The sequence below is a fragment of the Dermacentor andersoni genome, chromosome 4, assembly GCF_023375885.2.
Source record: "Dermacentor andersoni chromosome 4, qqDerAnde1_hic_scaffold, whole genome shotgun sequence".
Lineage (NCBI taxonomy): Eukaryota > Metazoa > Arthropoda > Arachnida > Ixodida > Ixodidae > Dermacentor > Dermacentor andersoni.
The window spans coordinates 51935270-52006370 of NC_092817.1; the positions used below are offsets into that span (position 1 = coordinate 51935270).

The window sequence follows — 71101 nt, forward strand, 5'->3', positions numbered from 1 at the left end:
TTCCAATAATTTTTCTGCAAATTCTAAAAGCTTACACATGGATCCAGATGGCAGGTGGTACACGAGCGAAATCAAGGTGTTCATGCACTGAAGACCAATACATTCATAGCATTCGTTAACTATCTTGAGCTCGGGAATTAAACTATACGACAAACCAGAACGGACATAAATGGCAATTCCGCCTCCTCGTTTTTTCGGTCGATAAACAGAGATACAGTCATATCCAGAAATAGAATCACATTCATCCTCTGTTGTAAACCACGTTTCACTAAAAAAAGAAATGCACGTCAAAGCAGTGTTGCAGTTCAGACAGATACAAACTTACTTCGTCAAATTTATTTCTTAAACTTCGCACATTAAAATAAAGAAAATGAAAGTGGACAGTGGTTCTTTAATGACGCAACATCACGAGAAAATTGGAATTCAAGGGCCGCCATTGTGGTTTAGTAAACATAACGCATGTATTGCTACCACGTATGCCGCCATCACTTCGAGGCTGTAAGACTGACCAGATCCTCCTCACCACGTATGACAACAGCTCGGTCGCCGCTTCTTTTTCGCACCAACACTTTACCGTTTGAGTGCCAGACGTATGCGTATCCTGAGGTCTGGGCCCATTCCTTCGTCTTTGATAAAATAGCACGTGATAGCCGTGTCATATTTTCACAGAAAAACACGTGCCCATGATTTATAAGTGGAGACGCTTATCACGCTAGGTAGGCGAATGGCAGTGTTCACCACAAGGCAACGACGAAATTGTGTGTTAAGATGATGGACGGCCGTAGAAGTACTAGCACAACAGCACGTTTCTTTCAAAGCTGTGAGCGCTTTTCCTAAGCTGAAATTCGTTGCAACCTCCGGTTGCTGGACGCAAGCAATGTAGCAATTATTGCAGTGGTGTTGGGTGATGTGTTTGGGGAGTGGGGTGAAGGGGGCTGACACTCTGTCAGGCATTAATTGCCTTTATGTCTGCCTCCTAGGCGACTGTTCTGATGCCTAAATGAAATACTATGACTTCAAAAAACAATTTCGAAAGTTCAGTCCTCGCGACAAAACACTGCGTTCCTCGCCTGAAAAGTTTGACTCAGAATGACAAATGGGACATGTATGACTCGGTATGTTTACTATCGTTTGTTGGTAGCGTTGCAGGCTTTGGTATTTTAGGGTCAACAAGACCCATGTTCAGCTAATCATCAAAGGTGCTGCGCACGTTCTCATGAATTAGTTTCTTCTGCTTGATTTCGTTAAGTTCACGCAACGTTTTTCTTGCGTTTATAAATAAAATGCGTTGTTACTTGCGCTACTAAGCGTACGAGTGCCACCCAGTTCCTTGTAAGCCAATACTTTTGCTGGTGCGTCACTCCAGACAATAGTCGGTAATTACACTGAAGCTTGTGCCAGCGTATCGTTCAATCTTGATAAATGGCTGTTTGACGTTCTTGACGGGGCAGGTGGCAGGATAAGGCGTGATGCTTTAGGCGCGGTGGAAGCGGCAACACACATTCTCAGAGTCGCAGCGAGAACCCCAGGTGGTCCGAATTTCTGGAGTCCCCCACTACGGCGTGCCTCATAGTCAGATCGTGATTCTGACACGTAAAACCAAATAATTTTTTCTTCCTTTGAGGACCATGTTCAGAAAAGACGCAACTTCTACTGCGCTTCTTAGTCTGCGATGAAACAATGCTATGTGGCGTGTGTTATCACGCCCCTCGCCGGTACCCATCACTTCAACTCAGACCTCCAGCCGGTGTGCACCGGCGTGAAGCGTCTCTTCTGTGTCGGTTATGGCTTGGAGTGGCCTTCACGAATGCCTACTCAGCCCTAATTGGTATGGCTGATAGTCCTGCATGTGATGTTTGCGCATGCGAGGAGAACATTGACCACATATTGTGCCATTGTCCTCAATTTCAAGCACAAAGACAGTATTTGTCCGACACATTGAGGAGACTAGACCATCGTCCTCTGAGTGAACAGACAATATTAGAGCACCGTCCCGACCGATCATCGGCTCAGAAGGCAGTGAAGGCACTTTTGTGTTTTCTCAGAACTTCTGGTTTGCTCGAGCGACTTTAACTGAAGTGCTGTCCGTACACGTACCTACACCTTCTCTCTCCCTTCTTTCTCTTCCCCTTCTCCCTTCCCCCAGTGTAGGGTAGCCAACCAGACTATTGACTGGTTAACATCCCTGCCTTCCTGTATTCTTCTCTCTCTCTCTCTCTCCCCGGTACAGTGCGGAAGTTTAGAGAGAGAGAGAGAGAGAGAGAGAGAAAGTAAGTGTAGGAAAGGCAGGAACACTGTAAATCGATTCGCGTCCTTTTTGCCTCCTAAGGGTGCTTTGCTGTCTGTAACTCACACCCTTACATAACAGTGTAAGGTTGTAAGTTATAGACAGCAAATCCCCCTATAAGGTGCAAATTAGTTTACAGTGAAAAAGGATGTCAACCAGTCAAGCGGTCTGTTTGCTACCCAGCACTGGGGTTAAGGCAAATGAGAATAGAAAGAAGAAAAGCATGAGAGAGCGAGGGTGCACAAGAGGACTATAAACGGTCCCTCAGGCCGGTGAACTTTAAGAACTGCGCTAGTGCACGAATAGCTTTTTGCGACAGTGAAAAATGGGGCAGTCACAGTACCAGAATTTCAGATTCAGAAAATGATTTGCACTCAGCCCGGTCCCAAGTGGCCTGGAGAGAGAGAGGCGATGTACGAGGTATTGAGGACAGGTATACGCAAAATGTGCGCGGTTGGCTCCTGACATCTAGAGGAGTCGCCGGACGGATTATGGGCCATTTGAATACCGAAGGAATGGGCGTTCGTAAACGCCACGCTCAGCCATAAACGATACAGCGAAGTTGCTTTGTAGACTGAGAGGCTAGTTGCACGGCCGATCCGTAACACAGCTTCAGTTTTCAATTTCATGCTGTAAACTTCGTTTTCATATTTTTTTTTCATACAGTAGGCTAACGTCCAATGCACCGGTAAATGAAGGTTATATATTGTTACAAAAGAGGGTACACCGTGTTCACGAGGTGTCACTACTGTACGTCGCTCCCTGCTGTAATGTAATGCAGCCTAGTGTAGTTTCCCACCTAACCATCCGTAACGAGAAAGCTAGATGTCACGCACCGTCATGCTCATTCTCTTTGTTCAGTTTCTCACGGCACAGATGCTATTGTCATACCTATACACCTGTCAACTGATTGCGTCGCGCTTCATTTCAGGCGCATATAACTTACTTCGCGCGAAACATTGTGCTGCGTAATTTTTTTTTCTTTTTCGCTCGGCCGTCTCGTGATCGCGTAAATCTCGTTGAATCGCATTAGGCCGGCTCTCGTGAACGGAACGCCAGGAGCCAGTCGTGATGGGCAACTTGCTGTCGGGGCAGCGCGCGTGCAATATATGGATGCCCGTGCAGGTCAGCGCCGGGATGCACTGACGGCTTCCGCGGAGCCCAGCACCGAGGCACGCCAGATAGCGGGTGACGTTGACGCAAACTTACGGCCGCCTCCTCCGAGCTCGTTAACCTGGCGGGAAGACGCTAATTGCCCAATGCCGGCCTTTGATCCCCGACTGTACGGTTAATGGACCTACGGCGCCTATATTTACGACGATACAGCTCCTCTGCCCCGCGCCCTTCGGCAAGACGCATTGCGCCCCTATATCCGGTGTTTGCGTATTCACACGCGGCCGACTCCAAACGGCGGCCGATCGTTTGAAGGGAACGCAGCCTCATCGCGCCGAAGGCGTCGTAAAAGTTGTCACTGTTTATTACCCTTCGTCAACTTGCGTGGCGTCGCTCTGTCAGCCCTGCGTCAAATAGCGCAGGGCTGTGATTGGCATCCGCTCTTCCTTTATTTGCTTCAACAAATTGTTTCAAAGTACGCAGGCAGTGGAGGGGTCGTAGAAATTGATAAATTTCCCATGCCGCAGGCGCCGCAGTGCAAGGTTATGATGTTTTTTGACCGCAGTTTACGGAAAACAAGCTTTGAAATGTTGTGCGGGCACCGCTTTAATGTATGCAATGCTGAGAGAGGCCTACCGGGCAGCTTCTGCTTTTCACTCTCTATTTGTGTGAGTAGCTAGCTCTAAGACGGCGACGTCACCTCAAGCCGCAGCACCCGCAGTCCTAAGCCAGTGTCATTTGGGCCGATTTCATTGCGTATGTGTGCTGTTCTCATTATACGTATGTATGTTCACCTGACATGTGGATATCTCGGATGTAGCTAAAGGAATACATATAGATGCGCCTTTTAATGGTCCTTAACTCTATGTTCGCCATCCGCTTATCTCATAAAAATGCATCGTTGGCGTCTTTATGCGGAGGCGCGGACTCTTTATCGCATGAAATGAAAGCGCACGAATTGGTACTGAAATACACTCGTTTAAAGTTACGCACATTAAGGCACTGAAGAGAAAGTGCAAGGACACGCATGGGAACATGCCCATTTCCATGAACAAATGAAAATGTGGAAAAGTGTCGGAGGACAAGCAAAAAAAATTCTTGGTATTGCAGGCGAAATGAACAACGCAAATACATGTAACAACAAACCTCATAACACCGGCTCTAACTGCAAAAAATATAGGGAGACGTTTACTTCCTTCACGTATACGAAGATGGTGCTTATGGAATCTATAAAAAAATTTCTTTATTGATGTTCGTAGAAAAGCAGTCGGTAATAAATATCGTCTTGAAAACAGATTACTACCCTTCGCTCTTGTGGGCTTATGAGGCGGTCAGACTTAAATATACGTGTCGCATATATTAACTGCTCTATTAGACAATCGCAAGAGCGAGCTCAGACACGGAGATTTAATGAAAACCTGAGATCCTTCTATTATCCATGAAATATTTTTAAATAGATAGGTGCCCATCTCTGGCACTCCATTGATGATCACGGGCTAGGTGTTTCTTTTTATTAGCGAAAGTGGCTGACGGTATAATAGCTTTGTAAACAGGTCTCGTTGGCGGACCAATGAACATTTACATATTCTAGAAGGTATGTAGTTATCAGCTCGTTGCAAGTTGTGTCATCATGACGGTGTTTTATCTCAGCCGCTGACATGTTTGCTGAGCTAAAACATTCTTGTTTGTTTACTTTCACTCATGCAAAGTGTTCGTTACCAGTTTCCAAGGCAGCCCTGGAGTAGTGAGACATGTCACCTTGCGGAAGTTGCTGTGCTTCTGGCGTTCCAACACTTATGGAAATGTAAGGTGTTCCCAGCCATGTCCGAGAACTTGGTGCAAATGAATAACGCAGGAGCTTCAGCGTGCATTGCAGGGCACGATTCCCGTTTGCATGCACAATGACGACAGAACTCTTGAGAAATGGTGTACGCGCCATATTGGCTGTCCAATCTATGCTCCCTTCCCCCAGTAATTGGCTATTCCTTTAGTGAGCCTTGAATCTCGTGGAAATAGCCTTCGCACACAGTACCCAAGTCTCTCCACAGGAGGATATTTAGAAAAGAACAGAAGGGGCCCCGTTCTGGGGGATCTTTATTCGCAAATTACCGTTTGCTTGCAGCATTCCGGGCTCAAGTAACCATCCAAGACCCAGCAGTATCTTCCATAATCAGTTGGCTCACATTGACGAACACTGTGGGAGAAAACACGGAGCATTCATTACGTGGAAACGCTTGGTAACGCACAAAATTACAAGGGTGGAGTAGCGTGGCGAAGGTACAAGTACTAAATCAGGCAAGAGTTAAGTATATAGCATGGTGAGGTTTGGGTGAATGTGTGTTTAGTTGTGGTGACGAGTGTCAGAGAATAAATGAGGCTTTGGTAAGACAAAGGTAAACTGACGAGGTCCGCTAGATCCCTCAAACTGGTATGGGCTACGTTGATGCCAACGGTACACGGTGTAGTTGTGAAATGAGAGCAGGTTTCAACGAAAATAGATGTCCCCAAATTGGCCCACTACTTCGAGATATTTTTTTGTACGGTGTGTTTTATTACATATGTGCTGTATTATATGTGATCCAAGAACAACAGCCTATCTCGAAGAAATAGATAAGAAATACTACTTTGAGACATGCTGTCACTGAACCTGTCTGTTGTAGTTGTATTCTTGAGCAACTCTTACGTGCGAAAGTCTCGCACAATAGAACGCTAATCACTTGTGCAATGTTGAACGAGTATGAAAAACTGATCTTTGTTGGAAACAGTAACCCTGTGGCCGTGACCACAACGTTGACGCAGTCGTCTATTTTTAAACGCTTTCTTGAAGTTCGTACACGGTATTTTGCTAGATTTGATCCTACAAGTGGAGCTCTCGTCCTTCGTTTGGTTTGGTTTGGTTTGGTGCCTGTGGATATATATAGCACAACCCACTACGGGGATTGGCCATGAATCGGGCGGCAGTGGGTCGAATAAGAATAAATACCTAAACAGGATTTTTTTTACTGAATATGAGATATTAGATGAATTCTAATCGTTAATAATAATTTTCATGCTATAGTATCCTAAAATTAGAAGTTAATATTTTTGGTTTCTTGTTGAGGAAAATAAAACAGTAAAATTAGCGTGGAAGTATCCTTGTTTCCATTACAAAATTCTATATGGCATCACATACGCTCCTACTACAGTGTCCTAGTGCCGACGCCCCCAGAGACAGAATGATAGGTAGCGTATTGGCTAATCCAAGTTGGCGGAAGGGACCTTCTAGAAGCCGTTTTTATGCACGTTGAACCTACGACACTCTATAAAGAAATGATCCATAGTTTCGGGTTCATTGCAGTAAAAACATTTAGGAGAAGGTGCCAAACCAGACCTATGGGAATAGAAATTAAGCCTTGGTATTCGGCAACGCATACGCGTAAATGAAACTTCAAATTTTCTTGTCGCACACCATCTGTGCCAAGGAAATCTGAGGTGCTGAAAATCGGCGTTATCTAATACACATGATCTGGCATGTTCTTCTTGAATGGAAAATTTTTAAATCTTGCAGAAGTGACGTATGCCGAAGGTCTTAGAATCCTCAGTACCGGGCCTTTAAGAGATGCCGCTGCTGGTGTAGGCACGTTCAAACCATCGTGTTCGCCCCGCCCAACATTACCTTTCTATCTTCGGCTTCTACTTTCTTTCCTTTGTGCTAAGTAGCTGACGAGAACTCGACGGCTCAGGCCGTGTCAGGCCAACCTTTCGGGTCTTCTTTAAAAAACAAACTCTTCTCCTTTAAAACAGCACATATACGCATGATACAAGTGTGCTGTTGCGCATACAACTTCTATAATGTGCTCGTCTAGTAGATCGTGCAGCGAACAACTTACTATCTGAACACAGCTCTGCCTTCTCCGGGAACGCAGGTAGCTTTAAAGCATCGCCCGTCTTTCAGCGTCAGGTAGCCTTGCTTCGCATTGCTGTAGCGGAAGCTACATTCACCTGCATGCAGTTGAGAAAATTCGCTGTCATGAAAGGCATGCTGATAGTCTGAACGATCGCAGCTTATAATTCACCAGTCTTGAACGGCAAGGCTTTTTAATGTCGTCATTTGTGAAATGCAGCAAGTGCTTGTGAACACTCGATTGAAATCAGCATTAACATGTACAATAATACTCACCGGGGTTTCTGTAAAATGGATTCGCCAACTAAATAAACCGCGGCCATTGCGAAAGATCACACACTACTGTCGTTTCCATTTTTGTTTGTGGACAGATGGACATTTCACACCCTGTAAAGATACACGTCTGCATCATTTTGCAGGTGTAATTGTTCTTGCAGTTGTAGTACAGTAGCAGGTAACTTAGCAGCCTTCCTTATAACACGCCGCGGCGTTCTTAGTTGTTAGCTCCTCTGTGCCGATAGAGCTTGAGAATAAAACGGGGCGCGTTGGCATGGCTTCTCGGCCCGTCAGCAAGCTAGTGGAAGCAGATATGTGGACGACACTCAGCAGATAATCACTGTGGTATTTTGTAGGATATTCTGAAGGTAACTTTATCGTGATGCTTGACGCATGCTTGTACTTCTCATTTGCTTGATGCTTTATCACGTGGTCGCTCTCAAATGCTGAGGGCTGCTCACGGAGCCAAACAGCTGCACACGGAGCCAAACAGCCACTAGATTGCCATAAGAAATACCCGCAGAGTACATATGACAGCTGTTAGCTAGAATTTAAAAGAAAAACGAGAAACATTTACAAATTGTCACTGGGCATTCAACCAAAATATTACGTAATGGCTGTTATTTACTACAACAGCTCTTTGCGGACATGACCCGGAAATTGTGGCTGGACAAGATCCTTGGCGAGAAGATTGACCAGTCCAGTACACTTGCATTTGCACAATTCATGTTCCCCATAGGCGGCATGAAATGTGACTCTGAGATGGGTATTCTCAAGAGGGTGCTGATCGTTCATAAATTACCTAATAAGTCTTGATTCAATGGCGAGTAACTACATTAGCGATCATTTACTTTTAACGAAAGCTTAAAGAACTTTACGATCTTCTACCTTCTGTATGACAACTACAGGCTTGGAAGGTGCGTGCCCAAGTCGACATCGATTTGTTGGTGTTCTACTACTTGCGCTAGTACGTTCGTACATATCTTCATCTCCAGAATTGATAAATTGTGTCGTGTCAGAAGTTCTACTTACGGATACGGATGCTTAAAAATTTTGTTTCAACGTAGGACAGTCTAAGGGCATGGTTAAAGCTTGATTTCTTGCTTGCTTGCTTGCTTGCTGCCCATTTCATTACACACGTAGAAAGCAATCAGAACACACATCAACATGCGTGTTCGGCCTTTTCTTTCTCCTTTACCGTGTGTCTCTGATGCGCGAAATTAAAAACACACAGTAATACATACTAACAGACCAAGTTGACTTCTTTTTGAAAAGCGTTCCAGGCGCGATAACTTTATTCGACAGGACCATATTTGGCTTCAGAATGAGGAGCATGCATTCGAGGATTTTTTCGGGGTTACAGCTGGTCATAACAACAATGATTTGCTTCTCAACGTCCTGAACCATTGTGCCTAAGAAAAAGCTCAGAACTGTTTAAGATCGATGACTATTGCGGTTGCTGAACCCGCGGGGTGGTCTTTTTTTTTATGCAGTTTTGGAGAAAGGTTCATGAACCGCACAAACCTCCTCATCGACAGCTAGAATATTTCGCTGCTTTTAGCTTGTTTGTATAATTATCTTCGTCGTGGCTTCTTTTTATAAGTCATGGTTTCCAGTCACCGAATCGAGGCTCTTGTTACATTTCGGAAATGTGTAGTGACGTTCTATAATATGCAACCGCGAGAATGAAAGCCTAAGAAAGTTTTTTGACGGCGTAACTAGTTTCTGATTCTACTTTCTGAGGCTGTAGTGACTCTAAATGGGCCGCAGGTTTTCGTCGGCACTCGAGGGTATTATCTCAGGTAAAAGGAAGCCTGTGTGAAGTTCGGAAGCATCACTCACCGTTTACAATGCGCACCTTGGATTGAAGCGACCGTTGAGCAAGACCGGAGATGGCTAGACCGACGTCAGCTATCATGGTGAATACAACGAACGCTACGACAACGCAGTGTCCATTGACCATGCTTGGACGCGAAGGTTCTCTTCTATTCCTCACGTGAAGCACAAGGAAACTGTTTCCGCGGTTATATATGGAAAGCGGTACCTGCGCAACGTGTGCCAGGAGGTGAATTAAGGGCGGTATTAGGCTGTAGCTGCGATTGCCGCATGTGCACGAGGGGACGCAATCGAGCGTTTGCAGCGTGTCGCATTCGTCATCAAAGCGAGATGCCCAACCGTGGCTCGCACTGTTTCCCTATGGGCTTGACTGACATTACCACATTTCGTCATAAAATATAGCCCAGAGTACATATACGCCTTCAATTGTGCAAATGAGCTCGACGAGGCCACGGGCAGTTCAGCGCGGCGGTGAAATCACGAGGGGTCAAACGTGGTGTTCTAGGGCGCGAAGACTGTCACTCTCAAAAAGCGCCGAGATTTAGTGGCTGCGTCGTGACGGGTCGCCAAACCTCGTTAGTTCACATTGACAGAGCTAAGCGACAAATGCTCACTGACGTCTATTCGTATCTAGGGGATTCGAAATTCGCCGCTCGTAATAAGCATGCGGGGCTGCAGTCCAACCGAAAGAGCTAAAATAACAGCTCAAGACGACGTCCATTTAATTAGAATGATTTGAGGGATGTGAGATAAGTTGGAAGGAGGTGCTCAAACCACGAAGTTTGGCATGTAAGACGGGAAAGCCAAACGGCAAAACAAATTTTTCAGAAGGAAGGAAGGCGCTGCGCTTGTAACTGAACCTGTGCGTATTACTCACGTTGCTCGAGAGTTTTCTCGAGAGAAGCGATACGGCCCTCTTGACACACCAGGGCTTTTGCAAGGAGCCGGAATCGCAGCCCGATGCAGCCAGAACTCAGCGATACCTATGCTCCTCTCGCCGTCGTTTAGTTCAGCAGAAGGGGCCGTACAATATATCTTATGAAACCGATCGCGTGTCCCCCTTTCCTTTTCCCCTCACTATAATATTAAACAAACAAGCAGATGGTGCAGCGGAAGCACCGATGCTGCCTGGGCAATGCTTCTTGTCCAATACTCCTTGTTTTTCTCTTGTTAAAAGTAAGTACGTTGCAAATTCCATTATGTTGATATTTTTAAATCTGAGATAATTGTGACAGCAAATAAACAGATAACTTTTGCCGTAGATTATGATGAATAATGTACCGTGGTGCATTTTAGCATTTCCTTTGGCTTATTAAGCTTTTCATCAGATAGTCATCTACCGAACAAAAGTTTTTTCCACTAGAACTAAATTATTTTTTCACCAGTGCTTCTTTTTACAAGGAGGTTAGTGTTTCTTGACGGGGGATATCGGTCGGCGATGATGTCTTTCTGAGATGGGACGACTTACATTTTTTATGTAAAATAATGTCGCAAAACAGCCAGCCACTACATTTCAACATGCTCGTAGCTTTATGATTCAATGCAACTGCCGCTGGCCCTTGAGTTCACGAACGGTTCATCCTTGACCAGAATGGTGGAGAGCGTTCATTTCAACATCTGTTGCTACTGTGAAACTATAGTGCAATTTGCATATTTCCGTGCTCCAAAAACTGGGTACCTAGTTTTTCGTACTGCCCGAAGACGATAAAGCTGGTTTTCGAAAATGCTGAAACGTCGTCGATGTGCACAGCTGAGCTAATCAGCCTGCACACGTAGTCAATCAGCCTGAATGACTGCAGCTGAGTGATGGAGTCTTTTCACGCATGTATACATCAGTTATCTTACTTATCCATCCTTCCTCAAGTAAGCACTCGTTAAGCTCGTTGCTGTTTGTTTATCCGCTCATCTTCTCTTCGTGCTGTTTTCATTGCTTTCCTTTTGCCCAGGGGCTTGATAATGACATGTTTGGAGAGGCTCTCATACTTTCCCGTGTAGCATCAAAGTGCGTAAAAATGATAAGAACGTGCACAATAATTCATGTCTTTGTCTTGTGTTCTCGCGGTTCCCTGCTCATCCCTGTTTACTTGATTATTCAAGTAGGGCATGGCTATTAATAATCGCCTAATTGCATTTGCAATGACTCCTCTCTAAGAAATAAGAGGCATAGCAATAAACGAGACGCGTCTGCCGATAACTACAAGCAGAAAGTACTCCGCTGTCATGTCTGTTAAATTACACATATGCAAGCAAGTGCGGTTCCTGTCAGAATATCTGTCGAAAATGAGCTATTGTATTGATGTTATTTGAGAGGGCATTGGTTCAGACGAGAGTAGAAACTGGTGACCATTTTAGGTAACTCGACGAAATGAGAAACGTCATTCCAACGAATCGTTTATTGTTCTGTTTCGGTAAGTACGAAGCACAGACTGCGAGGGCACAGGGCGCCCATTATTTGGGGCTGTAGCTAATAGCAAATCGTGGTCGGCCTGCAGCATTGCTGTTCCAAAAGTCCGTCCTCGTAGAAACATCCCCTACCAGAAGCTGGGAGCATACATTCCTTCATCCTAAAGGAAAATAAATGACAAGAAAACAAAGGGTCATCATTGTGGCTGCTCTACACGATATTATGAACATCATCTGCATAAGTATTGAAGTCATAGTCATAAAGTGAAACATTTACCTTTTATGATTCGTGTTCAAAACAGCAGAAACGCAGAAATGTTACTGCTGAGTGGATAAAAATAAAGTAGGCTGATTTTAAAGGAAGAAAAAATGGAATACTAGAAAAATTTAGGCTTCCTTGAAATACGGATATCCGTTCCATTGCATATCACGTTATGTCACGCTCTCTTTTTAAACTCACAATCAAGATCCTTTGACATCAAATAATTCGCTTATAAGGCTTTCTATTGGAGATTCTGATAGTGTGCAAGTCCGATAATAGAGAGTTTTATATTAGGGGACGCGAGCGGCTTGCGTAGGCAAGAGCTAGGGGCCACGGTACTGCGCATGCGCAGACACCTACGTCTGGGTGTGCGCATGCGCAGTACCGTCGCCCATAGTTCTTGCGTACGCAAGCCGCTTGCGTCCCCTAATGTAAAACTCTCTAATGTGCTACTCGCTCGCTACGGCGGAAAATTTTGCAGCTCTTTGTTTTATTTGCTAGATATGGGAACGACGCAAGCTCCTTGATTGTGTTGGCGGTAATTAGCTAAACCCTGACCAATTGAAAGTTATTGGCTGATGTGCTGTGCTAAACGGCAGCAAAATACCACTGTGTCGTTGTCATCTTCATCTGTAGCGACAGATCTTGGTGAATTTGTTATATTTGGCGTTATTTATTCTCACAGAGACGTGCGCAACTAGTTGGTGCGTCGCATTTTGACCGCGTTGGAACTGGAGTCTATGTTTGGGTTGCGTTGGCGCGGCACATTGTAACGGAAGTTGAGCTAAATATAACTGGCGTACAGTGAGCGCCTGTAACAAGCGTCGAAATTTTAGTTTACCTGGTGGATACAGGACGTTCCAGCGAACACTTTCAAAAATTTTTAAAGCTGATCTGCTGCACATACAACAATTATAGTTCATCAACTGGTCTACTCGAAACGGTGGACAATACTTGTGCAAGAAATTGAGATGCAAAATCGACTAATTATTAAAAATTCAGTTATTCAGTTTCTAACTAATTAATTTTTGGCCTATATTTTCTTATATGGCCTATATATGTCCTATATAGTTCACAAGGTGGATCCATTTGGAACGAATTTTCAAGATGACACCAGTTTCGAAATATAAATTGCCGAACTTTGCGGAGAAATGCATTGGCGTTCCAGTTAATTTATTAACTAAGCGTCGTTTCATGCACTGAAGCACATAACTGGAACGCCAATGCATTTCTCAGCAAAGTTCGGGAATTTATATCTCTAAACTGGTGTCATCCTGAGAATTTGTTCCAAGTGGATCCGCCTTGCGAAGGCCACTGCTAGAATTTGTAAATTGCAATATGGGTCATAATATAATTATATAAAAAAGTTATGTAGTGAATTCTTGTTAATTAGACAATTTTGCATTTTACATTTTTGTGCAAGTAGTGTCCGCCGCTTCGAGTAGACCGGCTCATAAACTAGAATTGAGCAATTTCCTACAGGCAACCTTTAAAAAATTTTGAAAGTGTTCGCTGAAACACCCTGTATGTGCACTGGAGCACATTTGTGATAGCTGATAATTGAGGTGCGTATCGTGGCAGTCGTTGCAATGATGCTTTCAGTTTTTTACTGTAATACACAGAGGCATAGTCTGGAGGATCTGTATGTCCTTTGAGTGGTTCCAAAGCAGAACTTAAAAAAAAAATGTGGAAGAGCATCTGACTTGAGATTTCAAACTATTTGCCCAAAGTCTTCGTTTCCATTCTTTTATCTGGAATATTTTAAGGAACTTTTCTTTTTCAATATAACTCTCGCTCTGTGCATAATTTTTCTCTCTAAATTTTCTGTACATAATAAGCTTTGTGGCTGACTCCCGTAGTTTGGAAAAAAGATACTTTTTCACGAACCAGCAGAGTGGCTTGCAATTCGCCTTTTATGCGAATGCTATGAACGCAACTTATACGGCATAATTGTCTTACTGAATGAAGTGCAGCAGGCGTTCTTTGGGCTTACATCTGGCTTTCACGCACTTCCCGTCTGCAAGGGTGATGTAAGCTTCCCATACGGATCTGCCACGGTAGATGCATCTTCCTGAGTTGACAGCTCCCGAGAAAACGAAATACGAAAAAAAAAAATAACGTGTGTCGGCTGCTGAATATTTGTAGTCTATATTTCCACATAACTCATCTCAATCTAGCAACGTTTCACGACGACACAAGATTTCAAGGCGAGTGCTTCATAATAGGAAACACATGCGCCTTTTATTACTTGCAAAACCGTGATTGAATTGGTCATTGAGGCGTCAGTGTCTCAACTACACGGAAAGTAGACAGAGCTCTCTGATAACTTAGGGAAATTAAGAGCTTTATTTTTCGCTGTTTGCCTTTAATCATCGTTCACATTTCATTTGTTAAACGTAGCACACCCGAAAACAAAAGTGTTTCACAAGCAGTGTAGCAGCCCTGGCTACCACCCATGGTGCGGATCGAGCACAATCAAAATATTTCTGAGCTTCGACTGATTATACTTTGTGCACCTCAACGTTGTTCTAAATCCTTTGTGTGAACAACCAGCCGATTCGAACTAGCCGCCAACTTCCCTCCCCACACCGTGCTCAATACATGCCTACCTTGTCCAATGCCCGTACCGTTTTCACTTGGAAATGAAAGTTGTCAGGCCTTGGAATTTTGCCTTGTGCAACTTCTGCTTTTCTTCCCGATCTCTGTTTTCTCCTCGCTACAGTTTTGCAATGCCGAAGTACGCTAACAGTAACATAAACAACATCGGGCCTGTTTTCGCGATGTTACATTCACCAGCGTAGAAAGAAGTTACCGTTGCGAACGGGCACTTTTATGGGACCATTAGGCGGCGTAGTTGCTCCAACGAATACGACTACCGCGTGCAATAGAGCAAGCAGCGCGGCCGCGACGTAGCCGCAACGAACGAGCATGGTCGTGCTGAGCTTTTGGCCGACCCAGAGTCACTGTGCTGGCTGAGCCGGCTTTGTATACGAGATGCTAGCTGCCATATTATATGCGCGTCAGGGCCGCGAAAGCTCCAACGTGGTCTGGCGAGAAGGAAGCAGCAGCAGCGACGGCTCATGCCTAGTGCTGTCCGAACTCTTCAATATTCACGAACGGCCTCGTGTTTCTCGTGGTCGTGAATGGACTATATTTTCTTTTCTCACCGTCTGTCTCTGAAGACGACTTCGCGTCAACTTCAAGAGAAGCGCCGTTAGCAGGTGCCTTTTCGCAAGTGTTTCTTTCTCTTGACTACTTATCCAGGTTTCAGTACTCAGGTAAGAGTAATCGGACATTTTTTCGTCCCTTAAGCACATGGGCCCCATGAACGCAAAAAAATACACTACCTTACGCTAGAATTGTTCGTAAAAATAAATTCCAGCGAATCCTGATGTTAAGAGAGAGACAGAGAAAGCAAGGACAGGAAAGGCAAAGAGGTCGACCAGAAGAGCACCCGGTTTGCTACCGTACACTGGGTGTGGGGGAAAGGGGAATAGAAAGAGGAAAAAAGAGAGAGATTAAGCACTGAATGCTTGTGGGAGGGACACTATACAGAGGGACATTACAAACGGTCTCTTAAGCAGGTGCACTTCAAGTATTGCACTAGCGTACGAATCGTTTTTCGTGCCAGTGACGGGTGTGGCTACGGTTCGAGTATCTTTGACTCAGTGAACGGTCTTGAGTCCAGTCGGTGCAAAGTCGCCCGCAGAGAGAGGCGTGGTACATCGTAGCGAGGGCAGCTGCACAATAGGTGCTCGATGGTTTCCTCGTACCCACGGAGTCGCACAGCGGGCTCTCGACTGAAGCCAGTATGCGTTCGTGAACGCCACTCCCAGCCACAAACGTCACAGCAAGGTTGTTTCGCCGCGGGAAAGGCTAGATGGCAGTTGTAGCCGTAGTGTGGGGTCCAGTTTACATTATCGGCAATTGAAGGCACTTTAAATCCAGAGATTTTGTGACTTTTTACGTGCAAGTAGGCGAAGTTCCCTGGCAGCATCCGACCTCGCCAAAGGTGTTGGACGCGTCTGGGCATCTTCATGGGCAGATCGGGCAGCCTTGGCAGCTAGGTTGTTGCCGACGATACCACAGAGAGCAGGAATCCACTGAAATATGATGTTGTGCCTTCTTTCCAGAGCATGATGGTGCACTTCCCTGATGTCAGATATCATGTGCTCGTAAGTTCTTCGGTGTAATGCAGACTTGATAATGTGAAGAGCTGCCTTAGAATATCAAAATACAACCCATTTATCTGTTGGCTCTTCGGTGACATACGTCATAGCTGCATGGAGAGCTGCAAGTTCTGCCGACGTAGATGTAGTCGTGTGTGACAATTTGAATCTAACTGTAACCTGCTTAGCTGGAACGACGAATGCGGCAGTTGAGCCGGTAGGTGAGGTCGAACCGTCGGTATATATATGTATGCGGTCATGGTACGTCTGGTGCAGTAATGGGAGCGTAAGTTGCTTCGGACCCGGCGATGGATGATTGGACTTTTTTGTAATTCCAGGAATAGTAAAATTCACTTGAGGCTGTCGCAGGCACCACAGTGGAGATGAAGGCTGCGCCTTAAATTGCGCGCCAACATCTCCTTATACCATATCAATAAAAAAAAAAAGAAAGGCTTCGCCGCCGGTGTAAAAGATGACGGTATGTACTCTTGATGAGCGTTAACCACTCTTGAAAAGGTCACTTGAGGTCTCTCGGCTGGTAGGGAGGCCAAATGATGGTCGGGGATGCTCGACAGATGGCGAATGTGCGCTCTGAGAGAGTCGACAGCTACATGTGTCTGGATCATATGGTCTCCCGCGATGGCAATTGTTGCTGCTGTTGAGGTGCACCGAGGGAGCCCTAAACACGTGCGTAGGGCTTGACCTTGTATGCTCTCCAATGCGCGAAAGTTCGTCTTGCATGCATTTGACAACACTGGTAGACTGTAACATAGGAGTCCGAGAAACAGTACCCTGTACGACTGCATCATAGAATGGGCTGGTGTACCCCAGTTTTTCCCACAGAGAAATTTGAAGACCTGAGCAATGGCGACTAACTTCTTCTTCAGATAGACGCAGTGAGGGCTCCACGAGAGGTTGCGATCAATTATTACACCTAGAAAGCGATGCGTCTTAACATAGGATACAGCTTGACCATCGATTTAAACAGGATACAATGACATCTTTTTGCGCGTAAAACCAACCAATGCGCACTTTTCAGGAGACGCACTGAGGCATTGTTCTCGGAGATAGCACTTCGTCATGGTTGCCGCCCACTGAAGTCTGGTTCGTTCCTGAGGGCGAGTCACCGCAGAGGCCCAGATGCAAATGTCGTCTGCATATATCGGGACATGAACTGTCTGCGGTAGGTACTCCGCTAGGCCTACCAGGACGAGGTTGAACAAAATAGGGCTCAATACTCTACCCTGCGCACACCATGGCAGATGTAATGTTCTGAAGTTGGGCCGTCCTCGGTCTTTAGGAAAAAGCACATCTCTGTCCAATATTCCCGAAGCCACTGGTACATCCGGCCGCCAACTCCAACACTATCAAGTGAGTTCAGTATGGCCTCATGGGCGATGTTGTCGTATGCTCCTTTTACATCTAGAAAAAGTGCCACTGATAGGCGCTTGAATCTTTTTTGATTTTGGAAAAAGGTTACGATGACAATGACGTTGCCGATGGATGAGTGACTTCGACGAAAGCCCGTCATGGCGTTCGGATAGATGTTGAATCGCCCTAGGTACCATTCCAAGCGGGCAAGAATCATTCTTTCCATCACTTTGCCGACGCAGCTCGAAAGCGCAATCGGACGATATGATGAGAGCTCAAGTGGAGACTTTCCAGGTTTGAGAATGGGAATCAAGCGACTCGATTTCTATTGTTTAGGAACGGCGCCGTTCTGCCAAGACTAATTGTAGCAGTTGAGCAGCTCATCACGTGCGTCTTGTCCAAGGTTGCATAGGGCAGCATACGTGATGCCATCAGGTCCTGGTGACGAAGAACGCCTGCAGGTCGCCAACGCAGCATCGAACTCTTCGAGTGAGAATAGGACGTTCATTTCTGGTACACGTACCTCAGGGATGTCATTCAGTGCTCCGCCAGTAATGATGGCCACGGACCCAGCAACCCGTGCACAGAACTCTTCAGCCACTTGAAGTTCCGAGCGGGGTTGGTAGAGGGCCAGAGGAGCAAAGGGCTTCCTTTGACGCCGAAATGAGCGAAGACCCCTGACTGTTCTCCACATGTGCGAGAGCGATTTTCTGGTATCAAGCGGCTGACAGAAAGTTTTCCAACGCTTGTCTTCCAATTTGTCCATACGACGCTGGACTTTCTTTTGTATGAGTCGTGTAGCCCTCAGATCCAAGACGGACTTCGTGCGCCGATACCTCCTCTCTGCCCGTCGGCGTGCCGCACGCAGCCTCTGCAGTTCCATGTCCAAGTCTGTTCGCCTTGCTGATTTTGTAAGCGAGCAGATGGACGTTTTCAATGCTTCTGCGAACGCATCTGCGATAGTGTGTGAGAGGCCTTCCCGACAAGCGTCATCCATATCCTTTCTAAACTTTGACCAATCAACTGTACGCAAGACAGTAGGAGAGCGTTGCTCAACTCCTCTAATCTTTATATATGTTCGAATATAGTCGCTGCCATGTGTTTCTATGTCCGTAAACCACTGGACGCTCGAGGCAAAGCACTGTGACACCAAAGTTAAGTCCAAGCAGCTACTGTAGGTCGTGTCTCGCAGAACTGTAGAGCTGCCGTCATTTACGCAGCACAAATCATGGTCGGCCGCAAAGGATGCAAGACGATAAATCGTCTTGCCTTTGGAGTCAATTTTAGTGCTTCCTCATAGCTGGTGATGCGCATTGAAGTCACTTGTGTTAACCTAGGAGCCATTGTTCATTAGTGATATTTTCTTAAGTCGTTCGCCATCGAAGTGACCCGCTGGGGTATGTATGCTCCAAATAGATTAAATGACACATCCTTCTTTTGGACATTCAGCCAGACATATTGGTTGTCGTCATGAGGCTCTACCGCGTTAGCGACATATGTAAAGTCCGTGCGGATGTAGATGATTACTTTCGGGCTCGCACCGCATGTGGACGAGACGAAAGATTCGTAACCGGACAGTCTGAGTGGAGTTGATGTATTTGGTTCGCAAATGACCAGTATGGAGAAGCGACTCTCAAACGTGAATTGACGAAAGTCTGCTATACGGATCCGGAGACCCCTGGTATTCCACTGAAAGATCGACGCACCTTTAACTTCAGTGCGGAAGGGGACTATTGGTCGAGCCATGATGCTTAAAAGATTCCAGCAAAATTGGATTTAGTGCATCCAGTATTTGCAGAGCACTTCGAGCTGCTGGTGTTTCCAGCTTGTTCAGTGTGATGCGCATTGTATTGATTAGTGATTGCAGCATATCAGCCACCTGCCTGTCGTGGTCGCACAAATCACCGACAGTAGACGGCGGGGGTTGTCCAGCAAAGGTTTGCTGTGAGTCTGTTGGTGGATGCTGTCGTTTCGGTAGAGCTGGCCAAGATTCTGCAGATGTGGTCTTCTCAGTGGCCTTGTTCTTCGCGATCCTTTCCACAGTGTCTGGCCTGGGCTGTAGAGGAGGAGATGTTATTGTAGGAAGTGGCATGCGCGTCGCAGAGGCAGCAGCCTTCCTTCAGGAGCGCCGGCGACGAGAACGTCGCTTCCTGATCTTATTGGATGCTTCACGATGCGATGAATGATCCCTCGCCATCTCTTTCAAGATGGTCATTTCCTTCTTGATATGTGGGAATTTCTTCGATGGAGCTTCATGTGATCCTCCGCAATTTGAACATTTCATTACAATCGCGCCACATTTATCTGCAGCATAGGGCTCGGCGCAGCGGTGGCATGCTGCCTGATTTTCGCATACGCTGCCCACGTGTGCCAGTTTCATGCATTTGCGGCACTGAAGAGGCTTCGCAATGAAAGGCTGCATTGCATATCTGAAGTGTCCCACCTTAACATGCGAGGGTAGTTATTTACCATTGAATGCAATTTTCACGCAGCGTGAAGTCGCTTAACATCAACGATCATCATTGGCTGGCTTGATAAGAATCGGCTAGTCGTTATTAAGGATGGCGACGTCTACGTCGTAGATAACGCCGGTGACTACGTCAGATCCCAGAGAGATGTAAGAGCGCACCTGGATGCCATCGAGGTCCGTTACGCTGCGTAGAGTGGTCATAGCAGCCGCATGCTGGACATCAACCGCCAGTAGATTTTTTCGGGTGTTCACTCGAGTGTCCGATATTTCGTTTGGCACCAGGGCTTCCAGTGACATCGACACAGATTGCCTGTTACGCAGCTTCATGTTGACGGTGGGAAGCGCGGGTACAAATATGATGGTATTGGCGTCCGGCCCCTGCGTGTGTCTTACTGTTTGCGTGCTTGACGATGAGGACGTCCTGGTGTTCCTTCTCTTCGCTCTGCGGCTCTGCACAAGCTGGAAGTCGTCATCGGAAGTGTTCTCACTGCTGAGAGAGTAAACATCGGTGTCCTCGCTGTCGCTGTCGCTCTGCTGACCGATCCGCTTCCTGGAGGCGGCCGCCGCTGACGCCGGCGTCGCCAGCAGACGTGCGGTGTCGTCCACTTCCACCGCGACCGAGCAGGGAGCGAGGACCAGCGGATGAACTTGGATTGGCACAGAAATAAACCGGAGCTAGAAAGGACAGCGCTGTATCAAAAACACTTCGTTGCCGTCCTCCATCCTGATGTTAAACTTATAATTAATAAAGGCGGCCAACTTTGTGAATTGAGCCCCTGATTCCGCGGAGGTAAGATAACCAGTGAAGAAGTGCTGCTATGCAAACCGCAACGCTATCCCACATTTTGCAGCCTGCACCAGCAGCAGGATTCGATGGTGAAGAAAAACGAAAAGGGTGAAGCATCGAAGAAAAGCAAATCAATAAGTGCCGTTAAGCGGAGGTAGAAAAAAAAGGGGGGGGGGGCGGGAGCGCTGCATGGCCTCATGTGCATCCATGTATTTCACCGCCATCCGAGGGCAACCTACGGCTGAAACGGCGACACCATGGAGCAAAGCGCCTCAACGGCAACCGTCTCCATTAGTAGCAGTGCACTGAACACTTCTCTGCAAATACCTTCGAAATTTTATTAAACAACCTCCGATATTCACTCAGTGTCCCCCTTGAACAGCTTACCGTCAGGCACGCTGGAAGTGAGCCTGAATAGACCATGTAGAAGCGTTGAGGACATTTTGCAGTCTGCCTCCTAGTTGTATATTTCCTTGACAGAAACCTCGAAATCTTTAAAGGCTTTCGACTATGGTCGCGACAGCGTCTCTTACCGGGTTTGCTAGATATTGCTGTAGGCAAGCAGGTGTAGGCTCTGGAGTTTGAAACCCGTTTCTAAATGAAGTATTGACATTATGTGAAATATCTAGAATTTGTACTAGTTATCGTACTTTGTACGGCTTCCAAATAAGACCGATTCGGTCGAGTAGCTTCCAACATGCTGCATCGTACATCACTTTCGATATCCGTTCATTTCACGTCTTCTATGCGGGCGGGAAAAGGGGGAGATTGAGAGAGAGAGAGAGAGAGAGAGAGAGAGAGAGAGAGAGAGAGAGGCAAAGGAAAGACAGGGAGGTTAACCAGAGCTTATCTCCGGTTGGCTACCCTGTACCGGAGGAGGGGCAAATGGATGCGATAGGTGAGAGAAAAGAAGAAGAATAGAAGAAGAAAACGAGGGCATAAGCTTTACAAGGCTGCCAAGTAGGTCGACACACGCGTTGGTAGGTTGCTTCACAAGAAGCAGATTTCTGGCACAGGTTCTAATGCATAAAACTTGCTCGTTATTTCCATTTTGGGCTATTTTATCATGGCCAGAACACGTTCCTTGTCATGTCTCGTTAAGAAACACAGCCATGAGTGGTAATAGCCAACGTGAAAATGTATTCTGCTATTTTCCTGGTGTCGCTAGAATAGAACTGAGCCGCACTGTATCACAGCTACTGCATACGACTTGTTATATTATGAAACTTTGAATAGAAAGTTAAAAAAAACACAGTTCTCTGGAATGAGTTGTCATGTTTGTAACGTTCACACAAATGCAGTGACACGCATAGGGCCGACGCAATTTTATTCCAATCTAAACCCGTCTTCTCCTTCCGCTCCCGCCATCAACTTTTCCTTTAGTTCGTTCGGTTGCTTAAAATTTACGCTTACAACAATTATATGTGCCCCGAGTTACAGCCATAACGTGGCACAACTAGCGCAACTAGAGATGAAAGTGGCGATTTCAGATGCGCGAGTTTTCCATTTATTACCAATGACGCTTTAACGTAGCCTCTGTAGTGCTTCACACATCAAGTAAATCATGCAGTTCTAACGCGCATCTTGTAATATATACGAAGCGAAGCTTTCGGGAAGCGGGTAAATCAAATGCTGTAAGTTCACACATCTCATTCCTGCATCTTTGGTGTAAAGGAAGGTGGAAGGCACGCACGTGCTCTCGCACACCTGTGCTATGCAATATGCTGCACGCGTGGTCACCTCAAAGAGTCAGTTGCCGTTGGAACGATAGACGTATACATAAAATTAGGGCCTAATAGTTAGATCCTGGTTAGAGTCGTCGTAATGGTTGCAGTCGACAAGAGGACATCCGTTTAATGTGATTCGGTTATTGACGACCAATTGCCTAAATGGCGCTGAATTTTGGCGTCCCGAAAGCGTTGCCAATAGCTCCTCGTTTCTTTTTACGAATGAAGGGCTTCAAAACATTATAAAGAAAACGGAGGGCGCAGTGTCCCTTTGTACGCAATCAAACAACTAACATTTTCTTTGCACAGAAGAGAATGGCTCTATGAATAATTAATCTGGTTCGTGAACCGAAGATTAGTAATGTACTGGAAAAAATATGCGGGCTCAAGCGTTTACAAAATCCGCTTCAGAAGCACTATTTTCTTAACACGTTTAACTTGCAACTGAACTGAGCTTGTAGGAATAGCGTTCCGATCAAAACAACGAGATACACATTGTCTGGGTAGGGAATTTTCCTGTGCTCGCGAACCCTCGCAAACATTCCTTCGGACTCTTACCCTTGACCACAACAACGTTCCTTCTACTCGTGATCACGTCTTTTTGGTTTTACTGCAATAATCAAACCTTTCTAATGTAATGTGCGCGACACGTTGTCGTAGACAAATCTTTGCCTAAACTGGAATCACAGCAGAACACAGCCGCTGTAATTTGAGGCTCTCGCGCAAAGCAACATATACATATATATTGATACGGAACAGCCGCCACAATGTGGCTGCACTGAGGACAGCACTGCACTGCACGTGTGCCCGCTTGATATAGCGTCGCCATCTTTGCCACTGTTGCTCTACGTGTAAATATATTATAGACTTGTACATCAGCTACACGTTACAATATTTACCATTTACAACGCTAAGCAAATTGGTAGCCACTGTCGAGAGAGAGACAAATGAGATGTGGATGGCGGGGACATAACCGAAAGCTAAATATCCAGTTAGCAGCACTGCACTTTGGAAGAGGCATGGGGAGTAGTCTGAAGCGCTCACTTCCTTACAGATATCATTTCAGTGTGATCACAGGGATGCGGTAAATTTCCTTCGTTGTCGTTCGCTTAACATCATTCGCTCCAACAGCTATAGTGAAGTGGGCGTAGAAGGAACACTGACGTGGTCGAGGGTAAAAAGAGTGCGGAGGAATGCTTGCGAGATGTCGCGAGGTTGCTTGAGACCGCACACTCCATTACAACAAAAATAGGCGGTAATGAAAATAAAAACGCGGTACAAAGCGAACCACCGATGACGCCTTACCGTTTAAAACGCGCACATGCTTCGCGCGCAGTGACGGCAGCGTCGGAGCGACGTCGGTCAGCAGGGCGCACAGTAGCAGCAGGACGGCGAGGACGCTGTGTCGATTGAACATCTCGCGACGGAAGTGCCTCCCGCTTGATCGCCGGGCGAGAAACAAGACCTCGTGTCCGGCGCGGGTGTACACACGGATGCCCGGCGCCGATGATGACCGGATATATATCACAGATGCGGCAGGTGGCAATAGTGTATCTATCTTGGCTGCCGGCGTCTACTGGGGGTGAAGGCAAGTGTCGGTATATGCGCCGAGATCCATCACACCGGCACCGTCATGGCTCTGAGCTTTACTTAATTGCTACTCTGCGACAGGGGCGGTGACAAAGGCTGTACATTTCCGCATTCGGGATCAATTTAGCAAAAACTGGGTGAAGTCGTCCCATTGTTTCGATGAACACATAGCCGGCGCAGTGTTGCAGGCACCTCGGCGTTGACAGATACGTACGGTGTCTCGAACTTCACGCGCGCATCATATGAAGGTACTTACGAATAAACTGGACACTTACATTAAGGCCTATAGAGACGTTGTTATGAAGAACAGTCAGTCCCGCTTGCTCATTTACATCTATTGAGGCGCCTGAAGGGGAATGACAGCTTAGCTTGTTTTCTTTCTTTATTCGCATATTTAGCTCTACGTGCTTGACGAGAAAGGCAAAATTAGAAAAAGAAATTAATTAGGCAGCCAAAATGAAGTTTGGTTCTACAACCCATGAGTTTACGTTGCACCGCATCTGGTAGACCTGCTTTAGGCTCATAATGGCGGCTCGCTGAGCCAAGCGAACACACAGCACTGAGGAGCAACGCAGAAAGCGAAGTTGCCGGAGTTGCTTTTAATCTTTAACGATCGCGAGTTGTTCTGTTGTATCTATCTCCATTTTTTTCCTGCAGCTGTTGATGTCTCGAGCTTATCGAGCTCACTTGTTCTCTGAATTGAAGAGAGCGCGTGCTAATTACAGAAAACAAAACAGGTAGCCAGATGCGAATCAATCGCCGACTCGCGGATGCTTATATATTGTGCTGCTCTTCAGAATGCAGGCTGCTGTTTTGAAGTAGTCGTTAAAAGGAGCAAGTATGCCGAGGTGTGGAAAGAAATGACTGACGCGCGTCCTTATATACAAGCGTAATTTAGTCAGCACTGTTATAAACCACTTTGGTCTAAACAAAGCTGTTTAGAGAGAAGGGCACTGTGCTTGGGCTGCATGGATTATATGGTTCAGCAAGAGACACATGTTTAATTCTTAAACCACTGCAAATGTACCGACTAATAGTCAGTATGATGCACGTAAATTGTGAGTATGAAGATAACAGCGCTTAAAGAAGAGCCGAGCTCAGTTTATTTCTTAGGGGAGGCGCAATAACATCTAAAATTTCGGATGCGACTCGTATGTATTCTTCTCTCTTTGATTCGTAATCGATTGGAGAATCCACTATTTTAAGTCTATCGGGGAAACGAATTCACAGGTTGCGAATGTAATTAGCCGAGGAATTTTTACTCAATCAGCTATTTCAAGCGTTCACGTATCAACCGGTATCACTAAGCAGCAACTGCGGCACCCTAGCAGCCTAAACATTCGGAATGATTTGCTAATTTTAGCGCAATAGCGTTAAGGAGCTCGTGTTGCAGAAAAGCCGGTGTCGTCGGCGGCGTTGGCCGTGAGCGAAAAATGGCGGAAGGCAATTCATAAGTAAAAACAACTTGCAAGATGGGCTGGGTGGGAGTCGAACCAGGGTCTCCGGAGTGTGAGACGGAGACGCTACCACTCAGCCATGAGTTCGATGCTTCAAAGCGGGACAAAAGCGCCTCTAGTGAATGCGGTGTTGGCTTAGAAACGCGCCGTAGAAAGTTATACTGCGGTGTATATTGGTAATTATGAGCATGTAAATTACAGAAGTCGCAGTTCAACGAGTAGCGAAGTACTTTTCCGCAACATTTCTTCTTGACTTGACGCACACGTACAGCCATCTTGCGGCAAACACAGAAGACCCCCTCCTCGCAATGTACGGAGCTGCCCCGACAGGTGGCGCGCCTCGCTCTCTCCCCTTCCAACTTCAAGCGTGCGTCACTCAAACTCTCGTGTTTAGGCGACGCGGCTCCTCTTTCCGCTCACAACGCGATTCCTAGGTGCAGCGTCCGATACGGGACGCCTCTGACGTGATCGCTGCGCTGTAGCGCGTCTGGTGGGAAAGCGTCCCCTGCGATGTGTGCGTGCTGCTGGCGAGGTGTCATGCGTCTGCGTGGTGCTCCCAAGCGAGATAGAAGACGATGCCATTGAACCGTCAGCCCCATGATCGCGTCCGCCTTCATGGCGCGTCGCTGCCCGGCTATCCGTGCCGATCATGACGTTTGGCTCGCGTAGATCGTTTCTTCCTGCGAGACACCGACTACTTTGGTTCGTTCCGCTTGCTTAGGCGCACGTTTCGTTGCCGCAGCGAAAACTGTGTTGCTCGGCACTCACCGCGTGTCTTTGTGTGACTCAAGAGCATGCCGAGCGAATGAGTGGGTGGTGTGAACGGGGTGCGATAACGCTATCGCGTTCCTACTCTTGAAGGCGAAGCTTAAGTGTCCTGCAATTTTTTCTTTGCGCCATACAGCAAATCGTTTTTTTTTCGTTTCCAGTTAATGTGTGCTCAAATGTGAGACTGCCTTCGAGCAGAAGAACGGAGTAGTGCATAAATGGGCCCTCAAATGTGCCCTCCGGACATGGTGACGTGCATCATTGCAAGTCACGGTTTGGGACTGGTGCGAAGGTCGCTGTCGTATTCAGGATGTCGAAAAATCGTTTTGATTTCAGGCCGTATCCGCTTCATCAGAAACCTGCGTACGCATTCCTGACCAGAATGTGCCCGCTATACTGTCGCACAATATGCTTGGATGTCCCAACAGCAAGAGACATACTACTGAGGCTGTGCCTGCTGTGGGCGACTAAGAAAAAAAAATACGGAAAGCAACCAAACTGATGATTATGTAACCGATTACGAGCTGAGGACGACTATGGGCACCTGGCGGCCGTCGTAATGCGCCTGCGGCGCGTCAGCCATGGATGGATGGATGGATGTTATGATCGTCCCCTTTGGAATGGGGGGGTGGGTCGCGCCACCAAGCTCTTGCCATTATACTGCCTATGTCTTACTTAGGTTAAACAATAAAAAAAGAAAAAAAAAGAACACTATGAACTACCACACCGAAATTTTCTGATCCCCTATTGCGAACTGTGCTTTGTACGTTTTTTGTATGTGCTGGCGAACTTTTGTACTTTTGTATGTGCTGTCGAACAGCGCCGCGGTGGTGTACAAATGGTGTACACGCCATATTGGCTGTCCAATCTATGCTCCCTTCCCTAGTAATTGGCTATTCCTTTGACGAGCCTTGAATCTCGTGGAAATAGCCTTCGTACACAGTACCCAAGTCTCTCCACAGGAGAATATTTAGAAAAGAACAGAAGGGGCCCCGTTCTGGGTGATCTTTATGCGCACATTATCATTTGATGGCAGCATACCGGGCTCAAGTAACCATCCGAGACCCAGCATAATCTTCCATAATCACGTGGCTCACATCGACGAACACTGTGGGAGAAAACACAGAGCATTCATTACGTGGAAAGGCTTGGTAACGCACAAAATTACAAGGGTGGAGTAGCATGGCGAAGGGAGAAGTTCTAAATCAGGCAAGAGTTAAGTATATAGCTTGGTGAGGTTTGGGTGAATGTGATTTTAGGTGTGGTGATGAGTGTCAGAGAATAAATGAGGCTTTGGTAACACAAAGGTAAACTGATGAGTTCCGCTAGATCCCTCAAACTGGTATGGGCTACGTTGCTGCCAACGGTACATGGTGTAGCTGTGAAATGAGAGCAGGCTTCAAAGAAAATAGATGTCCCCAAATTCGTCTACTACTTCAAGTTATTTTTTTTGTACGGTGTGTTTTATTACATGTATGCTGCATTATATGTGATCCAAGAACAACAGCCTATTTCGAAGAAATAGATAAGCGATACTAATTTGAGACATGCTGTCATTGAACCTGTCTGTTCTAGTTGTATTCTTGAGCAATGCTTACGTGCGAAAGTCTCGCACAAAAGAACGATAATCACTTGTGCGATGTTGAACGAGTCTGAAAAACTGATCTTTGTTGGAAACAGTAACCCTGTGGCCGTGACCACAACGTTGACGCAGTCGTCTATTTTTAAACGCTTTCTTGAAGTTCGTACACGGTATTTTGCTAGATTTGATCCTACAAGTGGAGCTCTCGTCCTTCGTTTGGTTTGGTTTTGTTTGGTGCCTGTGGATATAGCACAATCCACTACGGGGGATTGGCCATGAATCGGGCGGCAGTGGGTCGAATAAGAATAAATACCTAAACAGGATTTTTTTTACTGAAAATGAGATATTAAATGAACTCTAATTGTTAATAATAATTTTCATGCTATAGTATATTAAAATTAGAAGTTAATATTTTTGGCTTCTTGTTGAGGAAAATACAACAGTAAAATTAGCATGGAAGACCCCTTGTTTCCATTACAAAATTATATATGGCATCACATACGTTCCTGTTGCAGTGTCCTAGTGCCGACGCCCCCAGAGACAGAATGATAGGTAGCGTAATGGCTAATCCAAGTTGGCGGAAGGGACCTTCTAGAAGCCGTTTTCTATGCACGTTGAACCTACTACACTCTATAAAGAAATGATCCATAGTTTCGGGTTCATTGCAGTAAAAACATTTAGGAGAAGGTGCCAAACCAGACCTAAGGGAATAGAAATTAAGCCTTGGTATTCGGCAACGCATACGCGTAAATGAAACTTCACATTTTCTTGTTGCACACCATCCGCTGTGCCAAGGAAACCTGAGGTGCTGAAAATCGGCGTTATCTAATACACATGATTTGGCATGTTCTTCTTGAATGGAAAATTTTTTTAATCTTGCAGAAGTGACGTATGCCGAAGGTCTTAGGATCCTCAGTACCGGGCCTTTAAGAGATGCCACTGCTGGTGCACGCACGTTCAAACCATTGTGTTCGCCCCGCCCAACATTACCTTTCTATCTTCGGCTTCTACTTTCTTTCCTTTGTGCTAAGTAGATGACGAGAACTCGACGGCTCAGGCCGTGTCAGGCCAACTTTTCGGGTCTTCTTTAGAAACAAACTCTTCTCCTTTAAAACAGCACACATACGCATGATACAAGTGTGCTGTTGCGCATACAACTTGTATAATGTGCTCGTCTAGTAGATCGTGCAGCGAGCAACTTACTATCTGAACACAGCTCTGCCTTCTCCGGGAACGCAGGCAGCTTTAAAGCATCGCCCGTCTTTCAGCGTCAGGTAGCCTTGCTTCAAGTTGCTGTAGTCGAAGCTACATTCACCTGCATGCAGTTGAGAAAATTCGCTGTCATGAAAGGCATGCTGATAGGCTGAACGATCGCAGCTTATAATTCACCAGACTTGAACAGCAAGGCTTTTTAATTTCGTTATTTGTGAAATGCAGCAAGTGTTTGTGGACACTCGATTGAAATCAGAATTAACATATACCTATATTATTGTATTGGGTTTTATGGCGCATAAGCAACTCAGGCTTTCATGCGCCAAACACATGGTACAATTTATTTCAAGAATTGGGTATCCTCAGCGAAAGTCCTTGTCCGGGCAAGGACTCTGAGGAGCCCAATAAATCAAATGGAGACCTCAGCCTTCTTCTCAGGACTGAGAAAATTGGGGAGGTGCATGATAAGATGCGTGAAAAAACTGGGTAAGAAATTTTAGAATTAGTGGTTCTGTGATATATTATATTTCGTTTAGGATCGCTGCGTCTTTCAAAAAACTAAAAACAGATGAAGTTCCTATTAGTGTGTTATCTCCTAAAAGTAGACTGGGATGGAAGGGAATGTGTTCATTGTAAAATACAGTAAGATATTTTTTCCTTAGCCGTTCGAGTTGTGTGCACGAGAATAAAATGTGATCTACAGTGAGTTCATCTCCACATTTCTCACATAAGGATTTGTCTTGTTTTGTCAGTAGAAAGTTGTGTTTTAGGTGTGTGTGTGTCCGATGCGCAGGCGGCATAAAATTACTTCTATAAAACGTTCCTGATGCGTGCATGATCTCCATTCTCCCAGAATAGGTTTTACTAAATGTAGTTTGTTATTTTCTTGGCTATTCCATGTACACTGCCATTTTTCTTTAAGCTTATTTTTTACTAACTTCATGCAATCTGCATAGGGTATATTTACAGTAATGACATCCTTATGGCAGGCTTAAGCAGCGCACGCGTCAGCTCTCTCGTTGCCTCTAATTCCATGATGGCTTGGTATCCAACAGAGCTTAATTTCGTGTCCTTGTGTTTGAGCAGTTATTATGTTATGGATTATATTTCCTATTAAAGGTTCCCTTGCGTTTCTGGCTTTCAGTGCTGTGATTGCACTCAGCGAGTCCGTGTAGATAATGCTGTTTTGAATGTTTATCTCGACTATTTTTGATACAGCCACCGAAATGACATAACATTCGGCTGAGAAAATTGACGCGCACTGAGGCAGCCTGACTACCTTTTCCCATTTATCTTGCACTACAGCACTTCCGACGTAAAGTGATGTTTTAGAACCGTCAGCATAAAATGCTGTGTATTCTTTGTATTTTTCGTCTAGCGCCAAAAATTCTTGTATTATATGTTCACGTGGAGTTTGCTTTTTATGAAATTGTGTCAGTGTGTAGTCACCTACACTGGGAAAGGTGCGCCAAGGTGGCAGTGGTTCGGGTCTCTGGGCAACATCAGGCAGTGTGTCTAAAATACCCAATTCCTGGCAAATTTCTTCAAATCGGAGAATAAGGGGTCTCGTCGCTTTCGGTTTGTTGTTAAAAAGCTGCTTCGACGGGAACTTCGTAACTGTGGAGTAGCAGAGATGTTTTGGTAGTGAACGGGTTTTTAGGACATATGCACATGTGAGCATGGCTCTTCTATCTGCGAGGGCTGGTTCGTTACATTCGACGTATATACTGTTTATAGGTGATGTCCTTTATGCCACACTTGCAAGGCGCAGACCTGTGTTATGTACTGGATCTAATTGCTTCAGATAGGACGGTCGAGCTGAGTTTTATACTATGCACCCATAATCGAGGCAAGAGCGAACTATACTGCGGTAGATGTGTAAAAGGCAGGTCCTATCAGCCCCCCAGCGTTTATGTGAAAGCACCTTTAATATGTTTAATGATTGGGAAGTTTTCTTCTTCAGGTTCTTTATGTGTGGCAAGAAGGTCAGTTTTCTGTATGCCCATAAATTTGTGTTCACTTTTTACCGGCAATTCCGCTTCGTTCATGTGTAGTCTAGGATCTGTCTGTAGGCCACGTTTGAGTGAGAAAAGGATGGCCATTGTTTTCTGTGGGGAGAACCGGAAACCATTTCGGTCAGCCCACGTTGAAAGTTTATTTATTGTTAACTGCACTTGTCTTTCGCATGTTGGTATGTTTGAGGACGTGCAAGCTATCTGAAAATCGTCGACATTGATTGAATACATAATTGACCTTGGGATTATTTTATTGATTGAATTCATTTTCACAACAAAGAGGGTCGTGCTTAAAACACTCCCTTGGGGCACTCCATTTTCTTGAATGAAAATTCTCGACAGGGTTGAACCGAGGCGTACATGGAATGAACGGTTTGACAGGAAGTCTTTTAGGCAGTTCAGCATCCTGCCACGAATGCCAAGTTCAGCAAAATCGGGAAGAATTCCGTACCTCCAGGTTGTGTCATAAGCTTTCTCTAAATAAAAAAAAAAAAAAACAGCAAGACATCGTTGTTTGTGTATAAAGGCTTCACGGACAGTATTTTCAAGACGAACCAGGTGGTCTGTTGTGGACCATGCCTTTTTGAAACCGCACTGATGGACATCGAGAAGCTCACGGGCTTCTAGCACGAAGGTTAATCTCATATTCACGATACTTTCAAAGGATGTTGCGAGGCAGCTGGTGAGCGCTAAGGGCCTGTAACTACTGGGAGAGGTTGGTGGCTTTTGGGGCTTTAAAAATGGAACGATGATGGCCTTCTTCCAGGCTTCGGGTAGTTTACCCGATACCCAAACCTTATTAAAAAGCTTAAGAGTGCCTCTACGGCAGGTTCAGAGAGGTGGGACAGCATTTGATAGTGTATTCCGTCAGGGCCGGGTGCAGTCTGTTTACAAGCGGACAAGACTGTGTTGATTTCTTGAACTGTTAATAATTTATTATATGGCTCATTTGTATATCCACTTGTAGGGAGTCTTTGTTTCTCGGCTGTGTTTTTGTACGTAAGAAATGATTCTGTGTAGTTTGATGAGCTGGTAACTGCTGAAAAATATTCACCTAAAGTGTCTGCCTGTTCTTCGATGTTTGTCTGCATACCAGGGGCTGTTAGAAGGGGAAGTGTGAAAGGGGAGTATTTACCATCTAGCTTTCGTACTTTCTCCCACATTTCTTTTGATGTGGTTGAGCTATTTATGGAAGTCACGTAATTTTGCCACGAAGTCCTTTCGGTTCTACGGCGGATATATCTGGATTGTGCTCTTGCATTTTTAAAGTTCATGAGATTTTTCTGCGTGGGGTACCTTCGAAAGTTTCCCCATGCTTTGTTCTGTTTCTTTTTTGCTAATCTACATTCTTTTGTATACCAGGTTTTGTGGTTTTGTTTCACCACTCCAGAAGATTGAGGTATGGCCAGGAGCGCGGCAGAAATAATGCAGTTTGTGACAATTTCAATAAGTTCGTCTATACCTAAATTATGTGGATCTATTTTTTCTGAGCTGGCATTTTCTTGAAACAGCGCCCAGTCGGCCAAATGGAGCTTTCAACGTCGTGGTTTTGTAGGAATGATTTGCGGAGATTATGTTAGGTTGATAAGAACAGGTAAATGATCGCTACCATACGGGTTGTCCAAGACATCCCATTTAAAAGCATTAAAAACAGAAGGCGATGTGAGAGACAAATCTATGCAGCTCCATTTTCCGGAGCTTGGAGAGCAGTATGTGTGTTTGCCCCTGTTGAGCAGGCATATATTATTGCAGAGATTAAAATCTTCTAAAATACGGCCTCTAGTGTCTGTTTGTTCGCTTCCCCACAAATTGGAGTGAGCTTTAAAATCGCCGACTAAGAGATATGGCTTTGGTAATTGTTTTAAAAGGTCTTCTAAGTCATGGAGTGTTACTGTCAGGTGTGGTTGGATATATACGGAGCATACTGAAATTGTTTTAAAGTGTACTACAGATACTGCAACGGCTTCAAATGTAGTCCGAAGCTCGACTTCCCGAGTGGCCACACTACTTTGAACAACTATGGCAGTACCTCCAGAGAGCCTGTTTGCTTGCTCTCGGTCGTAACGAAAGACTTGATTCCTTCGGTGCGGTACCGTTTCCGGTTCCGATCGTTTTTTTTTTGAGGGGGAAATTGAGAACCCATGCGGCATGTATGGATTAAGGGTTCCTATTGTGTCACCTGTGTTTCACCCTTATAGACACAAGAAGGTCCCGGGGCCCCCCACCTGGTAAACAGACCCCACCTGGCAAGCCCCGGCCCATCGGCCGGGGCTTGCCCATGGCCCTGACCGCCACCGTTCATGGTTTCTACCCTTCATCTTACAACCTGTCGCCACGGTGCGGATTACAGCTTCGGTATGGGGGCTAAGGGTCCGTGGTGGCGCCAAGCACCATCACCTTGAGTCTCAAGGTGCCTTTGCGGGGAATTAACATGTACAATAATACTCACCGGGGTTTCTGTAAAATGCATTCGCCAACTAAATAAACCGTGGCCATTACGAGAGATCGCACACTACTGTAGTTTCCATTTTTGTTTGTGGACAGATGGACATTTCACACCCCGTAAAGATACACGTCTGCATCTTTTGCAGGTGTAATTCTTCTTGCAGTTGTAGTACAGTAGCAGGTAACTTAGCAGCCTTCCTTATAACACGCCGCGGCATAATTAGTTTTTAGCTCCTCTGTGCCGACAGAGCTTGAGAAAAAAAACGGCGCGCGTTGGCGTGGCTTCTCGGCCCGTCAGCAAGCTAGTGGAAGCCGATATGTGGACGACACTCAGCAGATAATCACTGTGGTGTTTTGTAGGATATTCTGGAGGTAGCTTAATCGTGAGGCTTGACGCATGCTTGTACTTCTCATTTGCTTGATGCTTTATCACGTGGTCGCTCTCAAGTGCAGAGTGCTGTTCAGCGCGAGAAAATCGTCATAGCATCCTCATCGTTGCAAGACACGGAGCCAAACGCCCACTAGATTTTCATAAGTACCGGCAGAGCACATGTGACAGCTGTTAGCTAGAATTAAAAAAAGAAAAGAGAAACATTTACAAATTGTCACGGGGCATTCAAACAAAACATTACGTAATGGCTGTTATTTACTACAACAGCTCTTTGCGGACATGACCCGGAAATTGTGGCTGGACAAGATCCTTGGCGAGAAGAATGACCAACCCAGTATACTTGCATTTGCACAATTCATGTTCCCCATGGGCGGCATGAAATGTGACTCTGAGATATGCATTCTCAAGAGGGTGCTGAACGTTCATAAATTACCTAATAAGTCTTGATTCAACGGCGAGTAACTACATTAGCGATCATTTACTTTTAACGAAAGTTTAAAGCAACTTTAGGATCTTCTACCTTATGTATGGCAACTACAGGCATGGAAGGCGGGTGCCCAAGTCGACATAGATTTGTTGGTGTTCTACTACTTGCGCTAGTACGTTCGTACATATCTTCGTCTGCAGAATTGATAAATTGTGTCGTGTCAGAAGTTCTACTTACGGATACGGATGCTTAAGAATTGTTTCAACGTAGGACAGTCTAAGTGCATGGTTAAAGCTTGATTTATTGCTTGCTTGCTTGCTGCCCATTTCATTACACACGTAGAAAGCAATCAGAACACACATAAACATGCGTGTTCGGCCTTTTCTTTCTTCTTTACCGGGTGTCTCTGATGCGCGAAATTAAAAACACACACTAATACATACTAACAGACCGAGTTGACTGCTTTTTGAAAAGCGTTCCTTTTCAAGCGCGATAACTTTATTCGACAGGACCGTATTTGGCTTCAGAATGGGGAGCATGCATTCCAGGATTTCCTTGTGGTTACAGCTGGTCATAATAGCAATGATTTGCTTCTCAACGTCCTGAACCGTTGTGCCTAAGAAAAAGCTCAGAAGTGTTTAAGATGGTTTCCTATTGCGGTTGCTGAACCCGCGGGGTGGTCTTTCTTTTTATGCAGTTTTGGAGACAAGTTCATGAACCGCACAAGCCCCCTCATCGACAGCTAGAATATTTCGCTGCTTTTAGCTTGTTTGTATAATTGTCTTCGTCGTGGCTTCCTTTTATAAGTCATGGTTTCCAGCCACCGAACCGAGGCTCTCGTTACATTTCGGAAATGTGTAGTGACGTTCTATAATATGTAACCGCGAGAATGTAAGCCTAAGAAAGTTTTTTTGACGGCGTAACTAGTTTCTGATTCTACTTTCTGAGGCTGTAGTGACTCTAATTGGGCCGCAGGTTTTCGTCGGCACTCGAGGGTATTATCTCAGGTAAAAGGAAGCCTGTGTGAAGTTCGGAAGCATCACTCACCGTTTACAATGCGCACCTTGGATTGAAGCGACCGTTGAGCAAGACCGGAGATGGCTAGACCGACGTCAGCTATCATGGTGAATACAACGAACACTACGACAACGCAGTGTCCATTGACCATGCTTGGACGCGAAGGTTCTCTTCTATTCCTCACGTGAAGCACAAGGAAACTGTTTCCGCGGTTATATATGGAAAGCGGTACCTGCGCAACGTGTGCCAGGGGGTGAATTAAGGGCGGTGTTAGGCTGTAGCTGCGATTGCCGCATGTGCACGAGGGGACCCAATGGAGCGTTTGCTGCGTGTCGCATTCGTCATCAAACCGAGATGCCCAATCGTGGCTCGCATTGTCTCCCTATGGGCTTGAATGACATTACCACATTTCGTCATAAAATATAGCCGAGCGTACATATACCGCTTCAAATGTGCAAATGAGCTCGACGAGGCCACGGGCAGTTCAGCGCGACGGTGAAATCACAAAGGGTCAAGTGTGGTGTTCTACGGCGCAAAGACTGTCACTCTCAAAAAGCGCCGAGATTTAGTGGCTGCGTCGTGACGGGTCGCCAAACCTCGTTCGTTAGTTCACATCGAAAGAGCCAAGCGACAGATGCTCACTGACGTCTATTCGTATTTAGGGGATTCGAAATTCGCCGCTCGTAATATGCATGCAGGGCTGCAGTCCAACCGAAAGAGCTAAAATAACAGCTAAAGACGACGTTCATTTAATTAGAATGATTTGAGGGATGTGAGATAAGTTGGAAGGAGGTGCTCAAACCACGAAGTTTGGCATGTAAGACGGGAAAGCCAAACGGCAAAACAAATTTGTCAGAAGAAAGGAAAGCGCTGCGCTTGTAACTGCACCTGTGCGTATTACCCACGTTGCTCGAGAGTTTTCTCGAGAGAAGCGACACGGGCCTCTTGACACACCAGGGCTTTGGCAAGGAGCCGGTATCGCAGCCCGATGCAGACAGAACTCAGCGATACCTATGCTCCTCTCGCCGTCGTTTAGTTCAGCAGAAGGGGCAATACAATATATCTTATCAAACCGATCGTGTGTCCCCCTTTCCTTTTTCCCTCACTATAATATTAAACAAACAAGCAGATGGTGCAGCGGAAGCACCGATGCTGCCTGGGCAATGCTTCTTGTCCAATACTCCTTGTTTTTCTCTTGTTCAAAGTAAGTACGTTGCAAATTCCATATGTTGATATTTTTAAATCTGAGATAATTGTGACAGCAAATAAACAGATAACTTTTGCCGTATATTATGATGAATAATGTACCGTGGTGCATTTTAGCATTTCCTTTGGCTTATTAAGCTTTTCATCAGAAAGTCGTCTACCGAACAAAAGTTTTTTCCACTAGAACTAAATTTTTTTTCACTAGTGCTGCTTTTTAGAAGGAGGTTAGTGTTTGTTGACGGGGGATATCGGTCGGCGATGATGTCTTTCTGAGATGTGACTATTTACATTTTTTATGTAAAATAATTTCGCAAGACAGCCAGCCACGACATTTCAACATGCTCGTAGCTTTATGATCCAATGCAATCGCACGGTGTTATGTGCCGCTGGCCCTTGAGTTCACGAACGGTTCATCCTTGACCAGAATGGTGGAGAGCTTTCATTCCAACATCTGTTGCTACTGTGAAACTCTAGTGCAATTTGCATATTTCCATGCTCCAAAAATTGGGTACCCAGTTTTTCGTACTGCCCGAAGACGATAAAGCTGGTTTTCGAAAATGCTGAAACGTCCTCGATGTGCACAGCTGCGTGAATCAGCCTGCACACGTAGTCAATCAGCCTGAATGACTGCAGCTGAGTGATGGAGTCTTTTCACGCATGTATACATCAGTTATCTTACTTATCCATCCTTCCTCAAGTAAGCACTCGTTAAGCTCGTTGCTGTTTGTTTATCCGCTCATCTTCTCTTCGTGCTGTTTTCATTGCTTTCCTTTTGCCCAGGGGCTTGATAATGACATGTTTGGAGAGGCTCTCATACTTTCCCGTGTAGCATCAAAGTGCGTAAAAATGATAAGAACGCGCACAATAATTCATGTCTTTGTCTTGTGTTCTCGCGGTTCCCTGCTCATCCGTGTTTACTTGATTATTCAAGTAGGGCATGGCTATTAATAATCGCCTAATTGCATTTGCAACGACTCCCCTCTAAGAAATAAGAGGCATGGCAATAAACGAGACGCGTCTGCCGATAATTACAAGCAGAAAGCACTCCGCTGTCATGTCTGTTAAATTACACATCTGCAAGCAAGTGCGGTTCGGTCAGAATATCTGACGAAACTGAGCTATTGTATTGATGTTATTTGAGAGTGCGTTGGTTCAGACGAGAGTAGAAACTGGTGACCACTTTAGGTAACTCGACGAAATGAGAAGCGTCTGTCCAACGAATCGTTTATTCTTCTGTTTCGTTAAGTACGAAGCACAGACTGCGAGGGCACAGGGCACCGATAATTTGGGGCTGTAGCTAATAGCAAATCGTGGTCGGCCTGCAGCATTGCTGTTCCAAAAGTCCGTCCTCGTAGAAACATCCCCTACCAGCAGCTGGGAGCATACATTCCTTCATCCTAAAGGAAAAGAAATGACAAGAAAATAAAGGGTCATCATTGTGGCTGCTCTACCCGATATTATGAATATCATCTGAATAAGTATTGAAGTCATAGTCATAAAGTGAAACATTTACCTTTTATGATTCGTGTTCAAAACAGCAGAAACGCAGAAATGTTACTGCTGAGTGGATAAAAATAAAGTAGGCTGGTTTTAAAGGAAGAAAGAATGGAATACTAGAAAAATTTAGGCTTCCTTGAAATACTGATATCCGTTCCATTGCATATCACGTTATGTCACGCTCTCTTTTTAAACTCACAATCAAGATCCTTTGACATCAAATAATTCGCTTATAAGGCTTCCTATTGGAGATTCTGATAGTGTATAAGTCTGATAATAGAGAGTTTTATATTAAGGGACGCGAGCGGCTTGCGTAGGCAAGAGCTAGGGGCCGCGGTACTGCGCATGCGCAGACACCTACGTCTGGGTGTGCGCATGCGCAGTACCGTCGCCCATAGTTCTTGCGTACGCAAGCCGCTTGCGTCCCCTAATGTAAAGCTCTCTAATCTGCTAATCGCTCGCTACGGCGGAAAATTTTGCAGCCCTTTGTTTTGTTTGCTAGATATGGAAACGACGCAAGCATCTTGATTGTGTTGGCTGTAATTAGCTAAACCCTGACCAATTGAAAGTTATTGGCTGATGTGCTGTGCTCAACTGCAGCAAAATACCACTGTGTCATTGTCATCTGCATCTGTAGCGACAGATCTTGGTGAATTTGTTATATTTGGCGTTATTTATTCTCACAGGGACGTGCGTAACTAGTTGGTGCGTCGCATTTTGACCGCGTTGGAACTGGAGTCTTTGTCTGGGTTGCGTTTGCGCTGCCCATTGTCACGCAGGTTGAGATAATATAATTAGGCGTACAGTGAACGCCTGTCACAAGGGCCGAAATTTTAGTTTGCCTGGTGTATACAGGACGTTTCAGCGAACACTTTCAATAATCTTTAAACGTTGTCTGTGGCAGATATCACAATTATAGTTCATCAACTGATCTACTCGAATCGGTGGACAATACTTGCACAAGAAATTGAGATGCAAAATCGACTAATTAATAAACGTTCACTTATTCAGTTTTTAACTAATTACTTTTTGGCACATATTGCAATCCACAAATTATAGCCACAGTGTTCACAAGGCGGATCCAATGGGAACGAATTTTCAAGATGACACCAGTTTCGAAATATATATTGCCGAACTTTGCGGAGAAATGCATTGGCGTTCCAGTTAATTTTTTAACAAAGCGTCGTTTCATGCACAGAAGCACACAACTGGAGCGCCAATGCTTTTCTACACAAAGTTCGGGAATTGATACCTCTAAACTGGTGTCGTCCTGAGAATTCGTTCGAAGTGGATCCGCCTTGCGAAGGCAACTGCTAGAATTTGTAAATTGCAATATGGGTAAGATATTTAACTAAAAAAGTTAATTAGTGAATTCTTGTTCATTAGCTTATTTTGCATTTAACTGTTTTGTGCAAGTAGTGTCCGCCGCTTCGAGTAGACCGGCTCATAAACTAGAATTGAGCTATTTGCCACAGGCAACCTTTAAACATTTTTGAAAGTGTTCGCTCAAACACCCTGTATGTACTCTGGAGCACGTTTGTGGTAGCTGATAATTGAGGTGCATATCGTGGCAGTCGTTGCAATGTTGCTTTCAGTTTTTTACTGTAATACATAGAGCCATAGTCTGGACGATGTGTATGTCCTTTGAGCGGCTCCAAAGCAGAACTAAAAAAAAATGCAGAAGAGCGTCTGACTTGAGATCTCAAACTATTTGTCTAAAGTCTTCGTTTCCATTCTATTTTCTGGAATATTTTAGGGAACTTTTCTTTTTAAATATAACTCTCGCTCTGTGCATAATTTTTCTTGCTACATTTTCGGTACATAATAAGCTTTGTGGCTGACTCCCGCACTTTTTCACGAACCAGCAGAGTGGCTTGCAATTCGCATTTTATGCGAATGTTATGAACGCAACTTATACGGCGCAATTGTCTTACGGAATGAAGTGCAGCAGGCGTTCCTTGGGCTTGCATCGAGCTTTCAAGCACTTCCCGTCTGCAAGGGTGATGTAAGCTTCCCATACGGATCTGCCCCGGTAGATGCACCTTCCTGAGTTGACACATCCCGAGAAAAGGAAATACGAGAAAAAAAATAACGTGTGTCGGCGGCTGAATATTTGTAGTCTATATGGCCACATAACTCATCTCAATCTAGCCAAGTTTCACGGCGACACAAGGTTTCAAGGCGAGTGCTTCATAATAGGAAACACATGCGCCTTTTATTACTCGTAAAACCGTGATTGAATTCGTCATTGAGGCGTCAGTGTCCAACGACACGGAAAGTAGACAGAGCTCTCTGATAACTTAGGGAAATTAAGAGCTTTATTTTTTGCTGTTTGCCTTTAATCATCGTTCACATTTCATTTGTCAAACGTAGCACACCCGAAAACAAAAGTGTTTCACATGCAATGTAGCAGCCCTGGCTACCACCCATGGTGCGGATCGAGCACAATCAAAATATTTCTGAGCTTCGGCTTATTATACTATGTGCACCTCAACGTTGTTCTAAATCCTTTGTGTGAACAACCAGCCGATTCGAACTACCCGCCAACTTCCCTCCCCGCACCGTGCTCGATACATGCTTACCGTGTCCAATGCCCGTACCGTTTTCACTTGGAAATGAAAATTGTCACGCCTTCCAATTTTGCCTTGTGCAACTTCTGCTTTTCTTCCCCATCTCTGTTTTCTCCTCGCTACAGTTTTGCACCGCCGAAATACGCTAACAGAAACATAAGCAACATCGGGCCTGTTTTCGCGATGTTACATTCACCAGCGTAAAAATAACTTACCGTTGCGAACAGGTACTTTTATGGGACCATTAGGCGGCGTAATTGCTCCAACCAACACGACTACCGCGTGCAATAGAGCAAGCAGCGCGGCCGCGACGTAGCCGCAACGAACGAGCATGGCCGTGCTGCGCTTCAGGCGGACCCAGATTCACTGTGCTGGCTGAGCCGGCTTTGAATACGAGATGCTAGCTGCCATATTATATGCGCGTCAGGGCCGCGAAAGCTCCGACGTTCTCCGGCGAGAAGGAAGCAGCAGCAGCAGCGACGGCTCCTGCCTAGTGCTGTCCGAACTCTTCAAGATTCACGAACGGCCTCGTGTTTCTCGTGGTCGTGAACGGACTATATTTTCTTTTCTCACCGTCTGTCTCTGAAGACGACTTCGCGTCAACTTCAAAAGAAGCGCCGTTAGCAGGAGCCTTTTCGCAAGTGTTTCTTTCTCTTGACTACTTGAGTTCGGACTCTGCCGTCGGGACTGCCTGGACGCCGAGGCCATGCTTTCGCTTTCTTCTTTATTATATTCGGATGCGAGAAAAAGAAGAGTCGGACCTTCGCTTCGGGTACTACGCTGTGCAAAACTTAGAGCAGTCATTTTCCTGCCACTCTGCGTGGCCTAGGCGGTACCAGCGTTTTTGGTAGGCATCTTTATTTTTGTACATCGAAGGCGAAAGATAGAGTGGTCGTTCTTCAGCCTTCAGTACTCAGGTAAGAGTAATAGGATATATCGTTATCCCTTAAGCACCTGGGCTCGATGAACGAAAAAAGAAAAGAAACCTTACGCTAGAATTGTTCGTAAAAATAAATTCCAGCGAGTCCTGATGTTAACCTTATAATTAATAAAGACGGCCAGCTTTGGGAATTTAGCCCCTGATTCCGTGGAGGAAAGATGACCAGTGAAGTGCTGACATGCAAACCGTAACGCTATCCCTTATTTTGCAGCCTGCAACAGCAGCAAAAATCGATGGCGAAGAAAAATGAAAAGGGTGAAGCATCGAAGAAAAGTAAACAAATAGGTGCCGTTAGACGGATGTAGAAGATAAAAAAAAAAAAAAAGGGGCGCGACAGCTGCATGGCGTCATGTGCATCCATGCGTTTCACCTCCAGCCGTGAGCAACCGATGGCCTAAACGGTGGAACCATGAAGCAATGCGCCTCACCTGCATCCGTCTCCATTATAGCAGTGCGCTGAACACTTCGCTGTAAATACCTTCGAAATTTTATTAAACGACATCCGACATTCGCTCGGAACCCAGTTGAACAGCTTACGGTCAGGCACGCTGCAAGTGAGCCTGAATAGATCGTGCAGACGCGTTGAGGAAATTTTGCAGTCTACCTCCTAGTTGTCTATTTCCTTGACAGTATCCTCGAAATCTTTAAAGGCGCTGCCTATTACAGGGTTTGCTAGGCATTGCTGCAGGCAAGCATGTGTAGGCTCCGGAGTTTGAACTTCGTTTCTAAAACAAGTATTGACGTTATGTGAAATATCTCGAATTTCGACTACAGTTATCGTGCTTTGTGCGGTTTCCAAACAAGACCGATTCGGTCGAGTAGCTTGCAATGTGCTGCGTGGTACATCACTTTCGATATACTTTCATTTCACGTCGTCTATGCGGTAGGAGGGGGGGGGGGGGGGGCATAAGAAAGAAAGAGAGAGAAAGAAAGGCAGAGGAAACACCGGGAGGTTAACCAGAGATCATTTCCGGTTGGCTACTCTATATCGGGGGAGGGGTACATGGATGCGATAGGTGAGAGAGAGAAAAAGAACGCGAAAAGAAAAACGAGAGCATAAGCTTTAGAAGGCAGCCAAGTAGGTAGATACGCGCGTTGGCATGTTGTTTCACAAGAAGCAGATTTCTGGCACAGGTTCTAATGCATAAAACTTGCTCGTTTTTTCCCATTTTGGGTCATTTTATCCTGACCAGAACGTGTTCCTTGTCATGTCTCATTAAGAAACACAGCCATGAGTAGTGAAAGACGGCGTCAAAATGTATTATGCTATTTTCCTGGTGTCACTAGAATAGAAATGAGCCGCATTGTATCACAGGTACTGCATAGCTCTGGTTATTTTATGAAACTATGAATAGAAAGTAAAAAAGAAAAAGAAAGCAGTTCTCGGGATTGAGTGGTCATGTACGTAACGTTCATACAAATGCAGTGACACGCATAGAGCCGACGCAATTTTATTCCGACCTTAACCCATCTTTTTCTTCCGCTCCCGCCATCAACTTTTGCTTTATTTCGTTCAGTTGCTTAACAGTCTCGCTTACAACAATTACATCTGTCATGCCTTATAGCTATAACGTGGCACAACTAGTGCAACTAGAGAAGGAAGTGGCGGTTTTAGATGCTCGAGTTTTCCATTTATTCCCAATGACGCTTTAACGTAGCCTCTGCAGTGTTACACACATCAAGTAAATCATGCAGATCTAACGCGCATCTTGGAATCTATACGAAGCGAAGCTTTCGTGAAGCGGGTAAATCAAATCCTCTAAGTTCACACATCTCATTCCTGCGTCATTGGCGCAAAGGAAGCTGCCAGCCGCGCGCGTGCTCTCGCACACCCGTGCTATGCAATATGCTGCACGAGGTGATCACCTCAACGAGTCAGTTGCCATTGGAACGATAGATATAGACATGCGATTAGGGCCTATAATAGTTAGATCCTGGTTAGACTAGTCGTAATGGTAGGAGTGGACAAAAGGACATCGGTTTAATGTGATTCGGTTATTGATGACCAGTTGCCTAACTGTGGCTCAATTAAGGGGAGCTTACTTGTAGTTTCGCCGTCCCAAAACGTTGTCAATAGCTCCTCGGCTTTTTTTTTAAAGAATGAAGGGCTTCAAAAGATTATAAAGATAACGGAGGGTGAAGTGTCCATTTGTACGCAATCAAACAACTAACATTTTCTTTGCACAGAAGAGAATCGCTGTATGAATTATTCGTTTGGTTCGTGAACCGAAGATTATTCATGTACTGGAAAAGATATGCGGGCTCAAGCGCTCTTAGAACCCGCTTCTCATTTGCTATTTTCATAACATGTTTAACTTGCAACTGAACTGAGCTTGTAGGAATAGCGTTCCGATCAAAACAACGAGATACACATTGTCTGGCTAGGGAATTTTCCTGTGTTCGCGAACCCTCGCAAACATTCCATCGGACTCTTACCCTTGACCACTTCAACGTTCCTTCTACTCGTGATCACGTCTTTTTCGCCTTACTGCAACCATCAAACCTTTCTAATGTAATGTACACGTTTTCGTAGACAAATCTTTGCCTAAACTGGAGTCACAGCAGCACACAGCCGCTGTAATTTGAGGCGCTCACGCAGAGCAATATATAGATATATTTACCATTTACAGCGCTAAGCAAATTGGTAGCGATTGTCGAGAGAGAGAGAGAGAGAGAGAGAGAGAGAGAGAGAGAAATGAGATGCAGAAGGCGGGGACATAACCGAAAGCTAAATATCCAGTTAGCAGCACTGCACCTGGGAAGAGGCATGGGGAGTAGTCTGAAGCGCTCACTTCCTTACAGAGATGATTTCAGTGTGATCACAAGGGTGCGGTAAGTCTCCTTCTTTGTGGTTCCCTTAACATCATTTGCTCCAACAGCTATTGTGAAGTGGGCATAGAAGGAACACTGACCCAGTCGAGGGCAAAAAGAGTGCGGAGGAATGCTTGCGAGATGTCGCGAGGTTGCTTGAGACCGCACACTCCATTACAACAAAAATGGCCGATAATGAAAATAAAAACGCGGTACAAAGCGAACCACCGATGACGCCTTACCGTTTAAAACGCGCACATGCTTCGCGCGCAGTGACCGCAGCGTCGGAGCGACGTCGGTCAGCAGGGCGCACAGTAGCAGCAGGACGGCGAGGACGCTGCGTCGATTGAACATCTCGCGACGGAAGTGCCTCCCGCTTGATCGCCGGGCGAGAAACAAGACCTCGTGTCTGGCGCGGGTGTACACACGGATGCCCGGCGCCGATGATGACCGGATATATATCACGGATGCGGCAGGTGGCAATAGTGTATCTCTCTTGGCTGCCAGCGTCTACTGGGGGTGAAGGCAAGTGTCGGTATATGCGCCGAGATCCATCACACCGGCACCGTCGTGGCTCTGAGCTTTACTTAATTGCTACTCTGCGACAGGGGCGGTGACAAAGGCTGTACATTTCCGCATTCGGGATAAAGAGCAATTTAGGAAAAACTGGGTGAAGTCGTTGCATTGTCTCGATGAACACATAGCCGGCGGAGTGTTGCAGGCACCTCGGCGTTGACAGCCACGTACGGGACTCGAACTTCGCGCGCGCGCATCGTATGAAGGTACATACGAATAAACTGGACACATACATTAAAGCCTATAGAGACGTTGTTATGAAGAACAGTGAGTCCCGTTTGCTCATTTACATCTATTGAGGCGCCTGAAGGGGAATGACAGCTTAGCTTCTTTTCTTTCTTTATTCGCATGTTTAGCTCTACGTGCGCGATGAGAAAGGCAAAATTAGAAAAAAAAAAACTAATTACGCAGCCAAAATGGAGTTTGGTTCTACAACCCATGCGTTTATGTTCCACCGCATCTGGTAGACCTGCTTTAGGTTCATAATGGCGGCTCGCTGAGCCAAGCGAACACACATGAGGAGCAACGCAGAAAGCGAAGTTGCCGGAGTTGCTTTAAATCTTTCACGAGCGCGAGTTGTTCTGTTGTATCTATGTCCATTTTTTTTCCTGTAGCTGTTGACGTCTCGAGCTTATCGAGCTCACTTGTTCTCTGAATTGAAGAGAGCGCGTGCTAATTACAGAAAACAAAACAGGTAGCCAGATGCGAATCAATCGCCGACTCGGGTATGCTTATAGATTGTGCTGCTCTTCAGCATGCATGCTGCTGTTTTGAAGTAGTCGTTTAAAAGCAGCAAGTATGCCGAGGTGTGGAAAGAAATGAATGACGGGCGTCCTTATATACAAGCGTGATTTAGTCAGCACGTGTATAAACCACTTTGGTCTAAACGAAGCTGTCTTGAGAGAAGGACATTGTGCTTGGGCTGCATGGATTAGATGGTTCAGCAACAGACACATGTTTAATTCCTAAACCACTGGAAATGTACCGACTAATTGTCAATATGATGCACGTAAATTGTGAGAATGAGGATAACAGCGCTTAAAAAAGAGCCGAGTTCAATTTATTTGTCAGGGGAGGTGCACCAACATCTAAAATTTCGAATGCGACTCGTATGTGTTCTTCTCTCTTTGATTCGTAACCGATTGGAGAATCCACTTTTTGAAGTCTATCGGGGAAACGAATTCACAGGTTTCGTATATAATTAGCCGAGGAATTTTTACTCAATCAGCTATTTCAAGCGTTCACGTAGCAACTGGTATCTCTAAGCAGCAACCGCGGCACCCTAGCAGCCTAATAATTCGGAATGATTTGCTAATTTTAACGCAATAGCGTTAGGGAGCTCGTGTCGCAGAAAAGCCGGTGTCGTCGGCGTCGGCGGCTTTGGCCGTGAGCGAGAATTGGCGGAAGGCAATCCATCAGTAAAAACAACTTGCAAGATGGGCTGGGTGGGAGTCGAACCAGGGTCTCCGGAGTGTGAGACGCTACCACTCAGCCCACAGTTCGATGCTTCAAAGCGGGACAAAAGCGCCTCTAGTGAATGCGGTGTTGCCTTAGAAACGTGCCGTAGAAAGTTATACTGCGGTGTATATCGGTAATTATGAGCATGTAAATTACACAAGTCGCAGTTCAACGAGTAGCGAAGTACGTTTCCGCTACATTTCTTCTTGGCTTGACGCACACGCACAGCCATCTTGCGGCAAACACAGAAGGCCCCCTCCTCGCAATGTACGGCGCTGCCCCGACAGGTGGCGCGCCTCGCTCTCTCCCCTGCTTTATCTCCCCTTCCAGCTTCAAGCGGGCGTCACTCGAACCCTCGTGTTTAGGCGACGCGGCTCCTCTTTCCGCTCACAGCGCGTTTCCTAGGTGCAGCGTCCGATACGGGACGCCTCTGACGTGATCGCTGCGCCGTTGCGCGTCTGGCGGGAAAGCGTCCCCTGCGATATGTGCGTGCTGCTGGCGAGGAGTCATGCGTCTGCATGGTGTTCCCAAGTGAGATAGAGGACGATGCCATCGAAGCGACAGCCCCATGATCGCGTCCGCCTTCATGGCGCGTCGCGGCCCGGCTGTCCGTGCCGATCCCGACGTTTGGCTCGCGTAGATCGTTTCTCCCTCCGAGACACCGACTTCTTTGGTTCGTTCCGCTTGCTCAGGCACACGTTTCGTTGCCGCGCCGAACGCTGCGTTGCTCGGCGCTCACCGCGTGTCTTTGTGTGACTCAAGAGCATGCCGAGCGAATGAGTGGGCGGTGCAAACGGGGTGCGATAACGCTATCGCGTTCGTACTCCTGAATGCGAAGCTTAAGCGTCCTGCAATTTTTTTTGCGCCATACAGCAATTATTTTTTCCATTTCCAGTTAATGTGTGCTCAAAAGTGAGACTGCTTTCGCGCAGAAGAACGGAGTAGTGCATAAATGGGCGCTCAAATGTGCCCTCTGGACATGGTGACGTGCATCATTGCAAGTCACGGTTTGGGACTGGTGGGAAGGCCGCTGTCGTATTCAGGATGTCGAAAAATCTTTTTGATTTCAGGCCGTATCCACTTCATCACAAAACCTGCGTACGCATTCCTGACCACAATGTGCCCGCTATACTGTCGCACAATATGCTTGGATGTCCCAACAGCAAGAGACATACTACTGAGGCTGTGCCTTCCGGCGGGGACTAAGAAAAAAATACGGAAAGCAGTCAAACTAATGATTATGTAACCGATTACGTACTGAGAACGACTATGCGCACCGGGCGGCCGTCGTAATGCGCCAGCGGTGCGTCAGCCATGGATGGATGGATGGATGGATGTTATGAGTGTCCCCTTTGGAAAGGGGGGGTGAGTTGCGCCACCAAGCTCTTGCTATTATACTGCCTAATGTCGTACCTAGGTTAAACAATAAAAAAAGAAAAAAAAAGAACACTATGAACTACCACACCCAAATGTTCTGATCCCCTATTGCGAACTGTGCTTTTGTGCGTCTTTTGTATGTGGTGGCGAACAGCGCCGCGAGCGGCAGAAGTCGGAGCACTGGCTTGTGAAGCAGACGACGGGACGGAGGCGCTCACGGAGCTTCTAGCGTTCTCGAACTGCGTGTTTTAAGGCCTGACGCACCGGAAAACGCATTTCCGAGTGTCTGCTTTTGAGATGGGCCGCCACTTGTATGAGGCAGGCCACATTCATGGCACCAGATAATACATACAGTAGAAAATTAGTGCACATTGCGATGCGAATGCACGCCGCCAACATAGCTCACCGGGGTAAGCTTAAGACGTGTAGCACCAGAATTTATATTCTCCTTGCTATCTTGCTATGCGCGGTAACATCGTCGCGGAGTTAATCATGTAAACAGGGGAATAGCACACAAGTACATTCTCCGACGATGTATCAAAAATGTATAAAATACATTCCCCTGGGTATGTATCCATGGGGCCGCTGGGCGTGCACGTGCCACTTGATATGTGCCCCATGGGCCAATGGGCATCTGCCGCTCTTCAATAAGCCTTTTTTTGACGTGAACTTGGGTCACTGCAAGTATCACAACATCACATTTACACGGTGACATCCCCGTAATGCGATTTTTCTGGCAAATGAGGGTTGGCCTCGACGTTGTGTGTTTTTTTTTTTCGGCTCTCAAAAGGGCGTTCATGCCAAATATGACCTTCAACATCGCGTTTGTGCTCTGTAAGGGCTTTGCGAAGGAGACATTGAGCTAAGAGGCTTTCGCTGCTACCGAAGTGGTTCGCGAAAACTTTCTAATGTTCTTGTTAAGCATACAGTGACGAAGCATTTGTCAGAAGATTGCGAAAATTGCCAGAGTGACTGCGGTGCTTATGAGCGATAACATGTATGCTTGGGCATCTACTATACGGTTTCAATAGCCGTCAAATTCTCTTGAAAGCAGTATAGTGGCTATGGTGTTGGGCTGCTGAGCACGAAGTCGAAAACAGCCGTGTACGTAGATTTAGGTGCACGTTAATAGAACCCCAGGTGGTCGAAATTTCCGTAGTCCTCCGCTACAGCGTGCCTCATAATCAGATCGTGGTTCTTACACGTAAAACCCCATAATTTAATTTCATTTAATTTAGCTGTCTGCAACACGCCTCGTTCCTTCGCATAGATGGCTGGATCAAACCGCCGATTCCGCAGGCATAGCAGCGCGATGTTCGAACCGTACGCATGATTCTATCATACCGACGCCAACTACAGTCGCGCATCTCTACAAGGAACGTCTCTATAAAGGAATGACCTGTAAAACGAAGGCATAACTCTGTCCCTGTTCTTGTGTGAGCTGTGTGCTGCGCGACCTTTTCAATATAGTGACCTGTATGACGAAGGATTCCGTACGCCCCAAGCACTCCGTTATAAAAGGGTTTGACTGCATTACGCTTCTCTGACATGAATGGCACGTATACGTCACGTCCAACATAGCACGAACTGGAGCACTTGTGTGCGCTCTAGCTTCCATTCGGCCACTAGAATTGATGACATTCTTTCTTGCGTCACGAGCGGGAGCGTGTCAGTTTGCTCCATTCTCGCCTCATGGCAGCTAACGCTTTGGGACGTTGTGTTAAACTGCACCCACGCCTCCGGGGTCGGCTCTCATTCCTCAGTCATTCCCTCGTAACAGAACGCTACGAAGCTGCTGCGAGAAATTGTGCCACATTCGGCTTCGACCCAGGTTGTACCGTTTGTTTCTGAAGTAAAAAAAAAATTAATCGACGATTACGGTACTCGCAAATGCGAAATCTATAGGTGTTTTCATTTCGGGATATATTGGCTGGGGTGTACATTCTGTCTCGTGCGGCAAATTGAAAACGGAGCGAAGTGAAGCGCGACTACATCGCTAATCGCGAGATCGCGAGAGGTAGCGCGGCGGCCGCGATTAGCAGCAGCCGCCGCAGACGGACCGCTGCCCATGCAGTGCTTTGTTTCTATATATAGTATCCGTGGACGCGCTCTCCACATGCCATCGGCGAACAGAAGACGGCGCGCTAATCTGGCGCCATGTAGGGTGCCTCGATGTCAGCGCCGCCTCCCGCCGTACAGGGTGGTGACACCTTTTGACCAGGCCCGCGCCGCGCCGCCGCCATATTGTGTCGGAGCGGCTGACACAGACGCACGTGTACACTTCTAGTACACTGTAGCACGTATGCGCACCTTCTGTTGTCGCGTTGTGTAGTGTTTGCAGTTTCCACGAAGCCGCGGTCATATTTGCTAGGGTGACTTGTACGGTTCGGTATGTGCAGTGAAGCGTGTGTCACAGTTTAACAGCCAGCAAACTCTACCATGCCAGGTTGCTGCGTACCTTTGTGCACCCGCGCTACAGAGAAGGATCATAGGTGCCTTCGGTTTCCCCGTGACTCGGAACGCAAAAAAAAGGAGAAATCCAAGTGAAACGTGACTGTTGGAAAGCACCGGACAATTCAAGAATTTGCGAGGTAAGTGTCTTGCTTTCTATTTATGTATTGGATCCGCGCTCTAAGCGGTCTTCACGCTTACATTTCATTTTATGGTGAAGTTAGGCAAATTGACAACCTAAGCGGGATAAAAATGGGTTGCAGTTTGCCTCTCGTATCCTCAGTGCAATCCTTCCGCACCTGCAGTCTAATAATTAACTCAAACACTCAAAACACTTTTTTTTTTCTTTCAGCATCACTTTGATGACGACCAGTTCGAGGGGAGGCGGCAAGATGGTCGTCGGCTTCTTAAATCAAGCGCTCTGCCTACACTCTTTGACTTCAGGCGTAAGTGCGATAGCGCCAGAGGCTATCTTTTTTGTATGAAGTTTAAAGGGCCGCGTCTAGCATCTGACAGTCTGTTTTTTGGTCTTGCACAGCGGCACCCACGCAGAGAAAGAAGCCAGCACCTCGACTTCCCTTGGCTGCTGTTAAAATTCAAGGGAATGAAACCACATCACCACTTCACTCAACAGGAGAACCAGATGCTCAGATGTTTTCTACGGAGAGCAGCGAAGAAAAGTGGTCCTCCCAAGAAAAATATGCACGAGCTCTGCAGCTTTGGAAAAAATATCTCCTTTGTGTCCGCATGTGAACTGCGTAAAGCACTTCAAGACGCTTAAAAAAAAAACAACGAAATGAAAGAAAGCCTGACGCACGCGAGAAGGAAGTTGAAGGCGAGTTCAAAAAAAAGCAAGGAAGCTGGAGGAGAACCTTTCTTCATTGACCGCGAACCTTAAATTTCTTAATGATTATCAGAAAACCGCTTTGCAAAAAACTAACAGGAAAGGTTGTGTCTGGAACAGTGAGACCATAAAGAAGGCACTAAAGTTCGCATGTGGTTCAACTGGGTATGACTTGCTGTTGGAACAAGGCAACCAATTTACCTTCACGACGAACGCTGTGCAGACGACTACAGCATTTTTCTTTCAAGCCTGGCGTCCTCACTGAAATCCTTAGTGTCATGGAGGCCAAACTGTCAGCAATGACCGACATTGAAAAGGACTGCGTTCTTTTCATGAATGAGATGGAAATTAGAAAAGGTGTGGAGCTTGACCGCGGCTCTGACTCCTTCCTTGGCAAGATAACCCTCCCTGAGTGTGATCAGCCTGCCAACCGTGCACTTGTTTTTATGGTTGGTGGCATCAATTCGCGTTAGAAGCAGGTGATTGAATACCATTATACTGGCTCATTTGTCAATGGAGACAAGCTTAAAGACCTTGTTCTTCATTTACTGAAGCTTTGTGCGGACATTTTCTTGCGTGTGCTTTGTGTCACTTGTGATATGGACAGCTCTAATCCTGCAATATGGAGGAGTCTGACCTTGCCATTGTCTCGTCATTCTGTCACAGTATGCAGTATGCCTCATCCGCAGAACAGCAGCAAGTCACAGTTTTTTATGCCAGACCCATCCCATGTTCTTAAGAACATCAGAGGCCACCTTGTGCGCAAAGATGTTACGCATCTGAGTGAACAAAATCATTTCAGAATTCTGTCTGCCCAGTAGCGAGGTCACCATAGATCATTTAGAAACTGTTTTGAAGTTGGACATAGAACAGCTGCGAGTGGTTCCAAATCTGAATAGTGCGCATCTGTCGAATGGGCATTTCACAAAAATGAAGGTAGGAATCGCAGTGCAGTTTTTCCGAGAAGCCAGAACAGAATTTAAGTGTGCTTTCGGGCAAAATATTCTGCACTGCTTAGCGTTCGCGCAGGAAGTAATCAAAAGCCGAGCGCCTGAGTCTGTTTAAGAGACCCAAGAATTATCCTAGATGGCTGCATTGATATTAATTTGTCAGTGTGTAAAAAGTACACCACACCTTGCATTTATAGCGCACATGCTCTTTTGCGTTGGTACATTTCGCACGCGCGATCTCTCCCTCCACACACACACAAAAAAAAAGAAAAATCAGTTATCGCTAACGCTGCCGTGTCTTTTTTTGCCTTGTTTGCTGATCTTGCAATTCACGACTTATCTGATCTACAACGTAGTTGAAAGCGTCTTGCGGTGATTACGTCCTTCTGCGCCTGTATTTTGAATGGTAGCTCCATAAACGTTCGGTTTGGGCCACAAGCGCGAACTTTATTTCGAAACATTTCCTAAAATAAGCGAAGACGCACCGAAAACAATTCGCGGTCTTCGAGGCTCGAAGCTTACTCTAGCACTTGCTTTATTAAAAAAGGTTCAATTCACCTCTGCTTTTGAGGTGAGATGTAAATATAATGATACACACACGCGTAAAACCGCAAAAGAAACTAATTTTACTAGAATCAGCAAACCCAGATCCTAAATTTGCGGTGTCTGCCATAGCGCGCCGCTACGTGCTCCGACACAATATGGCGGCGTTGCCGGACGTGTCACCACCCTGTACGGAGTAGCGCGGATCGAGGTACCCTAGCGCCATGTCGTAGTGGCCATCGTCGCAGAGCCCGCCTTGCACATAGCTACGCTTTTCTTCTCATGCTTTCGCCATACCCTCCGCCTCCGCCTCAGCCTCCTCGCGCTCTCTTCACTGTCGCCGTCTTTCATGCCCCGCTGTGCTTCGCGTTCGCACTTTCATATTTCGCTGTGCTCGTTCGCTCGGGTACGCCGACGCTCAACGCAGGAACGGGTGCCTATAGGAGCTGCGCACTTAAGTTATGGACAAATAAACAAGACGTAAGTCTCCCTCTTTTTGTTTCTTGAGCTGCTTCAGCGATCACACATGTGTCAGTAAGTTCCTGATATCTGTTCGCTGTAATTATTTTTATCTTTGGAATGCTTCGTCATTCTTAATGTTTTCGAAACTAGCCCAACCTTCAGTCGTGGTTCATTTCACACAGCTTAGCGCGACGAAATCCATCGGTGGCGGCAAGTGTCAACACGCCGGTGCGTTTCCATTCGCCATCGATGCACAACAAGCAGTCATGTGGCCGATGCAACTAGAGTTGGGATGCGGGACGAAGGAACATATATATGCCCTATAATGAAGGCTGACACACTGATACTACGGCAAAATGGCGAGTACAAGTCTGAGTGTTCACCTTCGTAGCCCAAGCTTCGCAGCCATCGCAGCTGCGTAGGCGAAGACAGGTAATTCCCATGGGACACGAAGCTCTTCCGTATGAACGGCTCCTTTATTAATGTTATAACTACTAGACCATAGCAAAGCAGCGCTGGAAATGCACAGTGCTGAGCGATTGAGACGCAATACTCGGAGCGCGTGGATGTCACCGTCTTTCTCTTTCTTTCTTTCTTTCTTTCTTTCTTTCTTTCTTTCTTTCTTTCTTTCTTTCTTTCTTTTTGGCCCCACTGGTGAACTCTACGTGATCGCCGTGGTACCAAATGCAGTCACAATGTGTCACATATGTTCTCGCTTTCACTATATAGCTCGATGCATCAGTTCGGTGTTCCCAGTGCTTACAGTCGGTGCAAAAAGCGCCGGCGACCACGCCCTTAGAGTAACGCGTTTCAATTGCTCAGCACTGTACGTACTGGTGCCTACAGATCGCGCGTATCCAGTCTTTCCTCCGTTCTATCTGGAAGAAGCGGCGGTGAAGAACGATTGGAATGGATGGCCTACGCAGCTACAGTAATGTTCCAGTAATTGTTCGTGCAACCAAAAACGCAACATGTTTGATCACATTCGGTTTCACGTGGTACTTAGGCAACTTAAAACAGAGAAAACGACGGTACATATTAAATCAACGTAGCTGGCGGCAGCGTCTAGCCCGGCTCGGCCGTCACATGCCGTTACATTCGCGGCGCCGCCGCATGCAGGCGCCACCGGTGCCAACTCATCCCGTGCCCGGTGTCTATTAGCGTCACAATTTCAGTGTTTAGCACATAGTATCCATTCCTGCCGAAAGCCACGCTCTTCCAGTCTCTCACATTTACCGGCATGGCATTGCCATCGCGTCCAGAGATCAACGTTGCGGGCGTCCGTACACAAACTTAAGAGGCCTCGCAGTTCAAAAACATTCTCCCTTAAAAATCTGCACTTAAACCACTGCACTGTTATACATTTCGGATGGCAGGCTTTCCATTGAGCTACAATGTCACCTCTTTTTCTCTCTACGTGTGTGCGTTTCTTCAGCTTTCTGTCTCCCTTTACCCCTTTCCCAGTGCAGGGTAGAAAACTGGATATCTATCTTCCGGTTAACCTTCCTGCATTTCTCATCTCACTTACTTCCCTCTCTCTCTTTCTAGAAAATATAAGAGGTCTTTGGATAACCCACGATGTTTAAAATTAAAGGGGAGAGGGTCGAGTTTTCGACTACTGCGTTTGGCGGACAATGACACGAAAGCTAGCGGGGAATGCCGTTTTGTCGCTGCGAATCACTAAAATTTGGAACTTTGCAGCATTTCGGGCTGGTTTGCTCACGGCCGGGGGCGCTTACTGGGGTGAACAATAGTTACAAACTCGTCTTGTAATGCTGGTCTCGAGTGTCTAGACATGACAGCAAATATTTCGCCGAACTGTACACAAAGAAGAAGCTGCGTGGTTTAAGGAGATCTAAAGTTCGCGTAGACGCCTTAGAAAAGGATGTTCCGCGCTTGAGAGATCTCGCAGCAGTGTAATATTCCATCCAAAGTCGAAGAAGCATTAGGCTGATAGAATCGGAAACGACTTTCTCAGCAAATGAAGTACAACGACACGATAACCGCCCACTCAGTATGTTTGACGACCCCCCCCCCCCCCCCCCCTAAGAGAAATAAATAAATAAATAAGCAGAGCAAAGAAAACAGGCTACGAGACATCACTTTCCAGGTTTTTGCTTTTTGACTATTCTATGTGGCTTCGTCACGTGCTTTTTGATCACAGACTTCCCGCCACGATTCTGAGATCCTTTCACGCTAGGAGGCGTTAGGTGGTCGGATGAGTGCCCGTTGTGGTCGCATTCCGGGTAGTCGCAGCACTCGGGATATCGTCCGAGCTTTCCGGAAGCGATGCGGCAGGCACCGTCGGTCAAGTCGACGACAAACTTGGGACATCTGCGATAAAATTTCTTTAAATTCACAAATACGGTAAATGGTAAAAAAAAAAAAAAAGCCGTTAACAAATTTAGGTGATTGGAACGCCACGCTGCGTGTAAACTGTTGCCCTTGAATGTGTATGTACGATGAACCAGTCCGCATGGGACACGATCACGGTTGCCTGCATCAAGTATATGTCATTTCATCAGCGTCTTGAGAAATCTGACCCCCGCTTCCCATTTGCTTTTAGGCAACCCTCGCTTCCACGGAACGAATCGCGCCGAAGTATTGCAACTTAAGGAGAGAGAGACAGCAAGGAGAGGAAAGGCAGGGAGGTCAACCAGACGAGCACCCGGTTTGCTACCCTACACTGGGGGTGGGGGAAGGGGGAATATAAAGAGGAAGAGAAGGAAATAGTAAGCACTGAGTGCGTGTGGGGGAACGCACAGCGACACTATAAACGGTCTCTTAAGCCGGTGCACTTAAAGTAGTGTACTAGTGCACGAATCGCTTTTCCTGCCAGTGACGTGTGCGGCCACGGTCCCAGTATCTTTGACTCGGAGAACGGTCTTGAGTCCAGTCGGTTTAAAGTTGTCCGCTGAGAGAGGCGTTGTACGTCGTAGCGAGGGCAGGCGCACAATGGGTGCACGATGGTTTTCTCGCACCTACAGGAGTCGCACACTGGGCTTTCGGCCATTTCCATACGATAGGAGCAGGCGTTCATGAACGCCACTCCCAGCCACAAGCGGCACAGCAAGGTTGTTTCGCTGCGGGAAAGGCTAGATGGCAGTTGTAGCCGTAGCATGCGGTCCAGTTTATGCAATCGGCAATTGAACGCACTTCAACCCAGGAAATCTTGCGACTTTTTGCGTGCAAGTAAGCGAAGTTCCCTGGCAGCGTCCGACCTCGCCACAGGTGTTGGACACGTCTGGGTATCTTCATGGGCAGATCGGGCAGCCTTGGCAGCTAGGTTGTTGCCGACGATGCCACAGTGAGCAGGAATCCAGTGAAAGATAATGTTGTGCCCTGTTTCCAGAGCATGGTGATGTACTTCCCTGATGTCGGATATCATCTTTTCGTAAATTCTGTGATGTAATGAAGATTTCATACTGTGAAGAGCTGCCTTAAAACAACTTAAGGAAATGACTCATCAAACTATGGGAATAATAGAAGTAATGGACACGCGCGTGTCATGCCACTTCTTTGAACACGGCGAACAAAAATTTGTAGTCTCTCGCCTTCACGATTCCTTTTACGAATATTTCACAGAGCGGACCTTCGGAAAGAAAAAAATGTCGAAGACAGAAGTTATGGTTAGACATACTTAGTTCACTCTACTATGACAAAAGGCAGTGAGAAGCTTATTTGAATGGTCGCTATTCACAGGTTGTTTAAGCGATCGTCTTTTGTCTAGCAATCATTACATCTTGATTGGCGCTGACTTTTCTGCAATATAGACGCTAATAATCATTGCATCACATGTCGCGCAATCATTAATGCGCTTTTTGCGATCCTCTAAAAGGAGAATAAATGAACCGAGGGGCTCTATCTATATTTATTTGCCACCAGGTGAAGAAAAGAGATAATGAAGCGAAAGAAAGTGTAGCGAAATTTAACTGTTGCTCGAATGTAAATGTACAAGGAATAACGAAAAGAAAAGCTGAAGGGAGCGAAAAGATTACTTGCCGATAGTGGAAGTCGGTTCCACATATCCATATATACTGCAGTGTGCGTGTGGTGCACTGCGAAATTGGTTACAGCGGCGATGGTCCCGTCGTCCATGGTTTCTTGCCTATTTATGCATTTGTACGATGTGTAGTGTTGGCGAGCGTCACTCAAAGCCATGAGCTGTGGATGACATCAAGTAGTGCGCGAACTTACGTGCAGGCTGCTGGTCAATAACTGTCGTATTCTGCGCCACGGCAAAAAGGCTGCCGCAGTAAGGACCCTCGGCAATGAGCGAGGGGATGAAGGGGAAACCTAGGGGTTCCATCTTATTTTGTCAGTTATAAACATATAAAAGCAATGACTCGTTCTTTTCTTTCTCTTCCTCTCATTAATTCTATATCATTTTTCCCATCTACGTGCAGGGTAACAATCACAAAAAAAGATTCTCTGGTTAATTTACCCGCCTTTCCTTTCTGTCTCTTTCGAATTGGTGGCGTTGGCGCTAAAAACGTGGCTGCCATCCCCATCCACACTCATTCGAAATTAAGCGCTTGTTAAGTAATGCAAAGGAGCTAACAATCATCGAAGCGTTGTCTGAAGTGATCGGTAGCTTCTTAAGTGTGAAACCTGTAGGGGTACCTTTGGTAGAGTCGTGCTACAACTCGGGTGGATGGTTTATTTCACTTTCATGAACCTTTTTTCCACCTTAAGGGCTTCCGCAAAACTGATTTGCCATTTTCGCCGTCTCTTCCTTCGAGGTGTATAATTCGGCCTCGCTCAGCATGCTGTATGCCGCAGCGAAAATCCACAGACCGCTGAGCACATCCTAATGGAATGCGAAGGGATGCGCCCAGTGAGACCCGTAGGTAACGTACACCTTCTAATTTAAAGTGGGCGGAAGCATAAACTGGCCAGCAGTCGAGATAAGCAAGAGAGGTTTAGGGTATTGGCGGAAAAAAATGTAGCGAGAAGATTGATACGACCGGATCCGTTACAGACACAGGTAGTGGTATAGGGAAGACAGAAGGTATTGAGGCAGAGAAAAAAGATTAAGGCAACGTGTATGAAAATGTTAGAATGAAAAGAATGTATACATACCTGACCAGCTCAAGCAGGCTAGGTGACTGTTTGTCACTGTCCGGTTTCAAAGGGGATGCCAATAAATCATCATCACCAACAAGCGCAATAGAGGAGCGCCGATACACTACACGCCTCATACATACCTTGTTTCAGCGGTGGTATATAATACGTTGTGGCGCTATATTAATTCAGTGCTAACACATTACCGTCGACAGTAATATTGAGATGGGTTCTGACAAAATTTTTCTTTTATTCGAAAAATTGGAGCATAACATTATTTGCCAGGTTGGTAAAACCTACAAAATTATTTTTTTGTTGCACGTAAGCGCAGTGAACAATTATAGATAAAACGTTTCAGTTACTCGGATTGGGGGAATGGAACGGACCAGCTCAGCCGCTTAAGGAGTGGGAATGGGCCAGCTCTCAACATTGCGGGGAGTTAAAAGGAGGGAAATTACGGGGATCTGCACTCTCCGGAATGGAGTGGGAATGGAGTGGAGGACTACAATCCGCAGCTCTGGTAGGGATGTTTGAATAGTAAAATTTTCTAATCGAATGCGAATATTCGAGAAAAATGACCATTGAATATAAAGTTACATACGCATATTTTACTTCCAGCCAGTAAAATACCAAGCGTGGAGTCCTCCTTAGAAAAACAAAACAAAACACAAAGAACAAAAGGCCTTATGACGTTATTTGCATGGCTTGTTTAGAGCAGTTAATGCCTTCGCAAATGGACGTTTGGTGAACCGAGGAGCTTGTAAATGATAAACAGGTTTTTCATTTATCTGGGGCATACAGACAATGACAGTAACGAAAAAGGCAGCAGCCGTGTCACCAAATTCACCTGGAGTGCTGAGCTCGCTCGAGGAGAGAAGTGTTGTACTACAGCGCAACCAATTCTTTTAAAGGGTTGCCAACGTGCTGCTAATGTCTAAATGGTAAAAAAACTTTGCCTGAATCGAGACAATTTGGCATATAGGCCACGCAAAATGACGTGTCCATAATGAATGACTCGAAATTATTGAGCAATGGTTATCTGCTTCGTGCGTCCGCTCAGGAATTCTGGCAACCCTTCGCAGCTATGGTGCAGCAGCATCATTTGAAACAGTTTTCACTTCCATCATTCTCTCTTCTTTGGGACTCCACTAAGTGTTACCACTGAAATGCTTTAAAGAAATGAATGCTCAATAAAGCCTAGAAGTGAATTCGCGGATCGAAAATGATTCGAACAGAAAAGGTTATTCGATTCGTATTCGATGTTTAGAATGTTCGCACACCCCCTACATTTAAGGTAACGCAGATCTGGTTTGAAATTCGTTTCGAAGTCGTGATGTTTGAAAGCATTCATTTGGACTCACTCGATGAACTTGATCGACCTAGCGCTGGCAGCACAGATGTAGCGCACGCACGCGACATCGTCATAGAACGAGTGTCCATCTGGGATCGCCCCGAGGTTTGTAATGCAGGTTCCTGCAACAAAACATGAACAAAATAATGAAGCCACGTTAAATATCGATGATTCGATACGATCTTTGCAAAAATTGCCGTCAGTCACTGAGCAGTGTGCAGTGGCATCCACGCGAGGACCAAAACTTGACGTCTGCTCGGGTAAACATTCATTCGATCGTATGTGACTGAGGGTTGGTAGATAATGTGAAAGGGTGCATTGCAGTGCGGCTGCTTCGCGCAGCCATTGGCTTGGATTTTCTTAATTTGCGTGGTTGATTTTATTGGGTGATCGTAAGTAATGTCACGCATATTACTGAAGAACATGCGCATCTTAAATAATCACGCCCGTAAGAGTCTCAATCTTTTTTATACCTAATACTTTCATTATTTATACGTGGAGTTCAGGGGCTGAATTCACAAATATCTTTGTTGGTAAGAGCCATTTACCACTGGCCGGCAGCTTTCGCTAGCAGTGTGTCCACAATCAACATTGGCTGATAGCTTCTCTTACAAACGGTTTTAGCTGAACTTAACAAATGTATTGGCGAACACGGGCCCAAGTTTGACGGCAGAGTAAATCTTGCGGAAGGAATCAAAGCGTTTTATTTGCTCTCTTTGGCTATCTGTCGCTAATAAAACCTGAAATACATTTGGAAATGTTTGCCAAATCTTAGAGACAGAAATAACTTGCACCGGAAGGCAGCACAGCAACGAATAAGCTATGAACCCTCTTCGCTCAGCTTTATCTACACTCATGACTCCTTAGAGGGAGAGTGTGACGGAAACGTCGATTAAAAATAAAAGGAAAATAAGAGGAAAGTCCCATACTCGTAGTAACCAAACGTAAGAGGGTTCTTCGATGTCTTTCGCTTCCTAGTTCAATTTTCTCGTCTTGCTTGAGATAGTAAGCACAATCATAGATTATCACTGGCACAAGTTAATTGTTTTGCTATTCAAGCAAAATTACGGTACGGTGTCTGTAAAAGAAGGGCATTAGTGAGAGAACGGATTGCTTACGATGCATTTTTTTTCTCAAAGAGAACAGGCCGAAGTAGAAAAAAGAACAGAGTGACTATGGCACGAAAGTACCGAATAGAAGCGGAGCTTACATCTCCCATACATGCTCAGTGCTTTTCATATGCTTCGTTGCAGTATGAGTTTGTATGTATATATACAATACAATGACGCTGTAACAGACGATTCATCAACATGTACTATTTATGTGATCTACAACATATTATAGTCCGCAGCTTTGTACTCTACCTTTTACCTTGCAGCTAACAATCAGAATGCACACCGTACCGTTGGCGAAGTCCATTCTGTACAGTATCTCAGCCGACTGGGCTTCAGCGACGACGATGAGCGCCGTTGCCGATACGATCCAGAAGCTTGCGAGCTTCATGGCGCACTTTCATGGGTCGCGAACTCCCGAACGCTGGCCCCTTGCTATCTGTGCTGAAAAGGCTCTCGCAAGAGAAGATCTCGAATGAATGTTTCTTCGGTGTCTCCCACGCTGCGCGTGCGTCTGATCAAGTTAACAGAGAAAGAAAGGATGCCACGGGTAGCGCGACGCGCGTTTGCTCGGCTCGGCTTAACCAACTGGTTATACGATTGTTATCTTGTGACGAGCAGCGCACTTGACTTGTACGACACCTGGGCGCCCCGCTCTGAACTTATGGTTATTCTGAACACATGACGTGCTTGTTTGGTGCGTTGTGCTTAGCTAGCTTTGGTCGACGTGTAGAACAGCACCCAGCTGTCTGTGACCTGGCACGTGTCGCTGTAACGCGGGGGGAACTGTTGCCGAACAAATACTGATTAGGAACCGATTGTGCGAGCACCTACAAGGAGGCTACAGCTGGCCAAAAACGCAGGCAAAGAAATCGTGTTGCCTAGAGCTCTGAGATGCGGTTACTTGTTTGTTTGTTTGTGTATGATTTTATTGGCAATATAATTTATTTTCTTTTAATCCTACTTTCCTTTTTTTCAGTACTTCAACGTGGCTTTTTCGTTTCTGCTCAGTGAAAACATTAGTTAGCACTGATATATGAAAGAGGCGACGGGCGTGGCATATCGCCTTTGTAGGCAGTGAAGATTGCGTACAACGGACCGGGATACACCTCCAACAGCGCTTGCGCTGTGCGCTGATTTTTTGGGTGGGAACACAAATTGCCTGCACGAAACTCGGTATGCTCTTTCTTGACAACAGATGGGGGCACGACACTGGAACCGAAATAGAGCCCTTACCGTGCCCATTGTTTTAGGTTGCCCTACCCTTCATCGCACCTGCAGCCCCACCTGTCGCGGCCCGCTTGCGACGCTGTGCAACGCGATAACCAGGGCCACCCGCAAATCGAACGCAGTCGCTTACCTTGGCCACCGAAGACAACATCTACCGGCAACGGTCATCGACTGGCGCTATCAGCGCGAGAAGTGGCTGTTATAAGCTGCCACTCGAAATTTCCTGAAGGCCCAACACCGGATTCAAAATGGAGTGCTTACGGGGCGGCTGCTTTAGGTCAGTTACATGGTTAAGTATTACTGTCCAAGAAGGAGTAATTGTTCTTTACTTACGGTGTCGTTCCCAAAAGTAGCAATGCAAGCGTTCCAGTGCTGTAAAGGTCGGTTCGTGTTTTGTGCGAATGGCCTATTGCTGTTACTGCGAGGCGATGTTGCATTAAATCCTGGACCTAAGATGTTTTGGCTGCTGTTCTGGCTACAGTGAAAGAAAGGTTGTACGAAACAAAATTCGAAACCATTTGCGCGCTCTAAAACATTGGCATACATGTGTAGAAGTTACATTGAAGCAATTCGAGAATTCTTACTGTCGAGGTAGGTAGTCTTGAACAGCGAGACACAAGGCATGACGCCCAAGCTTAGTGGCTTGGGCGTTGTGTTGCTGAGCCCGATGCCACTGGTTGCATTCTTAGAGCCTACGCATTGCAATGAAGGTAGACTTCTCCAATCAGGCATACCTCATAACCTACAAAAAAGCTAAACCACAAAATTTAAAATTTAGGTAAACAACAAAGGTTATTTTTTTAGGTTCCTGCATTTACCCAGTCTTCACAAATAGAGAACGCCAGCATACGGTTACAATTTAGGACAATGGAGTCTCGATGAGTTGATGCCGAAAGCAGTTTTAGACGTTGTAATCTTCATTTTTTTTTGTCTTTCAAGACGAACCGCCTGAATCTTGGCGGACCGCGAAACAAAGAGCAATGTAATTATGTTCCTGGCATTGCTCTTCAGTTATCCCAAATTGAATAGTTTCACAGACTTAACAAAGGTTAAGGCTTACAAATGTAGACAAGCCATCACAATATGCACATTTTTGAAGACAGTGTTTAATAGAAAAGGGTCATAAGATAAAACGCGCTGACTTGGCAGCAGTAACGTTGTCGAACACAGAAAAATGCGAACTGATGAAATTGACTCGCAAGCGATCGATTTCCGCATTTCATTGCTATTTTTGTTAAACCCCGTTATTCAGACATCATCCTACAAGTTCTTAGGCGTTCACTTGACACCAAACATTTCATAGTCCGCTGACGGTGACAAAATGCTTATGACACGGTACGCCCGACTACCTGAAATAGAATCTTCGCGACGCACTGTGCATACAGCTCAAAGCTCGCATACCCATGACTCGTACGACAAAAATTTGAATATGCCTCATGTATCTGGTCACCTGATGAAGCTGACCTAATCCCCTCCCTCGAATTCCTTCAAAATCGTACAGCACTTTTCATCGTCAGCGACTATAAGAGACGTTCCATCGCGACGGATAGAAGTGTATGCATGAATAGAGAATCAATCAATCAATCAATCAATCAATCAATCAATCAATCAATCAATCAATCAATCAATCAATCAATCAATCAATCAATCAATCAATCAATCAATCAATCAAAACAAGAACAAACTACTGCAGGCAAGCTTCCTTATCTATTTACATGTGGTTGTTAAACATCTTTTCTATGAATTTTCGTAACACTCAAAAATGAAGGCAACAATAAACAAAGCTGTGCAAGGAAAGATTGAGAGGTTTAGATTCCTTTATACCAGTGTAGATAGAACCAGAAATATCATGCGGGCCATTTCATTTCAATGATTCTTATCAACTACGAGCGTCTGGTATAAAGTATTTGCCATCCATGGCTAATTGAGAATAGCATCGTAACTTTTACCATTATTATTTATTTTTATTTTAGTGAAATGGAGCTAATGGCTGTGACTTGTTCTGTTCAAGCTTCGCGCCCGTGTGCGGAATGGACAGTGTTCTTTTCAAACCTCCCAGAGGGCGCTACATGTGCTATTTTGTTAGGGCGCCCAAATACGCGCGAGATTCCGAAAAGACGCAGTCGTGCGCCTAACCTTCCTACATTGCGCGAAGGTTTCCATTCTTATTCTGTCGTGAGAAAGTGGCTTTCGTCGGCAGCGTAGCTCAGTTGGGTAATGCTGCCAGCTAGTCAAATACATTTGTTGCATTCTGGCGATTCAACATTATCTATAAAAGGGAGCGTGAGTTCTAGGCGTATTCCCCCACTACTTGGCCATCGCTTAGCTTGAAATCATTTCTTCTAATTACTGATTGGCGCTACGTCCTGTAGCTTAACCACTCTGGATGAAGATCGTCTGGGTTTAGTCGTCGAATACATTCACCAATTCTTCTGTACTCTACAAGCAATTAAAAACGTCTGGTATAATGACACGTTATACGATGCTCTTCCAGAGCGAGGATAATTTCTTACAGCTTCAATTCACAAATGGTTATGACTCATGGCGGGTGCCGTTCGTAGTGCCCTCTCATTATTTCGACCACTTGAGGTACCTAGGGTGCGGCCGAAAGGCGGTGCAGGAAAGTGTGTGCATTCTGCCACCATCAGAATGCGGCCCCGCCGTGGTCGGGAACCATACCTGTGACTCTGTGCTCAGCTCCATATTGAGGCAGTGCGGCGACCGTGAGCGTTGTTTGTTGCACCGCCGAACTGTACAAGGGTTGGAAGGACGAGCAAAACCAAAGGGAGCATACAGAACGTAGAAATGGACAGCGTAATTGCGGTCTTGTCCTGTCCGCTTCTTCCACTTTGTGTTTCCTTTAATTTCGTTGGTCGCCTTCTTAGCCTATACGACGAATCAACTACCCTATAGCAGATAACCGTAATGCATAATTGACAGTATGTATTTCTTATTGGCATACATAACGCCGTCTTCGAGTGAGACGAGGTGATAATTTGAGACTGAGTGGTGCAGGATCTCTTTGTTTCTTCGTTAACACATTGCTAGCGACAAAAGACGGCACTGAACGCGTGATAGTCTTCAATTATATATTCATAAATAGAATTTACAAATTAATTTATTATAATTTATAATTTTATAACTGAATAAGTAGCGTGTTTGAGGCAAGCAATGCTTTCTGAGGTAAACAAACTTTGACGACTACAGTGCTTCATTCTTTGCCCGTGACCTTTTTTCACCGCATTATCGCTGTTATCAGGCCCTCCGCGTGCGTGCGCGAGCTCACCGCGGCTTTCCTCCCCCTCCTCTCCCTCTCTCTATCTTATCTTTCTATTCCCTCTTTCCTGTCCCATAGAGTAGGGTAGCCAACCAGACGAATTTCTGGTTAACATCCTGGCCTTCTCTCTTTATTTCCTCCTCCCCCCATTGTCACTGTTATCAATTGATCGCTCGGCGCAAGACGCACCTACTGTATTCGAAATTTCACTAATGTTATCGGCGATTCTGTAGCCAGAGTCTTGTCTAATCAAATTGTGCGCATGGTGCGAATAATGCTGTACCTACATTATAAAATGTACGCGAGCGTCAAATTTATTTCGAATGTATGGTGGTACAGATAAGATATGACGATCGACAACAACTGCGTTCGCCGCCACTTTGGATCTCCTCACTTGAAGCGTATATCCAAGATTCGTCCAAGATTCGAATAACGCGAGAAATCAGCAACATATTTTTGCAAGGTGCGCAGGTTCACACGATTTGACAGGTGCCACGAACATTACAACTACTGACAGGATCGCTGCCATATAGGATATTGTCGTTTCGATAAGTGACCGGTGTGCTGTCGTGCACAGTCCCACAAGTTCGTCGTACATGCGTCGTGTAATGCGCTAACTTGCAGTGTGGAATTTTAGCAGTGGTGGATACCGTGGCTACCACTGGTGTAGCCAAAGGTTGGCACACCGGGCACGTGCCTTCTCCCTCTCCCCCCGAAAAAGAAATATCTGGCTACGCCTGGTGGCTACTATAGAGCTCCTGATTCTCCTCGCTTTCACTTCTTTTCGCCCTTAGGAGACGCAAAGTAAATTTGTTGCACTTTAGCCTAAATTGTACCTACAACGGCTATCAGTGCAAAAAGTGCAACTGTGATATCATATCCCTACTTTCGCTGAGAACGTCTACTAACTATAGTGTAATTCATCTTATTTTTTCTTTATGATAAGCATGTTTGGAGCAATAACAGGCTTAAAGTAATTTCAAATATGATAATGTTAATCTTGCGCTTCCTGAATTAATCGTCACACGAGTAGCAAAGGTCAATACTAGCTGCAAAATTTTCTCTCTAGATGTGGCGGCTTAATTCAACTAGTTCCGTGTTTATTTTCCCGAAACGAGTACATAATGGCGGCATCGGTTGTCTCAATGAGGTTGGCCGAAGTATTACACGCCGTATATCTTGAAAACTTCTCGAGCATGGATGCGGAGGCAAGCGTCAATAAGCACCTCCCTCGGCAAAGCGTTATGATCCTGACTACTCTGCAGTACTATTTCGCACAGGCACATAAGGCATCTGAACTTCGCCCTTGTCAAATGTGGAGGCAGCCTGTTATCTAAACAAACCTTATTTCATTTAATTCCACGGCCACTTTGCGGAGCTTGCTCGAGCCTTTACGGTCTTGTGTACATTAAACAATTAGAAGCATGGATGGGCTCGACAGCGCCATAATGTGAAGCGCAGACTTCGAAATCTCTCATGAAGAAATGGGGCAGTGGCAATAGCGAACCTGTTGCCTGTTTCTGTCACAAAAATGGCGCTAGCTCAATTTTTGGGTCACCTTTTCGTCTACCCAAAGTTATCTGCAGTGAGTTATCTGCAGTGCGGCAACGAGTCCTTTATTGTTATCCCGCTAAAGTTTACCTTTGTCTTTATTTCGTGGCTAGATATGAGATTTAGGTACTTTCTTGATCGTCAATAAACAGAAACGTGGTTTAGCTACGCGTAGCTTTGATTTCTAGGTAGATTTTGCGAATATATTTCATTTTACTAGTCACTACTCACTCACTCTGACAGCGAAAATGAGAAATTGGAGGTACATATAGGTTTTTACACCGGACTGTACTTTTTGGTAAAAGCTTAAATTATGATCCTAATAACCACGCTCAAAGCGGAATCGGTTACATAGGTCATGTTTCTTCCTATTGGTCACCTACTGCGGGCGCAGGCGGTACAGTCAGTGTCTTTCTGTAACCGCTGCTGCCGAGACCCAAGTAATTTGTGCGATGGTGGATGAGGCATGGTAAGAAACGCCTACACTGGTGCTGTGTCGACGCCGGCACGCCTTAAAAGCGCAACGCATTTTCGACATGAATACGACAGCGACCACCGTACCACTCCCACAACACGATTCGCACTAATGCCCGTCACCCTGTCACGAGGGCAAGCTTGAATACGCAATGGTGCCTCACTCTGTTCGTCTGCGCGAAAAGGCAGCATCACTATTAAAGACGCGCTAACTGGAAATAAAAAGTAAACAATTATTGTATTGTTATTATTGTTATTGTTAACAGAGGCACATGAAATATAATTTTAGGCAATTCATTAACGCATCTAAGCAAAATTAGTATCCGTGCACGTGCTTCCGGATACGTGATGGTACATATTCTGGGTTGTTTCACTGTCAAGTGACGCAATACGTCGTTTTTGTACCACTTTGTGAGGTAACTTAAGTGTATCAATTCATTTTCGTTAATGTTACAAACGATCTTCTGATTCTCACCGTAAAACACACATATTATGAGATATTCTTTAGTCCTTCTTCTCTTTTCTTTCTCTTCTTTCTCCAATTTTCACCTTAGTGTACCAATCAATCAATCAATCAATCAATCAATCAATCAATCAATCAATCAATCAATCAATCAATCAATCAATCAATCAATCAATCAATCAATCAATCAATCAATCAATCAATCAATCAATCAATGAGTCAATCTGAACTGCATTTTTAACGCCCCAAAAGATAATGCGGGGTCTGTTTTCTCTGCGAAAGAAACTCAATCACGAACTCTTCCCTTCTTACGAAGGCGAGCAACTTCGATTGCGCGAAGAGGTCAGCGAACATGTTAACCCTAAACTCACCTTTTTGTTTTCAGTTTTCGCATTAACTGGCACGTCACTGGCCTTGGTCAATTCCGCTGTGACAAAAAAAAAAAAAAAGACAAGACACTGGCCGAGGTGTTATGACGAGTATATTTATTATTAATATTTTATGTCCCCTGGCAGTCCTGATCGCTCTTCGGCGTCACTGCGGCCAAGACCGACCGTGGGCAATGATTCCGTCATGTTGATCTCTTCGACCGCACGCGACTCTGCGCCACTGTTGCGGCCTCTCTCTAACACCTTCTTGATAAGTCCAGGACTCAAGCTTCGTGCGCTGCTGTGGCCACTTCTGGCCATCGGCTTCATGGACTCAGGAGCAGCACGCTTCATGGCAGGCACTTGGTCTGGACCCCTCGCTGGTTTCGAGTCGGACTCCAGCAGTATTCTCCTCGCTTGTTGCGTCAATGAACCCATGTTGCTGGGCGCTAGCCCTGAACGAATGAAAAACAACAAGAACTTATAAGGAGTGAACGGGGTATATTGTTCTGCCATTGGGTCTTCGCCATATGGTCGCTAACATGTACAGTGCAACGCGCGGCTGTATTCACAGTGGTCTGCATGCTAATGTGCTGTGCGCGTCACACTTACATTGAACAGATGACAAGTATGTGGTCTCGCTCACTGCAGCAGAAATTAGATTTCAAAAGGAAGCTTCAATTCGAGCATGATGGAAAGTACGCCTTGCCAACTACATGATAAAATTGTCAATGAAACTCGGATAATTTTTTAAAAAGAAGACTTAGCTTAAAAGACACAAAAACAAAACCGAACATCATAGCTAGCACATATTGAAGTACTGGAGTTCATGTCGTACGTACGTGAACCTGGAACGGTAGGAGGAGGAGGAGTGTTGCCTGCTGCTGGCGGAGCTAGCCGAGAGCCACCTGTCAAATGTGGTATGGTAACATACCACAAGATACCATACTCCGTATGGTATCTTGTGATGCCGGTACCAACTCCCGGCATCACAAGATACTTCACACGGAGTGCAACACGTTACGCAAACTCCGTCGACCCACACGGTTCACAATTCTTACTCGCATAATCGTATCATAGAACAACTTTAGATTCAGCCTATAAGCACCTCTTTCCTAAATATCCGATGTACTCGCGGGAACAAAATGTCACTTGCACTTGAGTGTGTTTGCATTGTCAAGCTCTTGGTGACATTGACGATTTCTTACTAGAGTGTCCTAAATTTGATGCAGAACGTAAAGTATTAATAGAGGGATTGAGGCGCGAGATATCCGCTGGAACGGCATCCATGCTTGCCTATGTATGTTTCCTCGCAGAGTCCATTAGCCTGCTACTCTGCTCAGGGAGAAAGGGAAGAGGGGAAAAACAGGGGACTGAGGAGCAATGATGAGAACAGGAAGTAGGATGCGATTGTTTACGTGTTCGTTTTCGAAGGACCTGTTCACAACCACGAATCCAGCCCTGCATTACCTAATTTTATAAGAGAGAATTTATGGCTCGCTTCAGCGATATGTCCGATCAAGTGCCCAGTAACACTTTTTACGCTGAACGGCCGGTTGTTAAGTGGCGTCAACGAAGAGTGCAGTGCCTGCAGTGTTTTCACAGTCATATTGCGGACAAGCAACAAGTGTATGTGCTCCATTGTCTCAGGTACATTGCATGCATCACAGTCTGATACAATGCGCTAAAAACCAAACTAACGGTGCTGCCAGATTTAAAATGACAGGAAGATTATGTGTATAAATGAGGTAGTATAATTAAGCCGCAAGTACGGGCGATGCATGGATGGAAAACTACAGAAAAGCTGGCCAGCCTGAATCGAAAATCGTTGTTTTTTCCTTTAGGTATCGATACAGAGGGAGAGAGAGAAAAAAATGTAGGGTTCCAGGTCAATTCCGGTTTGATATTGATTTGATACCCTCGTTCTAACAGTGAATACAGGATGCGCCGCGCAATGTGCACTTGGCTACGCGTCTACACGTTTGGCTATGCAAAAAGAAATAATTCTGCTGGCCGTACTGCAACTGACTCGCTGATGTCTGGCCGACACCTGAACATCAGCCGGCAAAAAGGGTGCCATACAAAGAGACGCACAATAGGGACAAGTATAGAGAGTCATAGGGGAGAAGAAAAAAGATCAACGTTTTCACTATTTAGATTGTCTACGATAATGACTATTAGCGCAATTCACTCAGAGATATTGCCAACCGATCAGGGGACAGTGTGAGTGCGCGCATAAAAATTCACTTAGCCGACCATTGTAGACAAAACGATATTCCAGAAATTCGCAGGTCATTTGCATACCCCGCCTTTTTTTTTCACGGTCAAGTGTTGAGACAATCTTTAATGTGGACACGCAACTTGTACTGACGCGCAACTTGTATGTTTGTACTGGAGACACACGGGTGGCATTGTATGCGCATATACAGGAAGAAAAGGTCTGAATAGAAGACGCTACCTAATACTATGCGAACAATGTCACCAAGTGCTGCGTCACCAGGTACTTTCACTACCTCCATAGAGTAAAACGCTTCAGTGCGGCACCCAGTGCGTGGTCACGTTTAAGGATGTCGGTGCTTAGGCGGACCATGCAAATCTACAGTGTCAAACGTCCACACAGCGATGTGACGAGGACAAAGGCGCTGTGCGATGCTTGTCACTCCCCACTCCCCCTCCCCACGTGTAGGGTAGCAAACTGGACCAAGTCACGTTAACTTCCCTGCCTTTCCTTCCTCCCTTCTCTCTCCTGTCGAGGAAACAACAGCGATGACAGGTGTATGCACTGACTAATGCGACACATATCTAGCTACATTCAAAAATTCTGTACTTCTTGCGCCACGTACCCATTCGAAGGGTTGGCCAAGGTTTGGCACACACTTAGTGTGTCATACTAAAAGCGCATTCTAAACGAAAGAAATATTGAATATAACGCGCTATTCTCTATGGAGGGTGGTGCGCTTTATAGATACGTACGAGCAGACAAAACATGTTTTGCTTTTATGCAGGAAAAATTTGTTTTTATTACGCGACAACGTGTA

The 71101-nt window shown here is 45.8% G+C and overlaps 3 protein-coding genes and 2 long non-coding RNA genes across 7 annotated transcripts in view; all 5 read right to left on the bottom strand.

Moving 5' to 3' along the window:
• Positions 1 to 5469: 5469 nt before the first annotated feature.
• Positions 5470 to 9660, bottom strand: LOC126537157 (uncharacterized). The gene is made up of 3 exons (XR_011893600.1): positions 9402 to 9660; positions 7270 to 7381; positions 5470 to 5594 (listed from the first exon to the last, which is right to left on the bottom strand). It is a non-coding gene; the product is annotated as an uncharacterized lncRNA (long non-coding RNA).
• A 2113-nt stretch (positions 9661 to 11773) lies between these two features.
• Positions 11774 to 35776, bottom strand: LOC129380184 (uncharacterized). 2 transcript variants are annotated; one of them, XM_055073752.2, is made up of 5 exons: positions 35519 to 35776; positions 29185 to 29296; positions 27441 to 27507; positions 14020 to 14143; positions 11774 to 11959 (listed from the first exon to the last, which is right to left on the bottom strand). In XM_055073752.2, exons 1-4 carry the CDS (start codon positions 35637 to 35639, stop codon positions 14063 to 14065), a joined length of 381 nt encoding a protein of 126 aa, XP_054929727.1. In that variant the 5' UTR covers positions 35640 to 35776; the 3' UTR covers positions 11774 to 11959; positions 14020 to 14062. The 2 variants fall into 2 exon arrangements, with proteins under 2 accessions (XP_054929727.1, XP_054929729.1); XM_055073754.2 differs by having other exon boundaries at positions 14020 to 14109; positions 35519 to 35775.
• Positions 35777 to 37906: 2130 nt separating this feature from the next.
• Positions 37907 to 44998, bottom strand: LOC126537158 (uncharacterized). Of its 2 annotated transcripts, none has more exons than XR_008613757.2 (3): positions 44755 to 44998; positions 40126 to 40237; positions 37907 to 38091 (listed from the first exon to the last, which is right to left on the bottom strand). It is a non-coding gene; the product is annotated as an uncharacterized lncRNA (long non-coding RNA). The 2 variants fall into 2 exon arrangements; XR_007600755.3 differs by lacking the exon at positions 44755 to 44998 and adding an exon at positions 40977 to 41159.
• A 10259-nt stretch (positions 44999 to 55257) lies between these two features.
• LOC126536723 (uncharacterized) lies at positions 55258 to 61437 on the bottom strand. The gene is made up of 3 exons (XM_050183740.3): positions 60992 to 61437; positions 59599 to 59710; positions 55258 to 55507 (listed from the first exon to the last, which is right to left on the bottom strand). The coding sequence occupies exons 1-3, from the start codon at positions 61089 to 61091 to the stop codon at positions 55273 to 55275; spliced, it is 447 nt and encodes a 148-aa protein (XP_050039697.1). The 5' UTR covers positions 61092 to 61437; the 3' UTR covers positions 55258 to 55272.
• Positions 61438 to 68158: 6721 nt separating this feature from the next.
• Positions 68159 to 71101, bottom strand: part of LOC126537159 (uncharacterized) — a 13147-nt gene continuing 10204 nt past the window's right edge. Inside the window, exon 4 of the mRNA XM_050184329.3 lies at positions 68159 to 68518. Within this exon, the coding sequence (XP_050040286.1) occupies positions 68187 to 68518 (332 nt within the window). The 3' untranslated portion in view covers positions 68159 to 68186. The remainder of the gene's footprint in view (positions 68519 to 71101) is intronic.

Bases quoted from the DNA above. Each gene is read 5' to 3' on its own strand.
- LOC129380184 (XM_055073752.2), bottom strand. From the start codon at position 35,639: ATGGTCAATGGACACTGCGTTGTCGTAGTGTTCGTTGTATTCACCATG. The intron at 29,297-35,518 runs GTGAGTGATGCT...AACTGCATGCAG, and splicing joins CAAGGTGCGCATTGTAAACG to GTGAATGTAGCTTCGACTAC. The intron at 14,144-27,440 runs GTATGCTGCCAT...TTTTCTCGGGAG, and splicing joins CGGATGGTTACTTGAGCCCG to CTGTCAACTCAGGAAGATGC.
- LOC126536723 (XM_050183740.3), bottom strand. From the start codon at position 61,091: ATGAAGCTCGCAAGCTTCTGGATCGTATCGGCAACGGCGCTCATCGTC. The intron at 59,711-60,991 runs GTACGGTGTGCA...GTTTTGTTGCAG, and splicing joins CAGAATGGACTTCGCCAACG to GAACCTGCATTACAAACCTC. The intron at 55,508-59,598 runs GTGAGTCCAAAT...ATTTTATCGCAG, and splicing joins AGGTCGATCAAGTTCATCGA to ATGTCCCAAGTTTGTCGTCG.